At 42.1% G+C, this 58,076-nt stretch overlaps 1 long non-coding RNA gene across 1 annotated transcript; it reads right to left on the bottom strand.

Annotated features, from left to right (window-relative positions):
- Positions 1 to 28,234: 28,234 nt before the first annotated feature.
- On the bottom strand, positions 28,235 to 45,395 carry LOC116750601. Its single transcript, XR_004349047.1, has 3 exons — positions 45,262 to 45,395; positions 32,746 to 32,750; positions 28,235 to 28,246 (listed from the first exon to the last, which is right to left on the bottom strand). It is a non-coding gene; the product is annotated as an uncharacterized LOC116750601 (long non-coding RNA).
- Positions 45,396 to 58,076: the final 12,681 nt, after the last annotated feature.

Below are 58,076 nucleotides of genomic sequence, written 5' to 3'. Positions count from 1 at the left end.
GCTCGAACCTGTGTCCCCTGCATTGGCAGGCAGATTCTTAACCACTATGCCACCAGTGAAGTCCCTGACCATTTTAAAATATACAATTTGGTGGTATTCAGTACGTTTACAATGTTGCACAGCCACCAACTCTATCAAGTTCCAAATTTACAGCACATATTGTCTCATATTTGGTAGATGTTTATCTAACACAGTGGACAGTTCCTTTCTCGTGGCCCAGGACTGTGTCTATTTCTTCTATGTATTCTGAGAGTATCTTGTATTCCATGTCCTGCAAATCCTAGTTAAATGGAATTCCAGATAACCTCTTCCCTATTTCTTTTTCAGAACAGCACTTTAAAGGCTGGATTTGGCATCGCAATCTAGACCTTCTTTCTGCCATGTACGTGCATTATGTCATTGAGGCAAAACAACAAGCTTCATGGTGAAAAAGATTCTCTGCCCTATCTTCTTTGAAGACATCCTTTTTCATCTGCCTGTGCATTACCCATGTGGGTATTAATTTGCATCGAGCTATGGTTAAAATTTAAATGTGCCTCCAAATTCATATTCTAAGCAAACAACCACAAATCTGAATATTGGAACTCATTAAATAATTAATTTTTCTAGGATGTCTTCCACTTTTGAGAGCAGCAAATTTTATAAGTACATAAATATGAACTGAGATCTTGGAAATTGAGGCAGATGATATGTGTACATCTTCAGTGCAGAATTAGGGGAAAAAATAGTGTGTTTTGTTTTTTAAATTGCAATTTATTAGTCAAGAGTCAAGTCAAACTGCAATTTATCACATGACTTCGAAAAAAGAAGACCCTAACCTATTTTGTGTTTTCTATAAATTATCAAATGGAAAGTAAACCTTCCAGTTATTGTTACAGAATATTTTGGTCTACAGACATAGCGATAAATTAGAACCATTCACCATCAGAAAGCTCTGAGTTTTCTGCATTATAATTCTATACAATTTACATGCTATGCAAATCATGCTCCACTGAATACCATCTAATACATTTATACTTCTTCAAAATTAGCTAAACACTGCCTTCCTTTCCATTACATCAATCCCCCTGCAAAGGTCGATGTAAGAGCACTTGTCTGACACGTGCTATTTCTTCTCTGCTCCTCTTTGCCAAAAAATATACAGCTGGACAATGGCAAAAAATCTGTGGGGCCTCATTTTGCAAAAACCTAATGTAACATCTGGATGATGCTCAAGGTATGTTGGAGGAAAGGTTAAAGAATAGAGGCCAAGTTTCCTGGAGCTGGAGACGGGGACTTGGGAATAGAGCACAGAAATACAGGGGTTAAATTTACGTATATTGCTGTGACATTTTTTTTTAATGTGTATAGGAGAAATTGACTTCATTCCAGAATAGCATTTCTCACCCCTCATCTCATTGTAATCATCATCTGTACCTATTGGTATTATTGGAATAATTCCATTATTAAGATGTGCTGGAGGGCAGTCACTCTAAATCTCTGAGCTTCAATTACGCTGTTGGATGGGAAGGCACTGGCATAAACAGAGGATTATTTATACCCTTAAGCCCAGATATGCTGGGCTCAGCAGCTACTTCCCCAAGAAACATAAGGGATAACGCCTTAGAGCTGGGTCAAGTGAGAAATAGCTTTGACTATTCTCAAGCAAAATTCAGTTGCAGCAGTCTGAAAGTGCTCTCTGGCAGGAGTAATTTAACTGGGAAAGGGTTCCAGAGCTCAAGTAGGAAGGAATCAACCCCATCATCAACAAATCTTATGCTGTGAGAACTACGGAAGCCACCTCCCTCTCACAGGCCCTCCCAGATTCCCTGTGGATGGCTTTGAAGTCCAGGACAAGGAAACTGTTCCAAACAGGGGCAGCAGGCAACAACAGGATTTTATATTTGCATCGATGGGCCTGGCAGAGATGTTATTTCATGGGCCCCAACCATTTGTCCCATGTGATGGAATAAGCAGCATCCCTTCGCAATATAATAACTGGGGCTCTATAGACAGACAGGGTTCAAGTCCCTTCTATTTCAGTTGTGTGAGCTTGGGTAAGTGAAGCTTTCTAAACCTCAGTTTCCTCTTTTGTAATGTGGAGATAAGATTACTACCCAACTCACAAAGTTATTCAAGGCTTAAAGAAAAGAAACCATGCACAGTGGCTGAGAATAAGTCCACAGGAAATGCTAGTTACGGTCGACTGTCAGAGCCACCTTATTCTTTCCCTACTGACCTTTCTTTGGTCAGGACTGGGATGACCAACCTGATTTATTTAACCCAATAAATGCCTCACCTTCCCCTATACCAGGAGAAGTCCTTTGGAAGGACCCTAAATGCCGTTGAATATTAAACATCTAGGCAGGTCCCATGTACAGGCCTAGGCTCGTTTTTGAAGTATGCTTGGTTTTACAGTTGGGGTAATGCTTCAGTGCGCTAGCCATGCTCCTCCAGTGCTAATCGATCTATAAGGGGTTTGTATCTCTGCTCTGTGTCTATAAACCTGACAAATTTTCTTTCTGGTAATGGGTTTGCCCTGACACCTTCCCAGGTAAATCTCATCTTTCCGTTAAAGAAATGATGTAGACGTTTAACTTATGTGATAGATCTTCACAGTAATGGCCCTTAATGCCTCTCACCTCCTCACACGCACACCTTTGAGTAGTGCCTGCCCACATTGACTGTGGGCTTGGGTACGTGACTTGCTTTGGCTAATGGGACATTAGCAAATTTGACTCAAGCAGATGATTGAAGCAGCCTTGCACATGAGGCCTCACCCTCTCTTGTTGCTGGGTCTCTTTTGGCACCATGTGAAGAAACTCAAGCTAGCCTGCTGGAGACAGGGATTTAGCTAAAGGCCGGCACCAACCCCCCATACGTACGAATGAGGTCATCTTAGATTACCATCAGGTCCCACCTGAGTTGGCAGATGACTGTAGTCACATGCATGGCCCCAGGCGAAACAAAGCCCAGAAGAGACCAGCTGAGTCCAGCCCTCACTGTGAACCTACTGAATAACGAGAAAATAAAATGGTGGTTGTTTTAAGCCACTAGGTGCTGGGGTGGTTTGTCAAAGCAATAGATGACTGATATAACTGAAATTAAAATTCATAAATACAGTAGCAGACATTTTCAGCCTCTTTTCTGTGTTTCTAGCAAAGCAAAGTAGAATAAATAAAGCATTTTACTGCTTGATAAAAGAATGTGATTCCTTGTGGCAAATCCAGAAAGCCCATTTATTCATTTTAGTTGACGTTGGATAAATAAGAATAGAAGTGGGGTCTGTGTGATTTTCAAAAATTGTGGCGACGAAAACTTCACCCGAGCAGAGTGAGAATTTCTGAGTGGCAGGAGAGAGATTTGCTGGCAGCAAGGACATGCCAGTCTCCTGGGAATAACTCGCTGACATCATACTGTGTGTGCAGCACGGATTCCTTCTGACGGCTCATATGCGTGATCGCACAGACATTTCCAGCAGTTTCTGTAGAACATAGATTTTTATCTGGCAAATGGATGTAGCCGACTGGTTGAGTAGAATCTGGGGGGCACAGTTGAGGAATATGGCTGCATAATCTATACGTATGACAAGGAAGTGAAGGGGGAATTTACTTTAAAAGAGTCTGAAGGACTCAAAATAATGATGAGAAGCAAAAGAAATGGATGTTTTCAGAGCAGAGAGGTCATAAGAAAGCTTCTGCCTTCTATGTGGTTCTGGCCCAACAGGTCAATAATAAACAACTGTCAATACTCAGCAACTTTCCCAAACAAAATACGCAAGCCAAGTTGAAAGGGAGCTGTATTCTTAGTTTAAGGAAACACCAAAATTGTCAGGACTGTGGGTGGAGGAGGTGGGGATGTAAGTAAAAATTTGTAGGATTCAGTGGGGAAGCCAAGAGGCCATAACATCCTCACAGGGACCAGAACAGAATATTTGTTCAATACTTTGTTCTGAAGAAGACCCCATGGGGATCTGAGTTGATGCTGGTGGTAACAGAGGAGTATGGAAGGGTAGAGAAGAGACACAAATGGGAAAAACACTTCGGCTTCACTTAGCTTTCTTCAATCACTATCTGTAATTATTTTTTTTTTCTATTGGGACACCTCCTTGAAGTGAGGGGAGATTTAACTGGGGCGGGGGTGGTGGTGGTGGGATTCAGAGGTTGTTTTTAAAATTTAATTTTAATACTACAAAATGTAGCAAGGCCGTTTGTCGTGCCCCTGCCCCAACACCGACTCCCTATCCCTTTTTATGGCATTGTACCTCAGCTCTGCACTGAGGCGGCTACCCCTCCCCTCTACACAGCCCATGTCCTTGAGTAAAATGCTGATCCCACACGGGCTCCCAGGTTGGACAGGTGACCTAGGTTAAGCCACAGGCACATTCTAGTCACTGAGGATGGGCACACGACCCCACCAGAGCCAATGAAATGCCCTAAGACTTCTGGGCTTGAGGCATGCACTCTGCTTTGCTGGAACCCGAGGGTTGCAGCTGTCGTTTCCTATCTTGTGCAATGGAGGAAGACAGCCATATGAGGTTGCTTGCGATCTGAATCCAGCCACCTCCAAACCTAGGCTTACCCCCTGGACATTTCATTTATAGAAGCCGATAAATCCCATTTTTGCTTAAGTCTATCTGGATTCGATTTTCTGTCACTTGCAACCAAGAGAGTACTAATTACGCATCCCTAATCAGATTTTTCATCCACAGAATGGGGGAAGTCTGCTAGAAGATAATATCTTTCTGCAGCCTATAATTCTGATTTTAAGAGAATAATGGGGGAATAGAAGCCTTATAATATTCTGAAGCAAAACAGGTGCTTTCAGATTCAATAAAATGTATCGAGTACCCACTATACTTTAAGTACACGCTATCTCTTCCTTTCTGCATCACCGTGGACGGTAAATGTATATAATCACATTGAATGCCATTTACATCATGGGTCAAAATGTGCCCTTGAGCATGATATTGGTACAGTGATTTGAATCTAGTAGGAGAAAAAGCAATTAAAGTGAGAAAAGTGCATGACCAACTTTTAAATAGCATTTGTTGGACCTGTGTGAATGTAGCCTACACCTTTATAAACATTGCCCAGTACCGTGTGTTTTAACTAGAGCTCCGCAGCCATAAAATGTTCTTGTCTTGCAAATTTTCTACTAACATTAATATACTGGGAATGCTTAGCAGCAATAAAGTACTGAAAATGCCAAGGAAATGAATGGCTTTGTGCTGTACTACTGAAACATGTCCACTGATATTTAAAATCCCACGTCCCAGGACATCACTCATATCTGCTGACTTAAGCTGAAAGGCCTGATTCTGTGAGGTGGATCAAGCCATTTCTCAAGTCTCTCCCTGTTGGGCATTTGGGTTTTTTTCTCTCTCTTTCCCTCTGTTCTCCCTCCCTCCATCCTTTTCCCCTACCTCACTCTCAGTTTCCTGGTATTAATGGAGAATGTTACTCATAAGAGATCAAAAAAGGTTTATACATATGGAACAGGTTATAATTTGTCAGGATATATTTCATATTTCTCAGGGAAAAAAACCCAAATGTACTAAGTATCCATGTCTCATTTTAAATATTCATGTGAAATCTACGTTTATTGCCCTTGAAATCCACAGTTTTCAGTGTCTTTGAGGCAGGCCTCCTAGGCAGTGTATGACATTCATGCGGTCATACACCAATGTCACATCTGAGAGTGGCTGTCTGAGGCCTCCCGGTTCATGCTGTCCCTCAGGTGATGTCTGTCAGGGAAGGCAGGGTGTCGGTGTCAACCAGGCCATGCACTGACCTAGTTGAGGACCCTTGGCATGTCTTTTGTGCCACCTCACATCACCAGAAGCACCGGTACATATTGTATTCCTTGTTGCTGAGAATAAGGGCATGGTCTTACACGGAGATTTAATCCATTCACAGTGGCTTCATGCGTGTATTGTAAGGTCTCCACTTCATTTCTCCACAAACATGTATTACGCACTCCCTGGGCGCCAGGCACTGAGGCACTAGAATTATTTACCTGCTGCTCAACCTCGTCTTTAACTTAAAACACCTGCCACTAATCTCATTCCAACTCCACCTGAACAACGGGAGTGACGGCACAGGAACAGCCAGGACGATTTACCTTCTCACCTCGGCATTCTCCACCTGACCCTAGTCCCTGGAGGTAAACACCTTGGTCATGAGTCTCCCTTCCGACTTTCTCACCCCATCCAATCATCCATCAAGTCCGACCATTTATCCTCCTCCTTCATACACCTCAAGTCAACAAACCGCTCCATCCCCGTGACCCTGGCCTAGGCTCAGAGTTTTTCTTGGCGACTCTCCTCAGGAGTCTCAACTGCGGTTTAGCCATGTGCTGCTGCCAGAGCTAACTTCTGCAAATCCAAATCTGACCAAGTCTCTCCCTTGCTTACAAACCTCCTGCGGCCCCCTCCCTGCCTGTAGGATCAACGCCCATCTTCCCTCCATGACCAGGTCCTTCTAATCTGGGTGGTGTCTCCTTCTTCCCCAGCCTCCTGCCTGGTCCTTTCCCACATGCTTTGCTGTCTCACCACACCAGGCCTCACACATACAGTACCTACCTTGGGTGCTGTGAACGTGACGTTCCCTGTTCCTCAGAAGCCCTTCTCTACCTTCTCTGCTTAGAGGGCTCCTATTTTCTCCTCATCCTTTAAGGGTCAGTTCGGGGTCACCCTGTGAGGCCTCCCCTGGTTTCTCCCGGGACTTGTTAGTGCCCTCCTCTGTTCTCCCCAGATCCTTGAGGCACATCTTTCCTCCAGCTCGTTTCATACCAGCCGTGATGGTCTGTTGACATGTTGAGCTGGACTATCAGGCTGTGAGCTCCTCATGTGTCTTTTCCTCTGTTTTCCCAGTAAGCAGCACAGCACCGGGTGTGCGGTAGGCACCCACTCGGTACTGTGTGGGAGGCACAGAAATACAGAGCATGTTTCCTCCCCACTCCCCTCCTATCAAAAAGCTGTGATAAGACACGTACATTATTTGTGAAAGATTAACTAGAGATGTGTGGTAACAGTCAGAGGCCAGTGAGTGGGACCGTTTCACAGATCTGGGAGAAGAAGAGAGGTATTATTGGGGGATGGGAAGTCAAGGAAGGATTTGATTCAGATCTTGGAGAGTTGTCCTTCAGTAGGTAGAGAGGAGGAAGAATAAGGACATAAAGGAAAAGAGAAAGATGGTGAGCTAAAGCGCAAAGGCAAGAAAACACTGGGCACACTCAGGACTGGAAGGGATGGGGGTTGGTGGGGTCAGGCCGTGAACGTGAAAGGCCATGTTCAGACTCAGGAACATGGACTTTCTCCCGTAGGCAGCTGACAGTTTTATCCAAGGGAGTAACTGTTGAAAATGACATTTTAGGCTTAATTAGCAGATGAGCTAAGATTAGAAAAGCAAGTTAGGAAGCTATTACACAATCCAGGTTTGAGGGCATGAGGCCTCATCCATGGGAGTGACAAAAGGAATTAGAAAGAAAGGGTAGGGACCTACCTTGAGGAGGGAACTGAACAGCCAGGGTGACTCCTCAGGTAGAAATGAAGAGACATAGGTGACCCAGAGATTTTAAGTCAGGGAGAAAAAAATGGTGACTTTGACAAATGAAAAACTTAATGGAAATACTGTAGTTTGAGGGGAGATAGTGAACTTTGTTTGAGACTGGTTACATTTGAGAAAACTGCGGGATATCTGAAAAGAAACATCCAGCAGGCAAAGGAGATTAAAGACACTATTGTGTGGTGGTCAAGTGCAGAGGTCTAGCCAGACTGGGTTTGCATCACGGTTGCACGAGTTACTGGATAGGTGGTTTTAGTCTCAGTTTCCTACTGGAAAAGAGACATAACTGTAGTACTTATCTCATAGGGCTGCTGGGAGGATAAATGAGATAATGTACATAAAAGCCTCCCTTATATGCAGTGTCAGGCACATGGTAGGAGCTCAGTAAATATTGGCCATTATCACTGATAACTAAAATTGATAAAAATTCTTTAGAGTGAAGAAAATATTTTTATTCTATTTTCCCAACAATTATGTAAGGCAAGTATTATTATTATCCCATTTTTGAGTGAGGAAACCATAGCTCAGCAAGGTTAACTTAACTAGTAGGTAGTAGAGCCCAAACTCAAATCCAGGTTTTCTATACCCAGTCCTATGCTATTCTACTGAACCTGCTGCCTCTGATTTCCATGTGGGGGTGGGAGAGGGGCGGGGCAGGGTGGGGGAGAGAAGGAAGGGGGCCAGTCACACAACCTCCAAGCACAACCAAATTTCAGGATTGGGTGTTTTTGGGTTTTGGTGTGGGTTTTTTTTGCGGTATGCGGGCCTCCCACTGCTGTGGCCTCTCCTATTGCGGAGCACAGGCTCCAGACGCGCAGGCCCAGCTGCTCCGCGGCACGCGGGATCCTCCCGGACCGGGGCACGAACCCACGTCCCCTGCATTGGCAGGCGGACTCTCAACCACTGCGCCACCAGGGAAGCCCCAGGATTGGGTTTTGACGTAAGGGTCTTATTGCCACAGTGATAATCCTACTTGAAATATACCAAAGCTATCAAGTCCAGCGAATAATAAATTCTTAGAGAAGTGGGTCCTTAAAGGTTATTTAGTCTCTGCCAAGTGTTTGTTTGGCTCAGGTACTCCAGTGCCCACCTCACCCACACCAACTTTCCAAGGCTCTGGTATATATTCCGAGACAGGTCTTCTCCTTTAATTTAGAGCACAGAATGCTAATAACAGTCTGATACCTGTCAGCAAGAATCTCATCCGGCTGGAACAGCTGCCCATAAATCTCACATTTTAAGTGACTCTTCCAACATTAAGAAGATTGGGCAATTGTGTTGAAGATGAAATTGACAATGAGTTTCTGCCTGGTAGCTGTGAAAATGGTTATGACTGACCCCTTTCTGTCTCTGAACTACTGCTTAGCTTTCTGCCTGGACATATGGAAAGTAGAATTCTTTGGGGATGTTGCCAGATAAAAGCTGGCTTACCTTGGATTCCTGAACGGACGGTATGTCTAAGAATAAACTCCAAGGGGAGATGCAAGAGAGCTGAGCAGAACCATAAGAACTGGGCATTTTGTTCACTTTTTCCAGTGACTCTTTTGATTTAAGAAGTGCATAAAGTCGTGGCATAATGCCATACAGAATGAATAGTGAAGAGCCCTGGAGAAATGATAGGCACTTTTGAGAAAGCGCTATTATTAAAAGACTGTAAGGAATGTGCTGCCCAAATCATATTCTTCCACCAAAGAATCAAGGTAGGAGACTGGTCTGTTGGTTTTATGAAAGGTGGAGACAGGAAATTTCAAATTCAAATCCTACCTTGGAGTGCTGATTCCATCATGGCCAAGGGCATTTTTAAATTTATCTCCTTGCCTCTTTTCCCACATCTATAAAAAGGAGTTAATCAAGGGTGTGGTTGAGGTTTAATTAGTTAATACTGGAAAGTACTTTGAAGATGAAACGAAGATTATAACTACCCGCAGTTAAGCTATATATGTATAGGTGATTCACTTTGTTATAAAGCAGAAACTAACACACCATTGTAAAGCAATTATACTCCAATAAAGATGTTTAAAAAAAAAGATTTAACAAATCATATTGTCCCAAAATAGTTTGGGACAAATGAAGGTGGTTTAGCGTTGACAGGTAACTTTCCCTGACATTATTCAGATATAGCAGCTGGGTGGGGAGGGGGGAAATGATAGGACACTCTTCTTGGGCTTTTTAGAATTTTGTTGAGAAGAGCAAGAGGAAGTAGTTTGTCTCCATCAGTGAAAAAAAAATAGGGAAATCTAAAGAGAAATAAAAATGGATGTAAGTATTTGTAGTGAGTCTCCACTCTCCCCGATCCCACACCCTGCAGGCTAATCTGACCATGAACTCAAAGTGAGCCCAAGTTTACCTCAACTCTTCCTAGCTGTGTGATGCTGAGCAAGTTACTTTACTTCTTGAAACCTTGGTTTCTTCCTCTGTGAAATGGGATCATTCCTTCCTCCTAGGATGCCACGAGGAGGAACTGAAATCATTGGTGTCAAGTACCCGGCATATAGCTCCTCTCTGATTTTTACAATGACTTTCATCCTATTTCTCTTCTTCCTTCAGCCCAGACTGTCTTTCTCAGAAGCTTCTGAGATACCAACATGGTGGATTATTGTGTTCAATTCAGAGCTGCAGGCGTTGTTCTCTTTACTCTCCGTATTGTCATGGGAGAATCCTAAGTGCTCATTTCCACTATGAGACAGCATTCCAGGGGAGGAGAGTCTGTTTTCCGCCAAGGTTGTTTCAGGAGGAAACTCAAGCCAAAAACATTTTTTAAAGACCCTTGATTATTTTTTAAATCCCAGATCTCAGGGCAGCTGTCTTTCTATTCCACTGTCTGGCAACTGACATCCTGATATTAAATTCCTGAGAATGAAAGCTCTCTGAAAACATAACTCACTATAAAGAAGAAAGGCCTGGGACTGCCAGGTATGTGCTTTTGAGACTATCTACTGTCAAATGACAGAGGCCCTCTTGTTTGAAGTGAAGGAGCCCCAGTAGGCATTCCTGCAGGGCTCTTGTGGCTAGCATTGTGCTCCAACAAATTCCAACGCAAAGTCCTCACTGAGATTCAGAGATATCTAGAATGGTTAGAGCTGGGGATGGGGAAAAGTTTAGAGATGGTGAAATTGTCCCTCTATACCCTATTTCACTGATGGGGATACTAAGTTCCAGGCTCCCAAAAGATGTACATACAAAATATGTCAGAGTCATTCACCAGGCAGGTACATATCACTTGGTTCTGCTCATTCATGAGCCTGTCTATCCTGTGTGACCACTGCTGTAGGAAAAAGTCATCAGGATTTAATTTATAGCTCTCTGGATGTCTAAAAAGTATAGAAAGAACACCTTAAAAGATCAAAAGATGAAACTTCAAAAAAAATTAAACTTCCAATCAGGGACAGTGAATTGGCTGAGTCCTAGAAGTTGTAAAAAGATGGGTGGGACAAGTGGGTCGGGGACAGATAGTGGATTGTAACACCTGGATTGTTGAGAGTTACTCCAATGGAATTAGCGTGAAATTACTGGTCTCCTCTCTCCTCCCTGGCTCTCTTCATTAATATCATGAACGCTGTCAGCATTGACATCTTTGAGTACAGAGGACAAAGATATGAAATGCTGAGCAAAGAAAGATACTGAGGGGCTTCCCTGGTGGCACAGTGGTTGAGAGTCTGCCTGCCAATGCAGGGGACACGGGTTCGAGCCCCGGTCTGGGAGGATCCCACGTGCCGCGGAGCGGCTGGGCCCGTGGGCCATGTCCGCTGAGCCTGCGTGTCCAGAGCCTGTGCTCCGCAACGGGAGAGGCCGCAACAGTGAGAGGCCCGCGTGCCACAAAAAAAAAAAAAAAAAAAAGAAAGATACTGAGTACATTTTATACGTTTGAATATACCCTCGCTGTATGGCCAGACACCAATTTTGCCAACTGTGAACCTGCTACAGCTTGATTTATAAAGGCATTAGTTGCTCAGGGAAGAGGGAGTGCTGGCATCCTTGGTACCAGACTACCTGTTTGAGTTACAAGGTATCCGCAGGAAGCAGAGAACAAGCAAGCAAGGAAGGTTGCACAAGGCCACACACCTGAGATGTCCTACCTGTCTCCAAAATGCTTCACCATGGAAAGATTGAGACGGCTCAGCTCCTGAAGTCCTTGACTGTCACCAGGGAAAGAGCACGCCCACCATTCACTGTATCCAGGAAGATCAGCAACCTCTTGGGTTCTTCAGTCTGAGTTAAATGAGGTACATGGTCAAGAGCAGGCACAGGAGTGGAGAAGAAACCCACAGCCAGATTCCATTTCACCTTCCCATTAACCATCTTCCAGTCTGTCTCAAACCCCTAACCATGCAAGAGAAACAGAAAGCCATGCAGCAGAGCCTGTTGCTGTGATTTTAACATGATCTCTTGGGGGTTCCTCAGCCTTGGTCCTCCTTGGCCAAAGTGGGGTGTGGGGTGAGGGTAAGAGTGAGGTTGGTCTCAGGTAATGAGTCTTATGCCACAGAGGAAGGTGTTATACCACAGAGTAAAAACAGACTCTGACTATACCCTTGATGTAGAGTCAGTTAACAGTGTTGCCTCAATTACTTTAGTTTATGTATTTCCAGAAACAAGATGAATATTCATCTCCCTTCCCTTCTGTGCTCCAGTGACACAGTCCCAGCATGCCATCTGCAAACACCATGCACCTCCATGACTGTGCATCTTTATATACACACTCGTTTTGCCCAGGATCTCCTCTCCCACCCCTGCACGATATTCCTACTCATCCTTTCAGGTCCAACTCAAAAATCACTTCCTCTAAGAAGCCAGAGTGCCATGTATTTTTCTCAGCTATAACCTTATCAAATTGGCATAGTGCAAACATTTATTTACATGGGTATGTTTCTCACAAACTCCAAATTCCTTAAGGACATAGAATCTGATATTCAATTTTTTAAAAACATTCCATGACAAGTACACTCTTTGCCATATAAAATATATCTAGGGACTTCCCTGGCAGTCCAGTGGTTAAGACCCTGCACTTACACTGCAGGGGGCACGGGTTCAATCCCTGCTGCAGAGCCACAAAAAATATATAGATCTATATCTATATAGATATAATATAATAAATGTTTACAGAATGAAGAAATGAATGGAAAAAAAATCCCACAGCCAAAAATAAAAGGTAACTGACTAAAAGGGGAAAATATTTTAAACAAATATAAGAAATGATTACTCCCTATAATCTATAAAGATATTTTTCAAATAATAAGAAAAATATGAAATAACAATGGAAAAGCAGGAAAAGGACAAACATTGACAATTAATTAAAGAAGAAATATAAATAGCAAATAAAACTTACGAACACATTTCAACTTAAAACAATCAGAACATATTTTTCCTCTATCAACTTGACAAAGATAAAAACATAATGTTCAGTGTTGGTAAGGGTCTAGTAAGATTGGCACCCTAGTGAGTATGAAATATGGTATTTCTGGAAAGCATTTTGGATATGTATATGCAGGTATAAAAAGTCTTAAAAGTATTTTATATACTTTATCCTAGTAATCTCGGTTATAGGCATCTATCATAAAGAAATAACTAGAAAAACCCATATATAAAGATGACATTCAAGGAAGTATTTATAATATCAAAAATGTGAAAGTAAGTGTTCAAAACTAAAAGAATGGTTTAAAAATTAACTCCATATGATGGAATATCATACAGCCATTAAAAAATATTTTCAAAAAATATTTCATAGGATACATAGGAAAATATTTCTCATATAACATTATGAAAAAGAGTGACATGCAAAATTGTATCTGTTATGTTTCCAGTTTTATAAAATATAGATAGCTGGATAGATAGATATTTATGAAGAAAACCCTCAGAATGATATATACCAATGTAATCTGTATACGTCTGGGTGGAGAGATTATGGGTGGTTTTTATTTTCCTTTTTATAATTTTATAATTGTTTTGTTTTCTGTTTTTCATACTGCTTTTACACTAGGACAAAAATGAGCTAATATTTATGCTAATATTAAAATTTTTTTAAAGAACTACGAGGTATCACTACCCAACTATCAAAACAGCTTAAAAGGGCTTCCCTGGGGGGACAGTGGTTGAGAGTCCGCCTGCCGATGCAGGGGACACGGGTTCGTGCCCCGGTCCGGGAGGATCCCCCATGCCGCAGAGCGGCTGGGCCCGTGAGTCATGGCCGCTGAGCCTGCGCGTCCGGAGCCTGTGCTCCGCAACGGGAGAGGCCACAGCGGTGAAAGGCCCACATACCGCAAAAAAAAAAAAAAAAAAAAAAAGCTTAAAAAATAGAGATAACATCAAATGTTGCTGAGGATGCAGAGAAACTGGATCACTCATGTATTACATGGTGGGAATGTAAAATGGTACACCCATCTGGAAAACTGTATGACAGTTTCTTACAAAATATGTGCTTACCAAATAAACCAGCAACTGCACTTTTAGGCATTTATCCTAGAGAAAAAAGAACTTCACACAAAAACCTATACACAGGTGCTCATAGGAACTTTATTTGTAATTGACAAAAACTGGGAATAACCCAGATGTCGTTCAGTGAGTGAACAGTAAAACAAATTCTGGTACCTTCATTCCATGGAACACTACTCGGCCATAAAAAGGAAAAACTAAACTATGGATACACACGACAAGCTGGATGTATCTAACAGAATTACACGGAGTGGAAAAAAAAGCCGATCTCAAAAGTTTACCTACTGTATGATTTCATTTATATGGCATTCTTGAAATGGCAACTATAAAGATGGGGAGCAGACGAATGGTTGCCATAGGTAAGGGAGAGGAGGGAGGGAGGTGGTTATGCCTATGAAAGGGTAGCCCAAGGGAGATTTGTAATGGAACTCTTCTGTACCTTGACTGGTGGTGGTCACACAAATCTACACATGTGATTAAAATGCATAGAACCAAACACACACACACACGTGCTTGTAAAAGTGGTGAAATCTGAGTAAGGTTGGTAGATTGTATCAATGCCAATTTCCCCGTCGTGGTATTGCACTTTTGTTGTGCAAGGTATTAACATTGAGAGAAGCTTCCCTGGTGGCACAGTGGTTAAGAATCTGCCTGCCAATGCAGGGCACACAGGTTCGAGCCCTGGTCCGGGAAGATCCCACATGCCACGGAGCAACTAAGCCTGTGCACCACCGCTACTGAGCCTGCGCTCTAGAGCCCGCGAGCCACAGCTACTGAAGCCCATGCACCTAGAGCCCGTGCTCCGCAACAAAGAGAAGCCACCTCAATAAAAAGCCTGAGCACGGCAACAAAGAGTAGCCCCCATTCGCCTCAAATAGAGAAAGCCCATGAGCAACAATGAAGATCCAGTGCAGCCGAATATAAACAATTTATTTTACAAATTCAAAAACTAAAAGTGGTTCAAATTAAAAAATGAAAAACGAAGCTTAATAAATAGTACTTTCCAATCCAAGTTTCCTGAATAATATTATTTTTTTAAAAAGATATTAACATTGAGAAAATTCTGTGTACGGTATAGGAATGTCTCTGTGTTGCTTTTTACAACTGCATGTGAATCTACAATTATCTCAAAATTAAGAGTTAAAAAATAAAAGAAATGGAAGGAACCTATAAATTAAGGTTTAAGAGTCATATCAACCAATTGCAATGTGTGCTTTTTATTTGGATCCTGATTCGATCAAACTATAAAAACATGTGACTTTTGTAAGATACTACAAATGTGAACATAGGCTGCATAGTTGATACCATTAAGGAATTATAGGGCTTTTTTTTAAGATGCAATAAAGGTATTGTGATTATGTTTTTTAAAATGAGTCCTTATTTTTTAGAGATTCAAACCAAAATATTTAGAGCCATGTGATCTCTATATGTGCTTCAAAAAATGTGAGGGGAAAAGAGAAAAGCCACAGGTAGGCGTGAAATTGATGTACATTATAACAGACTATTTTTGAGTATTTGCAAAATTCTCCATAATAAAACTTTTTTAAAAATAAAGAAAAAAATTTAAAAGGCCAACTCTCCAAGGAAACCCTTCCAAGGTACGTATCTGCTTATCAGTAAAGCATGCAGCTTCCATCTGAGCACCTTGAGTACCAGGCACTGTGCTAGGCTTTAAAGATATGGCCTTAAAGAGGTTTCTCCTTCCCAGGGCTCAAAGGCTATTAGGAGCAGAGAGATTGTAAAAACAAATAAGTACATTTCTAGATGGTATGTGCTAATAAGTAGTATACATAGTGAAGGAACTGCCTGTTCTTTGCACCAGTGAAATGGTCTCTGGGCAGAATCTTGAAGGACATACTGCAGCCCGAGTCTGTTACAGTGGGGAGGAGAATTCTTTAAATCTGGACTCAGTTCCTAAGGAGGACCAAACATCACCTGTTTTTCACGTCAATGCTTTTCATTTCAGAGCCCCTTCCAACCCCAATTTTATTACATCCTTATTGTCAACTGACTCTGCTGTCACCTTCAGGGAGTAGCCAAAACAAGACTAATGATGTTTGCTGAAGTCTTTCAGTTCTCATAACAGGATGATTTGAGCTCAGATTCAATCTCATCACCAACCACCACCTCCAAGGTCCTTGAACCTTTCAGCTGTGGCTCCATTATCTGGATATTGAATCAGAGGAAAACTGTTAGATGAGCCATTTCAAGGGAAGGAAACTTGTTTAAATATGTCTTAGGGGAGAAAAAGAAAAACAGGGTATATTGCACTTGATCAGGAGGGTGATTCATTTCACCTTGATAAAATGGAAAGGCAAATGAGAATAAGTTGCTTCTTTCATTCATTCATTCATTCTCTCTCTCTCTCTCCAATCACATTATGGCTGCTCCTAATCAGTTGTAATAACGTAAAGGATGCCACGCGGTTAACAGCATTAAGGCCATAAATTACATTTCATAGAGTTGTTTCTCCCCAAAGCCACTTGGCAAGGCACACTGTGATTAATGTCACACTAGGGAAGAGGTGATGAAGGTGAAAACAGAAGAGGAGGGGTGGCAGCAAGTGAGACACAGGGACAGTGGTTGCGGTAGCCTCTTCAGCACTTGGCCTGAGGGGCCAGTACCCTCAGACTACACGACTGGTGGACGACACCTGCTTAGCTTATAAAAAAAAAACTATGCAACACTTCAGAAAAGCACTAACCTCGGTCCTGGATATTGTTGTTGACATCTATTATTTATCAGTGCCGTGTTCCATTATTACTAAATAGAGAATTGATAGACTAAAGCATAAAAGACCTGCAGAAATCACAATCACCAAATAAAGGTAAATCTTCTACTGGGACTTACCACGAGGCCTGGCCACTGGAACAAAGCATTTGTTTCTGGCTTTGCCATTTGTCACCATTGATTCTGCCAATGAAGGAGGACAAGCGCCCTTGGCCATGACAAAGAATGATTTATCTTCCCTCACAATACAATTTGCAACCTTCAGTCTCACTTGAATCCTTACCTCAATAGTCTTTATTCTGATAGGAGACACCATAAAGGAATTAGGCCTTTGTCTTGGAAGTCTGCCTATAATTACTTTTAGTATCAAATGATTCCAAAAGCTGGAACAGAATGATTTTGAGGGATACAAAGCTTGGCCTCAGATAACAGGTTTGAATGCAGTACACAACAGGCTGTGCCTGGAAGAAGAGAAAGGCAAGTCTGTGATGGTACAAATAAGAGAAGGAAAGTGCTCTCACCTGGGTCAACCCTAGAGATTTGCATCTTTCCAAGGAGTTGCTCATTTATTACACCTAAGTGGTTTAACAGCCTGGTCTTCCAGTTAGGAAAAACCATTCTTTGGGTGGGAAAAAAAAAAAAAAAAGGCTTAATTACCCCAGCTGTCTTTTATTTTGAAAAGAAGGAAAAACACCCATTCTAAGTAAGTCATAATTGGTTAGATGAAAAATATTTTTCCAAGGACTTCCCTGGTGGTCCTGTGGTTGAGTCTGCCTTCCAGTGCAGGGGATACGGGTTGGATCCCTGGTTGGGGAACTAAGAAACCACATGCTGTGGACCAACCAAGCCCACATGCCCCAACTACTGAGCCCATGTGCTCTGGAGCCCGTGTGCCACAACTAAGAGATGCCTGCCTGCCGCAACTAGAAAAGCCTGCTCACCGCAACGAAGGATCCCGCATGCTGCAGCAAAGATCCTGCATGCTGCAACTGAGACCCGACAAGCCAAATATAATTAATTAACAAATATATATCAATAAAAAATTATTTTTCCAATATAATTCAATAAATGTTTGTAGAGCTTCTATCAAATACCATCACTAGGCACTAGGGGATCCATGTTCATTCATGAAATACTTATGGAGTGCCTGCTGTTTGTGAGACAGTAGGCTAGGTACTGGCAACATGGTGATGAGGAAGATGATTCCTTCTTAGTCCATCCAGACTGCCATAACAAAAATACCATATACTGGGGGGCTTATAAACAACAGAAATTTATTTCTCATAGCTCTGGAGGGTAGAAGTCCAAGATCAAGGCACCAGAACATTCAGTGCCTGCTAAAAGCCAGCTTCCTGGTTCGAAGATGTCTGCTTTCTCCTGTTCTCACACATTAGAAGGGATGAGGGAGCTCTTCAGAGTCTGTTTTATAAGGGCACTAATCCCACTCATGAGGGCCCCAACCTCATGACCCAAACTCCCAAAGACCCTGCCTCTTTCACCAGCCACATTGAGGGTTAGGATTCTAACAAATGTAGTTTAAGGGGACACAGATATTTGGTCTATAGCTCTCTCATAGAGCTTATAGCCTGGCAAGGGAGACAGTCATTGAACAAATAATCACACAATTAAGTAACTCACTGAAATCGTGGAAACTGATAGAGATGCACAGGTGCTGTGGGAAAGTATGATGAGGGTCTGGCTGGTCTGAGCACTTGAGGCAGGCTTCCCTCAGCAAGTGATGTTTAAGCTGAGAACCAAAGGAGTTAACAAAGTGTGGAAGGGGGCACATTGGGAGGTGGGAGGTAGTATGGTCTCTTTCTCCAAAAACTCTCAATAGACCTGGAAGCCAGGAACATGAATGAGTAGTTCCAACCCTATATTGACTGTGCAGTGCTCTATGGGAGATGTTCAGTGGGACTGTGGATGGATTCCTGCAGGGTGAGCCTTCCTGAGTCTGATCCTGAACCCTGGGCTACAGCATAGGAAAGAGCAAAAGTTAACATGGTGACACCATGGAACAAGAACAAGAGAGAGAATTATTCTTGGCTTGCCTGCTGATGTACTGTCAGTGCTTGATAAACAGAAAATATGTAACTGTCCTTGTTATTATTTCCTCTCTCATATAAGACTTCAGTTTTTAATCTCTCTTTTGAAAGATGAAAGGGAGGACTTGGCAAAGATGCAACATATTCTAGATCTGAAAAATTAAAAATGTTCCTCCTTTTGCTCCCGTGCAGCAAAATATGCCATGTTGAGTGTTATTTAAAAAAAAAAGAAAAAGAAAAAAGAAAAGAACATGGTGGTTTTATGAGGTGATGCAACATGTGACTGAAAGTAGGCCAAACATGTGAATTGATTCTGTGAACTTTTCGCTCATTCATTCATTCACCAGGTATTTAATGAGCACCTACTACATGCCTGGCAGACAAGGTCCTTGTTCTCATGGAGCTTGCATTCTAATAGGAGAGAGAGATCATAAACAGATATAGCTTTAGGCAATTATAAGCGCTATGAGAAAATAAAGCAGACTTGGGTAATGGAGAAAGATGGGAATGAGGATAAAGAAAACCTACTAGGATACACGAGTCAAGAAAGTCCCTCTGCAGGGCCAGCTTCGTGAGTATGTTTATCAATGCCATTGCACAAACTACCACAGTCAGCTTCTGTGCCTGGGGTTTAATCCTCTGCAGTTGACCTCTTAAATTTTTTAATAACATTATTTTTGAGTTTGTGATTTGTCAGTGAAGTCTGATGGGACAATGGAGCATGTGCCTGGGGTTTGGAGCTTCAGTTCCCGTGGGGTCCTTCTTCCTGCCACTTCCCTTGGGTTCTTGGCTGCCCATTCCCCCAGGCTCCAAGCAACTACAGCCACCCTCTGCCCCACTGGGAGCCCAAGTGCTGGCACAGCAACAGTCAGGGGGGCACAAGGTGGGGGCATCTATGAAGGCCTGCACTTACCCCAGGAGTATCCTTGTGCCCAAAGGAGCATGACATTAACTGGCAAATAAAACACACCATGACAGTTCAAGGAAGACTATGGAAGAGAGGAAAAAGCTTTTCATCCTGCTTTTTGAACAAGGGGCCCTGCCCCACATATTTATGGTGAACTGGGCCCTGGAAATTACGTAGCCCTGCCTTCAGGAGGAGGGACATTTGAGCAGAGGCTGAAAGAAGGAAAGTTGTGGGTGTTAACACACCAAGCAGGAAGCTTTCAGTGCTCAGGCCCTCAGGCTGGAATGAGCTTGACAGCTTGATGAGCTGGAGGAAAAGCAGGAAGGCTGGTGTGGCTGGAGTGTCACCAGCAAGTGGGAGGGTGGGGGGATGAGCAGAGACATAGCCAGGGGCCAAGGGTGTGGGGCTTTGTAAGTCATGATCCAGTCTAGAAGCTGGGGGAGCATTTTAGGCAGGAAAATTATACACTCTGATGTACATTTTTAAAGGCTGTTTTTTGGAGATGGTGAGACTGACCTTATTTTTAGTTTATTAATGTATTAACTGATTCCTGTCCCATCTTGTCATGGAACGGGTAGGGTGACTGAAGACAATGATAGAGGCACAGATGCTGGTGCTGTGAAAGGGAAGAGACAGGGTGATGTGAGCCCTCATCCCTGAGACGCTGGGGGGAGCTGGGTGTGTATGGAAGCAGGAAGGAGTGAGTCGAGGGGAAGAGTCTGAGGCCTTCACTCTCCTCTGTGAAGTGAGCAGCAAAGTCACGTGCTAGGAGGGCGGGTGACATCCAAGGTGAGAAGAGAATGTCTGGAACATCTTTCGAGAGGAGCAGGAGAAAGCTGCTTTGGGACAAGAGGAGAGGACTCTGGCAGCACAGATGGCCCAGCTCTGGTGAGAAACCCTTCTCCCTTCTGAAAGTAACTTCCTCACCTCCGTTCTGGACCCCACTCTTTACCGTTCCTGAAGGATCTCCCACACTGAATCCCACTCTCCCTAAAAATGCACAGATTTCCAATTTTTTTTTGGCCAAGCCACGCAGCTTGTGTGATCTTAGTTCCCTGACCAGGGATTGAACCTGGGCCCCTGCAGTGAAAGTGAGTCCTAACCACTAGGCAACCAAGGAACTCCCAACAGATTTCTAATTTTTAAGCCATAAAATTCCTTGTGACAGCCCTGTTCCAGTCATTTTCCTATGTCTTATCTCCCATCTGTATCTTTAAACACCTGGCACTTTCTCCCCACTCATTCCTTTATCTCGTGCCATATGATTTTACTCCATCATGTTATGGAAATTTCCCTTAAAGATCACCTACGATTTTTACCCTATTCTTGTCTTAGATTGTATGTGTGTGCACATGTTGTGTGTGCATTTAACCTGTAGAAGGTTTTTCTCGTTTTTTGTTTTTTGCCTCCACCTCTCATTTAAAACTCTTGTTCTTGACATGGCAGATCAGTCATGCTGATCTGCCACGACTGTCTTCCTACCTCTTTGATCACAGTGATCTTTACCTTCCTTGTAGCTACTGGTCTCTCGTCATGGGCACCAATGAACACTCAGCTCTGGCTCACTGCTTGACCTAGTCACCTCCCTAGGAGGCTTAACTATTTTTCTGTCCTCAATTATCCCAATGAACATGGCCTCCCAGCTTAATGACCAACACTTTGTATATGATTCACAAACACACCCTTAGTCCAAACTTCTCTCTCCCAGATTCTGTTGTCATATTTCCAAAACCATCATACCTAAACATTTGCTCAAAAATTTTCCTGCAAAAATACCGTTTCATGTTCCTTAAAAAATTAAAAATAGAGTTACATATGATCCAGCAATCCCACTTCTGGGTATATTTCTAAAATAATTGAAAGCAGAGACTCGAAGAAATATTTGTACATCCCTGTTCATAGCAGCATTATTCGCAACAGCCAAAAGGGAGAAGCAGTCCAAGTTGCTTCCCACTGATAGATGAATGGATAAGTAAAATGTGGTATATACACACAATGGAATATTATTCCACCTCAAAAAGGAAGGCAATTATGGCATATGCTACAACATGGATGAAACTTGAGGACATTATACTAAGTGAAGTAAGCAAGTCATGAAAGAACAAATATTGTAGGATTCCACTTACATTAGGTACCTAGAGTAGTCAAATTCATAGAGACAAGGTAGAATGGTGGTTGCCAGTGAGTTAGGGGAAGAAAGAATGGAGAGTTAATGTTTAATGGGTACAGTTTCAGTTTTGCAAGGTGAAAGAGTTCTGTGGAAGGATGGTGGCACCACAATGTGAAGGTACTTAATCCACTGAGCTGTACACTTTACAATAGTCAAAACGGTAAAAATTTAATGGCATGAGTATTTTCCTATAATTTTAAAAAATCCCTTTTCAGTTTCCAAACTTTGATTTTACTATTCTTGAGTCCACCATGTTACTAGTTGTGGAGCTAATGTTCACTGTGCCCTACACTTATCTTCCACACACGAGGTATCTCATCAATTTTGTCTTTCAAGCACGTCACAGATACATCCCTTCTTCTTCATTCCTATCGATTCATCCTCCCAAGACACAGACTTTGAAGTAATGTCAGAGGTCTATCTTCCCCTTCCTCCTATGGCTGGAATCCTCTCTAATGCCAAGATGATTCAATCATCCACTCATTCAACAAATATTTATTGAGAATCTACTATGTATACAGGAAATAGAGCTCTAGACAAAGATGACAATTTCCTGCTCTCATGAGGTGTATGTTATAGTCAGGCAGATAGACTACAAATGAGTGAATAAATGAAATCATTTCAGACACTGATAACTGGTAGAGGAAAAAATGAAACAGACTGTAACGTAGTAGAAAGTGATGGTGGATGAGGTAGGATGGAATTCTTTAAACTGAGTGCTCAGGAAGTCCTTTTTGAGAAAATGACATTTCAGTTCAGACCCGGATGATAAGAAGGAGACAATCATGCTAAGCTCCAGGGTCAACCAGGCTGGGGACAGCTGGTGTGAAGGCCCTTGGGCATGAACCTGGCTTGTTTGGGAAACCAAAAAACAAAAAAAGGCTGGTGCGGCTCAAGTGCAGTGAGCTAAGAGAACCATAGGAGATGAGTTTGCAGAGGCAGCCGAGGCCAGACCATATGGGGCTTTTTAGGTTAGACTGAGGAGTTGGAGCTTTATTCTAAGTTCAAGGTGAAGCCATAGCCATAGGAGGGTTAAGGCAGTGATGTTATTTGTTTTGCTTTTTTTTTATAAGATCACCCTGGCTACTGATGAGAGGGAGAACAATTAGGAGGCATTTGCAGGAGTCCAGCTGACAGACAATGGTGGCCTGGACTGGTGAGAGCAGTGTAGGTGGAGGTAAGTGGACAAATATATGTTCAAAGTATTTTGGAGATAGAAATTATAGGATATGTTGATGCATTGGATGTGGGGATAAAGGAAAGGGAAGAACTAAGGATGATCCCTAGGTTTTGGCTCAAGCAGTGGATGAACAGTGATGTTATTTCATGGGGTGGGGAAGTCCGGGGTGGGACTGATTAGTGGGTGGAGAGGATCAAAGATCTGCTTGCACATTCCTAATAATGGGACAATCACTGCAGGGACAGGCTCTCATGCCACTGATATTAGAAAAGTCTTATATTGAGTCCAAATGTTTCCCTGCAAATTTACTCATTCGTCCTAATTCTTCTCCTTCAATAAAATGAATTAAGTCTTTCCACTTTCCTATGTGAGTACTTTTCTTTACCTATGTTGAGGAGAATTATTATAACCCTCTAGGTTTTCTCTTACCTGACCTAAATATCCCTAATTTACTCAAATTTTTTTCTTATTACTGGATCACTGCAGATTCAGACTAGTCTTCCTCCTACCTCATACCAGTTTACTATGAAAAATTCAGCTAGGTCTATCTTCCTACGGTACCAGCTATTAACCACGTAGGGCTAGGCACTGTCCTGGGAAAAATATATGTAATAGGTGCTAAAATTAGATTTTTCTATCTCAGTTTTGCTAAGGCAAGAAGACAAGAGGTGCTATATCTTAACAACACTATCATGCAAAACTTTCATAGTTAGCAGCTGAGAAAATCCTTAAACCCTTTGCCCATGTCTTTAATGTGTAAGAGCTGAGGATGGAGATGGAGAGATTTGTGCAAAGGACAATGTGTGAGCTGGCCGTGAATCCTGTTCCTCCCAGGGGTGTGGGGGAGGGCTGCTTCCCTTTCACCTCAGGTCAAGAGAAAAGTGCTTCAGGGGATCATTTGGCAAGTTTGATGTGTGAACATCAAGGTTAGGGGGGGAATCATAGGAGTCGGGTGACTGACTCCTGCCTGGAAAATCTAAAAAGTAAAGATGGGCTGGCTAGTTGTTCCGCTGGCCAAGGTAGAGGAACAGTGGCTCTACTGGCAGCCTGTCCAAGCAGTGGGTGTGGGGCAAAGAATGTGAGGCTATTTCTCCGGTAACTCACGTGGATCATGTGGGGATGAGGGCTAGCTTAGAGCCATTATGAATTCTGCCCAAGAGAAACACCTGGAGGTCTGTGCAGCGAGGACTGCTGAGAAACTGGGTGAGGAGGGTGTCATTCAGAGGAAACTGCATCACCTTTGTCACAGGAAATGCTGCTGAACCTTCCCAGTGAAGCCTCCCAAGAACCTCTAAAAAGGTCAAGAAGAGAGTCAGCTTTCAAATAGGTCCCCAAACAGTGGCACCATATTGGGGTAGTACTAGTCAAGTAGGAACTTCCCTGCTTCCTTTAGCTGTTATCTCCTGTCCCCCTTCAACCACAGAGAGGCCAGAAATTACACTTAGCTATAAGGGTGAGGAGAGGTGAAAGCAGAAGGCGAGCAAAAGAGACACCACACCCCTCCTTCTCCTTCCCGCAGAAGGACCTAGCTGGGAAATAGGAGGAGGTTCAACTTTGAAATTCTGATTATTACACGACCTACACACTACTAATTACTGAGCTAAAACTGTGATTATGGTTTAAAGAGACTCTAAGGGTGCGCAGAACTTGCCCCATTTTTTAAGACACAGTGGAAGATCAAAACAAAGTCTCTTTCTGATTACATTTCAAGAGTCCTCCCTGTTCAACATTCTGGTTACATACAGATGAAAGAAGCTTTCACTTTGTCATTCTCTTGCTTTAAGAACTTCATTCAATGTCTTTGCCTTTTCGATTAAATCCAAACTCCTAAGCAAAGAGTTTGATGTCCTCTGTTACCTGATCTCACATATATTTCTCAACGAAACCTCCCACAATTCCAAATAGAACGCTTGACTTCAGTCTGGTGTTCTTCTGTGCTTTGTAATAACAACTAATATTTATTGGGCATTTGTTATGCTAAGCATTGTATCATTTAAGCCTCACAACAGTCTTTTGAAATAGGCATTATTATTATTTTAGTATTATTATTATCCCCATTTTACAGATAAAGGATTTGAAAGGAGTAATAAATGGTGAGGCTATTAATTGGAATCCAGGCAGTCTGACTGCAGAGCCCACAATCCTGACAGCTAAACATACTGCTTCCTCTCTACGTACATATATTCTTTGCTCTCAATCTACTTTTGGCATATCGCCCTGCCCTCCTCTCCTCTGCTTATGCCAGATATCTTTCAAATCCCAGCTCAAACTCTTCCTCCTCTGTGAAGCCTTCCCTAATTATTTCACAGTTATCTCTATTCTCCAAACTCCCAAAACATTTAATCCATGTCAAGGACTTTAAAATTTGAACTCATGCTGTTTGTTTGCCTATTATCATTTTGGGCATATCATTTGGGTTCCTTCGAGGATAAAGCCTGTTGGACATCCCTGGTGGTCCAGTAGTTAAGATGCCACGCTTCCACTGCAGGGGTAGCAGGTTCAATCCTTGGTTGGGGAACTAAGATCCCACATGCCTGTGGGGCGTGGCCAAAAAAAAAAAAACCACACAAAATGATAAGGCCTGTTGCATGCTATTCTTGATTCACCAGAGCAGTGCTTCTCCAACTTTATTTAGTACAGAAATATAGCAAAGAACAGCTCACAGAGTAAGAAATGTAAATGACGCTTAAATGTACAAAAAGATGCTGGCCTCATAATAAGAAACATGCAAAGTCTCACCAAGTTACTATTTATTACCTGTCAGATAGACAGAATTCCAAAATTGTGACAACATATTCTGATGACAAAGCTATAGGGAAATAGGACCTCTCATACACTGCTAATGGGAGTGCAAAATGATACAAGTCTCACAGAAGGGAATTTGGCAGTCTAGCAATATTACATGTGCAGTCCTTTTGACCCAGTAATCCCACTTTTGTGAATTTATCCTAAAGATACACTGGCAAAAATCTGAAATGCTGTATGTCCAAAGCTATTCTTTGTAGTACTATCTGTAAAAGACTGGAGAAAAACGAATGTCAATCAATAGAGGCCTGGTTGAATAACTGTGGTGCATTCGTATAAAAGAGTACTGTGCAGGAATGAGGAAGAATTGCTACAGAGTGCTTTGGATGAGCTCCAGGATCTACTGTTAAGTGAACAAAGTAAAGTGAAGAAAAATGTGTACAGTACTCCACTGTTTGTGTAAGAAAGGTAGGAGTATGACTATTTATATATTTGCTTATTTTTTCAAAAGGAAACAATGTAAGAATAAACTAAAAACTAAGAAAAAGTTATCTCTGATGGGGAGAAATAAGTAGAGAGGAAACTGGAATGAAGGTCGATCTCCCTAAATGTACCTTGTTTATAGTTTTAACCTTGGAACCAAGTATTTTACATAATTCCAAAACAAGAGTAAACCAAAAGAAAATATTAGAAACAAACTGAAACATATATATATATATATATATATATATATATATATGAATTGAACAACTGGTTTCTCACTGTTTGAATGAGAGATTGCAGATAAGCAAAAGGAATAAGCCAGAATTATCCATGTGGCAATAAATTAGAGTTGGAGACATTAGTGTAAACTCGTGCTTAGCTTAATATAGATACAAATAGTTATAAGTGAAAATATTTATAGATCTGTGTATATACACAGGTTAGTATAACATGCATGTATTTCCTTGGCCTGTCAACTGCTTAGAAGCAATGACACCCCAATAGCAACAAGTACACCTAACACCCAGATCTTGGTTCCTAATAACCTTTCTCTAACAGAAGGAATCAGGGCTCTTTGGGGAAATGGCCAATTCTAGGACTGAAGTAGGAAATATAGAAGATAATCCTGGAGCACCTTGTAGTGCCAGAAAGAAAGGAAGCGCTCACAAAAATTATGGAGGGTGTCAAAAGCACACAAAAGCCAACTGAAGAGCTCCCAATGGCCAAAATGGAACCAATGTGAGCAATAAAAAAAATGAAGTTGAATTGGATTACAGCCTAGAGTATAAAATAAATATCCATAATATGAAATGAATTAATTATAAAAAAAAAACAGGGGAGACAGATCTCCCATGCAAAAGAATTCCAAATAATTTATGTAATAGATATCCAACCCCAAGGAGATGGAACATAACTCCCCACTTCTTAAGTATGAGCTTCGAGTAGTGACTTCCTTCCGAGAAGTACAGTATGGAAAGGGGGGAAAAGAGTAACTTTATAGTAGAGAAACCTGACAAACACCGTCTCAGCCAGGTGATCAAGGTTAACATCAATAGTGAGGTCATGTTGATAGGATGTACCCCTTGACATGATGCAATGAAAATGACACTTTACCTCTGTGGGCTTTCTCCCCAAAACATATAACTTTATCTCATTATGAGAAAAATATCAAATTCCAATTGAGGGAGATTCTACAAAAACCTGACCAGTACTCCTCAAAACTGTCAAGGTCATCAAAAACAAGGAAAGTCCAAGAGACTGTCACAACCAAGAAAAACCTAAGGAGACATGGTGACTAAATGTAATGGGAAATTCTGGATGGGATCCTGGAAGAGAATAAGGACGTTAGGTAAAAACTAAAGAAGTTTGAATAAAGCATGAACTTGAGTAAGGTATCAATATGGGTTCATTAATTGTGACAAATGTACAACATTAATATAAGGTGTTAATAAAAGGGAAACTGGATGTGGGATATATGAGAATTCTTTGCCCAGGATTGATGAGCAACTAGCACCTCTGGACCCCAGACTGTAATCTCTAAATACCCTTTCCCAATAAAAGGAATCAGGACTCCTTAGAGAAATGGCTAATTACAGTTCTGAGGCAGATGAGCCTGGAGCATCTTGTTATACCTGAAAGAAAGGAAATTATGGAGACTATGGGGTCATGAGAAAAAAAAAACCAGCAATATAGGACCCAACTTGAAGTGGTTCCCATTGGCCAAAGATGGGAGAGTTTGAACATGAAAAAGAGTAGCAACTACAATGGATTAAAACACATTAAATATTATATTGTACAACACAGGGAATACAGCCAATATTTCATAATAACTGTAAATGGAGTATAACCTTTAAAAATTGTGAATAACTATATTGTACACCTGTAACATATAACATTGTACAGCAACTATACTTCAACTTAAAGGTAAATGAAAATAAATAAACACATCAAATATATAAACATCTATGAGCCCATAATGTCTCTTCCCCTCCATCCTACAACCAAGAAAGAAGACTTCGTTGGTCACCTTTTGGGAATACTAGGGTATTAGTCATTCTGATCAATATAAAAATGATACATAAAGGGAAAGAATAAAGTTTTTTTTTCATACATCTTTATTGGAGTATAATTGCTTCACAATACTGTGTTAGTTTCTGTTGTACACCAAAGTGAATCAGCCATATGCATACATATACCTGCATATCCCCTTCCTCTTGAGCCTCCCTCCCACCCTCCCTATCCCACCCCTCTAGGTCCTTGCAAAGCACCGAGCTGATCTCCCTGTGCTATGAGACTGCAAGAAAAAAGTTTTTATCTTTCCTTTCTTGTATAGACTATATTTCTTGATAACCAAATAGTTTGTGAAGGAAATTTCTTCTACATAGAAGATTCATAGTTAATAAATGCAGGAGGAAAGATAGCACTAAAAAACAAACAAACAAACAAAAAAAACCCCCACCATTTTGTAACCTCTAATGAAATAGTAGAAGATAATGACCAAATAATAGATAATGACCAAATTGGTTGCTAAAACCATTAAATAAAATGTTGATGCTGAACTTTAAAATAGATGGATTGGACTGACAACACTTAAACCCACTGACCAATCTTAACTAAAAGTGAAATAGCTGGCTATAATGTTTTTTACCTGTGGAATATCCTTACCAAAAAATACTGAATCTTACCAACCATCAAGAGCTTCAACCCTGCTAACAATTAAGTATGCACTTTCAAACCTTACTTTGACTGCTCGAGAAACTTACTGGGTTTCTTTAATGCCTCTGTTACTATTTCCTTTGTGTCATTTTGTTTTTCTTTAAAGACATAGCTGTGTGACCTTGGGGAAGTTATATTATTTCCTTGAGACCTGGTTGCCTTCTCTGTGAATATCTGGGTATAATTTTAGTATTGCTCAATAGAATTTTCAGTGATAATGAAAATATTCTATATCTGTACCATGCAATGCAGTATTCAATAGCTACATGGAGCTAATAAACATCTTTGAAATATGGCAAAAAAAAATTACTGAAGCTAATCAAGCTTCTGACTATCAGCTTATAGAAAATAAAAGAGATGGGGGGACATGTCAAAAACAGCACCATGAGGATACACTCAGTCAAACCCAGAATATGGGAAATTCTACAGAACAAATGATACAGTTTCCTCAACAAATAAATAGCATTAACATAATGGGGAAGGACTGCTACAAATTAAAAGAGACATACCAACCAAAAATAATGTGTGGATCTTTTGGATCCTGATCTGAATGAACCAAATACAAAAAAAAAAGAGACATTTTTGGGACTACTATGCAAAACTGAACATGGACTGGGAATTTTAAAATATTAAGAAATTACAGTTAATGATGTTGAATGGGATGATAGCATTGCGGTTATGTTTTTTTAAAAATTGGAAGTCCTTATCTGTTGGAGGAACATACTGGTGCATGAGTGTCTGGGATTTATTTTAAAATATTACAGCCCCACCTCCTCCAAAAATGTAGATAGAATTGAAACAAGAAAAACAGAATGTTGATAGTTATTGAAGCTGAGTGGTAGGTGGGTACATGGGGTCCATTATACTGTCCTCTGTAATGCTATGTATGTTTAACATGTTCATGACAAACATTTAAAAAATCTTTTTAATTAAAATAAAAATAGTGCAGGTTTGGGGGCACCAAGGAGATTTTGATTCTAGATTAGGGACCTTTTAAACAAGCAGCCCACATGATTCTGACCCAGATAGTCTAGGCCCAGATTGAGGGACTCTGCTCTAGTGTCACACTGCTCTAAGTAGTAAACAAACTCTCAATAGGTATTTATTGATGTATTGATTTCGATCAGGAATTGAAGTTGGAAAATTCTTTCCATATGGAAAAAATATGGGAAAGATCAAATGTGAAAAGAACTTGCAAAGAGAAGTATTTCATGTGCCTGACTAGATGCCCACCTCCTAAGGTTTCATACTGTCATCATTTCTGTCAGAGCCCATTTTATAACAGGGTATTCTGGATTCTCCAAACTCATTAACTGAAGGACCAGTTGGATTCCAAAGACTTCCTTAGTGGGTGCTAATTCTGCAATGCTCTTTCCTCCAGCCGTGCATGGGTAGAGTTTCTTCAGTCTGGTTAGTTGCAGGGTCCGGTAGTCTCCCTTTCTCTCCTTACCAGATGCTAAGAAAAGCATGTTTTCTGAGGCTTGTGACCCTTTCATCCTTTCACTTTGCTTAGATGCATATTTTAGCTCACCGACAGCAATAAAGAAGGCAATCATCAGAGCCTGTGCTTCTGTACAGCGGTCCGTCAAGATCTAAGCAAGCAGACCTGTTTAGGTAAACCAGCCGCGAGAATCCTCCCAAGGCACCTGAGCTACTGAGTAATTGGGCCGCAGCTGCTTTTCCTCCTCCTGCACTCATTCCTGGTTCAGCTTGCAGACTACAGGGATTTACCAGTTAATTGGCTGTTTCTATGATTACCATTCACTTAGGCACTCTTCCCTATTCTTTGTCACTACAAAATGCTTCTTTTAAAATTATTTGCTTTCCTATGGATCCTGAAGAAAAATGAGCAACCCTAACATCTTTAGGGTTTGTTAAAGAGAGGCACATCTGTCTGGGGAGACGGTGTGTGCTGTGGGATTTGAGGTGTTGCTGTGAACAGGGAGTGGAGCGGAGCTGGGACTGGCTCCACTGGATTATATATTACATAAAGGAGCAGGACAAGTTGCAGGTCTCAGAACCAGTTGGGCAGGTTGAGTTTCTTTTTCTTTCTCACCACTCAGTTGAACAGAGGAAACTTTCAACTGCATCAGGTGAATGGTTTCCCTGGCATTGTTGGGAAAGTTTAGTGGCTGGGGCCTGGCTTCCACGGCTCTTCATCCTTTTGTCTAGGTGCTGGACCCCCCCAGAGAGACAAGGCAACAGAATTGAGCGAGAGGTCCGGGGGGGCCCACCAGGTATCAGTTCAACTTTAGACCTGGGCCGCCAATGGTTTTTCAGCTGGCTTCTGACATAAAAAATTTAATGGGGAACCGTTGCCAAAGTCAATCCATCGTGTTTGTTTGTGCCTCTGCCTGCCACAAGTTACATCATGGCATTGGATTTTGGTGGTCACCCCATCTCCTCTCATCACTTAGTGCCAAGCTGCTTCCCAACATTCTTCCACAATGGCCCAGAGGCTCCCTCCCTTACTTCTACAGTGGAAAGTTCCAGAGTAATTCTGAGTGTGCCTCTTCCGAGTGCTTTGTGATTTTTTTTTTTTAAACGGGAGTCTTGCCATTCAAGAATCCTAATTGGTTCCTAGGAGGTGAGATGATTCTTTTGGCTCTCACAACCTCTAGATTTCTGCGGACCGTTCTCTGTTTACCAAATGAATGCTCCAGCCCAGGAGCCAAGGAGAAATCTGTTCCAGGCTCTCTCTACTTAAAGAAAAGACTGCTGTATGCTGTAAATTGAAAAGGAAGTCTGGGGGTTGAATTTCAATAAGAGCCTCGTTTAACTCTGGACTTCATCCCAGTGACAGGGGAGGTCAAGTGATCAGAGCAAATACCTTGCAAATAGGCAGTATGTGCCCTGCAACTCAGTAGGCTTTTCCCCTCTCTTCACTACCCAGAGTAGGGAAAAGGAGTATTTAAAAATCCCAGTGCTCAGACAGCTCTCCAGACCAATTAAATCTGTATCTCTGGGGAAGGTTTTGTTTTTTTGTTTTTGTTTTTGTTTTTGCTTTACCTCCCCAGGTGATTCTAAAGGGCTGCCGGGATCAGAACCACCACTCTAGAGGAAAGACCAATGGGCTGAGAATAAAATGATCAACTTTTCAAATCCTGCCTCTGCCATTAATGAGTTTGTTGGCCTATAAAATTATATAATTGACTCTATCGTAAGATTATTTGAGCTCTAAAGTTCTATAGCTCTCTTTCAACTGGTCTCTCTGCTGGAAACAAAGAGCATCCCAGGGCCAGCTGTTTTTCCATAACACCTGGAATGTCTCTAAAGCTATCTACAGTGCCAAAAGACCTGTCTAAGTGGGTCAGTGTATCAGTGAGTCCAGATTGCCTTACCAGGCTGAAGTAAACAAGTAGTGTGGTTTACAAAGGAAAAATACAAGCTACATGGTGTTTCTGATACTTTGGGGCCTACCAACTAGTTTCAAATGAGTAGTGGAATTTTTCTTAATGCATATTTAAGTCCTCTAGCTGTGCTAGTTTCCAATTCCTCTGATATTCGGTTAATTGGAAATACACCCTTCTCAAGAATGCCTTAAAATAAAAATGTTTCCCCTCTCCCTCACTGGTGGAAATTTAAATACTTAAAAAGCTAAGGTTACTACATTATCCACAATATGCATTTTTGTCTGGTCTGCACTTTAATTAGATATTACTGTAGTTGCCTAAATGAATAGAGAAAAGTTTAACTCTTGAACTAAGGCACAGTTGTTGGGCATAAAAGAACTCCAAAGGGATACTAATTGCTTTTAAAAAGATAAATTGATTTGAACCAGAGAAGCAGAAAATTACCTTTGCTGGGCATCGTCTTGGTTGTTTAAGAGAGAGAGGGCGTGCTGCAATTGGAACAACAAAATAAGTGTGGCTGAGAGGAGGCCCTTACCACTACCTGAGCCAAACACGAATCCTAAAGGCAGAAACTTGAAGCTCCAATGCCACTCAGTCAAGGCATTAACATCCTGTCTTTCTGGACTCCGTAACCTGTGTGCCTTCAGGGAAACTGTGCCAGCGATAGTTTGGGCATCTTCTAGCAAGGATTCCCAACGTTATTTGTAAATGTTGTCTCGAACGGTGTGTAGTGAAACTGTCTCTGTGAAGGTAATTTAAATTCAGTTGAATTTTTTAAATGAACCTTTAGGGCAGAGGTGAGGTGGTGCTTCCATCTGTGAACTCCACCGCCCTGTAGGGTGCTTTACCGAGAGAATGAGTTCAGTGTGTGTAGAAACTTGCATTCACAGCTCTGTGAACCAAGCAAAATCAAATTCAATGTACTGTGTCACAGCTACAGAAGCACTGGGAGCAACTGACCTGGAGGTGAACCCAGAGATGCTCTTTTCAGGAGGAGGTACTTAGAAAAACCACACTCCTGCCCCCAGAAAATCTCACTGAGGCTGAGGATGTGTGTGGCTTATTCAGTCGCGTGTGCAAACAGTCCTTGGTTTTTCCTTCACATAACTGAGAGCACAAAATAACAACATTTGTAAATATTGATTTAATAAAAGCCATTGGCGACTGCTGGACAACTGTCTGCCCCCATGTCTGCCACCTCTCAACAGCACTTGCATAGCTGGCCAGTCCTGTCTTAGCTATTGTCCTCTCTGGGCTTCTCCTCCCACCTCACAGTCTTCTTCCTTTTCAAGCTCCTTTGTTGACCCTCGGCTCATTGCCTGACTAGTGCTGGAAAGCCCTGAGCTTGGTCCTGGGGCCTCATCTTCTCTCTGTCACTCCCCCACTTGGTGATGACATCCATGGCCATGGCTTCTTTTTTTTTCGCTGTGCTGCACAGCATGTGGGATTTTAGTTCCCCAACCAGGGATTGAACCCAGGCCCCCTGCATTGGAAGCACAGAGTCTTAACCACTGGACCACCAGGGAAGTCTCTGTGGCCATGGCTTTAAGCACCACCTCTATGCTGAGCCCTCCTTCATCTCCATCTTCAGCTCAGACTTGCCTCTGAGCTACACACATCCATCCAACTGGGGTGTATATTAGGAATCCAAACCCTTGATTCCTCCCTTCCCTATATTCTCCACTAAGTAAAGTGGGACCACCTAGTGACTCACAACAAAACCTAGCAGTCATCCTCAATCCTCACCTTCTCCTCCTTCCCTCTAATCTGCCAACCAGTTCTGCAAGGTTTATCTCTAAAGTATATTTCTAATCCTCCCCCTTATCTCCATTTCCACTTGCACCATCCTCTCTGGCCCAGGTTACTCTAACAGCCTCCTGGGTGATCTTCCTGCTTTCACTCTCGCTCCCTACGACGCCTGCTCTACACAGCAGCCAGAGTGAACTTTGTATAATGTAAATCAGATCATGTTAATCACCTGATTAAAACCCTGCAGTGTTATCCCAGGAATGCAAGGTTATCTAGTTCTGTAAAACACCATATTAACAGATTAAAGGGAGAAAAAAACTACATGATCATTTCAGCTGACGTAGAGAAAGCAATCAATAAAATTCACATTAAAACCCTTGGCAAACTAGAAATAGAAGAGAACTTCCTTAATCTGATAAAAGGTGCATCTATTGAAATACTGAAGTAAACATAATCATACTCAACAGTCAAACTAAAACCATTTCCACTGGACTCAGAAAGAAAATAAAGGTAACCGGTATCACTGCGTCAAGTTACCATTGTTCTGAAAGTCGGAGTCAAGGTGAAAATTCCATTCAACAAGTATTTATCAAGTGCCTAGTAACTATGTGTCTGGAGCATTTCTAGGCTCTTAAGTTTCACCAATGAATATTCTGAAGAACCTAGGGGCAAGACAGGAATAAAGACGCAGACATAGAGAATGGACTAGGGGACACCGGGAAGGGGAAGGGTAAGCTGGGACGAAGTGATAGAGTAGCACTGACATATAAACACTACCAAATGTAAAATAGATAGCTAGTGTTCCGGAAGCAGCTGCATAGCACAGGGAGATCAGCTCGGTGTTTTGTGTCCACCTAGAGGGGTGGGATAGGGAGGGCGGGAGGGAGACACAAGAAAGAGGGGATATGGGGATATGTGTATACGTATAGCTGATTCACTTTGTTATACAGCAGAAACTAACACACCATTGTAAAGCAATTATACTCCGATAAAGATGTTAAAAAAAAGAAAAATGATTCACCAATGAATAAAACAGACAAAACAACATTGGGCATACGCTATAGTGAAGGAAGGCAGAAAATAAACAATAATGGGCTGAACTATGTTCCCCAAAATTCACATGTTGAGTCCTTAACCAGTACTTTAGAATGTGACTATATTTGGCAATAAGATTTTTAAAGAGGTGATTGCGACAGCCTCTTCAATAAGTGGTGCTGGGAAAACTGGACAGGTACATGTAAAAGTATGAAATTAGAACACTCCCTAACACCATACACAAAAATAAACTCAAAATGGATTAAAGACCTAAATGTAAGGCCAGACACTATCAAACTCTTAGAGGAAAACATAGACAGAACACTCTATGACATAAATCACAGCAAGATCCTTTTTGACCCACCTCCTAGAGAAATGGAAATAAAATCAAAAATAAACAAATGGGACCTAATGAAACTTCAAAGCTTTTGCACAGCAAAGGAAACCATAAACAAGACCAAAAGACAACCCTCAGAATGGGAGAAAATATTTGCAAATGAAGCAACTGACAAAGAACTAATCTCCAAAATTTACAAGCAGCTCATGCAGCTCAATAACAAAAAAACAAACAACCCAATCCAAAAATGGGCAGAAGACCTAAACAGATATTTCTCCAAAGAAGATATACAGATTGCCAACAAACACATGAAAGAATGCTCAACATCATTAACCATTAGAGAAATGCAAATCAAAACTACAATGAGATATCATCTCACACCAGTCAGAATGGCCATCATCAAAAAATCTAGAAACAATAAATGCTGGAGAGGGTGTGGAGAAAAGGGAACCCTCTTGCACTGCTGGTGGGGATGTAAATTGGTACACCCACTATGGAGAACAGTATGGAGGTTCCTTAAAAAACTACAAATAGAGCTACCATACGACCCAGCAATCCCACTACTGGGCATATACCCTGAGAAAACCATAATTCAAAAAAAGTCATGTACCAAAATGTTCATTGGAGCTCTATTTACAATAGCCAGGACATGGAAGCAACCTAAGTGTCCATCAACAGACAAATGGATAAAGAAGATGTGGCACATATATACAATGGAATATTACTCAGCCATAAAAAGAAACGAAATGGGGTTATTTGTAGTGAGGTGGATTGACCTAGAGTCTGTCATACCGAGTGAAGTAAGTCAGAAAGAGAAAAACAAATATCGTATGCTAACACATATATATGGAATCTAAGAAAAAGAAAAAAAAAGGTCATGAAGAACCTAGGGGTAAGACGGAAATAAAGACACAGACCAACTAGAGAATGGACTTGAGGATACGGGGAGGGGGAAGGGTAAGCTGTGACAAAGTGAGAGAGTGGCATGGACATATATACACTACCAAACATAAAATAGACAGTTAGTGGGAAGCAGCCGCATAGCACAGGGAGATCAGCTTGGTGCTTTGTGACCACCTAGAGGGGTGGGATAGGGAGGGTGGGAGGGAGGGAGATGCAAGAGGGAAGAGATATGGGAACATATGTATATGTATAACTGATTCACTTTGTTATAAAGCAGAAACTAACACACCATTGTAAAGCAATTATACTCCAATAAAGATGTTAAAAAATAAATAAATAAAGAGGTGATTGCATTAAAATGAGGGTTAGAGTGGGCCCTAATCCAATCTGACTGGTATCCTTATCAGAAAAGGAAATTTGGACATACAAAGACACCAGGGGTGGATGGGCACAGAGGAAAAACCAAGTGAGGACACAGAGAGGCACTACGTGTAAGCCAAGGAGAGAGGCCTCAGGAGAAATCAAACCTGCTGACACCTTGATCTTGGACCGTCTCAGCCTCCAGAGCTGTGAAAAAACAAACTTTGGTTGTTTAAGATTCCTGGCCTGTAGTAGTTGATTGTGGCAGTCCCTGCAAACTAATACAGATACAATAAATAAACTGTACAGTATTTTAGATAGTGACAAAATACTATTAAAAAAAGAGCAGAATTAAAAGAGGTCACGAGTACTGGGAAGGAGGAGTATGGATCACAGTATTACGTCAGGTGGTCAGAGCAGGCCAGGCTGAGAAGGAAACAGATAAGAGATATGAGAACAGGAAAGGAAGAGGTTGGAGGGTGGGGAGTGAGACAGACATGGGTACACAGAGAGCTTTATTTTATCAGTACGGATTTGTGTCTTTTGCTAGGAAGTGGGTTTATTATTAAGCAATCAGTGGGTTTGCCTGATATATTTCATCATAATTGCTTTTAATTTTTTTATGTTTAACCTTCCATCTTTCCTGGCGTGAATTTCTTTTTTTTTTAATTTTATTGAAGAATAGTTGATTTACAATGTTTCACATGTACAGCAAAGTGATTCAGTTATACATATACATATATTCTTTTTCAGATTATTTTCCATTATAGGTTATCACACGATATTGGATATAGTTCCCTGTGCTATACAGTAGGTTCTTGTTGTTTATCTATTTTATGTATAGTAGTGTGTATCTGTTAATCCCAAATTCCCAATTTTTCCCTCCTGCCCTTTTTACTGCCTTATGATTACTTATGGTAATCATAATTTTGTTTTCTCTGTCTGTGACTCTACATCATAATTTTTTTAAAGATTGGATTAGAATAGTTGGCAACTGTACACCAGCTGGTTATTATTACAAAAGTGCAGTGGGAGAGGCTAGGAGGGCAGAGGAGAGGATGGAGAGGGCAGGTGGGTACCAGTGATACAGGGCATGGGATCCTCAGGATGCTATGACTGATTGAGTGTGGGAGGTGAGGAAGGGAAATGATTTGCTGGCCACCGCACAGGTGACTGGAGAAAGATGGTGCCATTACCAGGACCCAGGACGAGGAACAGCTATGGGGGTGAGGGGCTGCAATGGGACCGTGAGCTCAGTCTTGGTGGGTTCCTCAAGTTGTTTTTGAGGTCCTAGTTGATGTTCAATGGGAGAAAAAAAAAAAGAGGAGAGATGAAAATGTGTGTCACACGTATGATCCTGTAACGCTCACTCAATTCTTGAGGGTAGCCTCCTTTCTGGTTAGACACCAAGGGCAGGACCCCATGATCAAGTTGAAATCATATCCCACTGCAGTTCCTCAGGGCTCAGGCGCTGCGCATACCCCTGGATTCCATGCTCAGAACCTCTGGAAACCTGCCTCTCATGCAGCCCCGCCACCCCAGACCCTCCTCCCCTGCCAGGCCAATTCCACAAACTGCTCAGAGGATGTTACCATAGGGAAGGATCTTAGAAAGCAGCTAGTCAGCAGCTTTTAAATAAATGCCAAATTCTAGAATAGATTTAGATTGACAGAAATGTTTTAGAGATAGTACAGAGTTCCCTGATCCCCACACTCAGGTCCCTCTATTATTAACATCTTACTTTAGTATTTGTCACAATTAATGAACAAATATTGATACATTATTATTAACTAATACCTACACTTTATCCAGATTTCCTTAGCTTTTACCTACTGTCCTTTTCCTGTTCCAGGATCCTGTCCAGGATATCCCATTACATTGAGCCATCGTATCCCCTTAGTGTCCTCTTGACTGTGACAATTTCTCAGACTTTCCTTGTTTTGGATGACCTTGAAGATTTTGAGGAGTGCTGGTCAGGTATTTTGTAGAATGTCCCTCATTGGGATTGGCCTAATGTTTTCACTCCTCCCCCCCACTTTTTTTTAAAGTAGTAAAAGCTTTCTCCCTTCCACCCAAACAAAAGGAGAGAACAGCTGCGGGTTAAAGGCTAAGGTGATGGCTGGAGAGCCTCAGGGTGTCTGCGGAACTCTGCAGGGCTCTGAGAAGCCCGATCCAGAGCAATTCCTCACTTATAGACCAGGAAGCAGCTCTACCCAGCTCCCACCCCTCCTCAGGGCAGGATCTTCCCCATTCACCCACTCACTCACTGCAGTTGCGCACATCTCCTTCCCATGTGAATTTCCTGTCCAAAAGGGATCTACACAGAGACAATCTCTCTTATTGTTCTGACCTTCCCCCCATACACACACTTGAATCTGTTACTGCTGAGCAAATATATTTACATTCAGATCCTTCAGCTCAGCAAGACGGGTCAGTGGGTCAAGGACCACTTTGCGAAGTTAGAAAAACACACATTTAAGGTCTTGTTCCACGATTTCAAGGGCCGACAAACCCTCTGAGAGTGAAACATGAGGAATCCCTGAGATAGGGCAACATGTGGGTTAAATGTTTTGTCTCCCCAAAACTCATATGTAGAAACTCATATGTAGAACTCCTAACACCACCCCCAGCATGTGATGGCATTTTGGAGGTGGGGCTTTGGGAGGTGATCAGTTCATGAGGGTGGAGCCCTCATGAATGGGATTAGTGGCCCTGTATAAGAGACCCCAGAGAGCTCTCTTGCCGTCTTTCTGCCATGTGAAGAGATAATAATCGGCAGTCTGCAACCCAGAAGAAAGCCCAAGGGCCCTCTCCAGAACTCATGGCAGTGCCCTGATCTCAGACTTCCAGCCTCCAAAACTGTTAGAAACAAATTTGTTTTTGACAAACCACCTAGTCTATGGTGCTTTATTACAGCAGCCCAAACAAAAAAACACAACATTCTAAGTGAAATTAGAGGGACTTCCCCGGAGGTCCAGTGGTTAAGACTGGGCCTTCCAATGCCAGGGTTGCGGGTTCGATCCCTGGTTGGGGAGCTAAGATCCCACATGCCTCACAGCCAAAAAACCAAAACATAAAACAGAAGCAATATTGTAACAAACTCAATAAAAACTTAAAAAAAAATGGCCCACATCAAAAAAACCCTTTATAAATAAATAAATGAAATTAGAGTAGGTGCACCTATAACACTCAGGTTTGTCAAAGCCCGGGCTCCAGTGTCCAGCCGACCTAGGCTAATTCTCTTACTAGTGCTGTCACCTTGCTGAGTTCTCTGTGCTCCCTTTCACACTCTGTAAGGCAACGATAATATCCAACTCAGAGGTTGTGGTGAGAACCGAGTGAGGCAAAGTCCAGTGCAGTCAGTGTCTGGTCAACCACAGCAGCTGTTGGTGTTATTATTATTGCTGTCGCCGCTGCTGTTGTTGTTGCTAGCAGGCATGAACACAGCCTGCTCCTTTTTCCCTGTGCCGCCCTCAGCAGACCGTGGGTGGAACGACACCCAGACCTAACACTTTTCTAGGACCTGTAGCATTTGAGGTGATGACCAAAGGGGAACATTTCTCAGCTGGCAGAGGCCCAGGAAGCAGTTTAAACCTCAAAATAACCCTTGGAGACAGGGGGCATTTGGGGCTTCATCTGGATTGCCTCGGCTGAAGAGAGGGTCTCTTGGGGAAGGTCTCAGCATGTCCTTCTTCTAAGCAATGCTTTTCAAACCGCAGGTTGCAGCCTGTTAGTGGATATTGAAATCAGTTGAGTGGGTCATGACTGGCCCCTCTTCCCCCCAAAAAAGAAATAAATAGACTGGACTAGAATAGATCAGAGGGCATCATTTGTAGAAAGTGTAATATTGTTTGGGGAAATTTATTTTGCTTGTGTGTGTATGTGTGTGTGTGTGTGTCTACTGGGTCATGCTGTAACATGTCTTTCTAGGGTCAGAAGTCAAAAACTTTGTGAGCCACTTCTCTGCAGTGTGTGAGAGAATGAGGTCTGGGGGGTTTCTTAAGCCCACCCCAAGGAACAAAAGAGAAGGGAGAGTTTTTAGGACCAAGAGAGTGGGGACTAGGGGTAGGGCCTGGGAGTGGAAGGTGCTAGAACCTGTCACTCCACTACGGGCCCCACCCACACCACAGGTTATCGTTTTTTAGCCTTTTCTGGCTCCTTTTAGGGATTAGCAGTTTTAAAAAAGACACCAAGCTCTTAAACACCGAGGATTTGTGTGTTTGCCTGCAGGGCAGCGAGGAAATGGGAGGACCGGATCCTGGAGAGAGCCTGGCCTGAGAGAAGCCTTCTTATCCAGCCTCCACCTTCCCTTCTGTGGCTCCTTCTGCCCTCAGGGTAGAGTTGGAACATAGCCCTTCATCCTGGCCCTCAGTTTCTCTCTAGCCTCCCATAGCTCCCTCCTGGCACTCCGGAGTCCAGACATCCTGCATCACTTCCCAGACCATCACGCCGCCCTCTCTTTCTTCTGGCCTCAGATGTTTCCCACCGACTTTCTTCTCTTTGGAACATCCTCCGGGCCTTGTCCTTCAGGCCTCACGTTAGAAATCACCTTCTACCTGCCAGTACCAGGTGGTTGAGTCTCTGGCGTGGCTCCCCGGGTGTAGGTGCCTGCCACCCCTCCAAGACTGAGCTCCGAGGCAGGACCTGGGTCTGGCTCACAGCTGTGTCCCTGCCTCACGAAGCACAGGGACCCCCAGCCATGCCTGACTCATTTTTTGTTAAATTAATAGGTCGAGGAGAAAAAGCTGAGCACTCTCCTGGGGTCAAATCCTGTTTGCTCTGGAATTTCCGGGAATCTGAGCCCCGAGGGGTCGGGGAGAGCAGGAAATGCTAGTTCAAGGACAGAGCTGAGTCAGAGAGGCCAAGAGACCACGACAGAGGCTGGCGCTGCCCAGCCAGGTGGGTAGGGCGGGACGGTGCTGCAGAACAGGCTGTGGCTACTTCTCTGTCTTTGATGGCCCTGGCTGTGCGGGGGACCGTGGAGGAGCACCTTCTGTCCCCCGGGAGCCTTAAAGGAACTTCCGGACCTCTGACTCCAGGTTCAAAGGTGGGAAAGTACAAGGTGTGTTTGGGGCGTGGGAAAGAGAGCAGAGTGCCCGGAGCAGTGAGCAGACAGAGAAGGAAGGGGTAGGGGGGCCGGGGGGTGGGGATGGCCTGGAAAGCCAGCTCAGGGGACAGGTCTTGGCCAAGGCCATGGGAGACCACCATAGGGGTAAGTGGGCGACAGCCACCACCCTCTATAATTGCAAGTTTTTGCAAAATTGCATACAAATTTCGGGAAGTTTTTCTAGAAAGGAGACCACGGCTTTCCTCAGATCCAGAAATGCTGTGACCACAGACAGTAAGCAAACCCTGCACTTGAGGCTTTTGAACAGGTTTCGGGACTATCGCTCTGGCAACAGTGTACACGGGAGAATGGAGTTTCCCTAGGTTCCCTGGTGGAAAAAACATGTTTCATGGCAAGACGTGTGTAAATATTTGAGATCTGACATTTGGTTGCTTAATAAGATTGCCTGCTTCTCCACATGAGAGTTAGAAATTTTATTTTCTAATAGAGGTAGACCCCAACGTGATCTGCAATGCCTGTTACGTTTGCAGAGGCCTCGCTGCCTCCAGCAGGGAGATTCTATCCTTTACTCCTCACGCCACAGCTGACCTTGACCTGCCTGGGGCTCCCAGCCTTCGGCTCTGCTGCTTATCTCATTCTAGCCTGGTCCAATGCTGGGTCATTCATTTGTTCATTCAATAAATCTTTTGCGAGTGCTGACCATGTGCTAAGCGTTGCACTAGGTGGTGAGTAACTACTGCTCCTTGACTTCAAGTAAACCACAAGGCAGTGGAGGAGACACATGGGAATCAGATCATTGCAGCATGCGATGAAGGGAATAGATGTGGGGTTACACTCCAGCACAGGGGAGAAGGGCGAGCTGGCCTGGGACATCTGCAGCAGGTGTAATGACTGCAAGGTGGAGGGGAAGGCCACGAACATGAGGCCTCATCTTTCTATGCCAAAATGCCTAGGAGTCCATTGAGTCTGGCTTTCCTCAGATATGCAGATGAATCCCACTTCAGCCCTCTGTGCAATCTAAGACCAACTGCAATTGGTTTTTGCATGTTTTTTTTTCCCCCCTTTCCTTTAGAGGTTCTGGGAGGCACAAGGATAAAGGAGCTGGCCTAAGGAGAAACTCAAAATGTGTTGTTAATGTAGTCAAGTTCGTCGCTTTTAAGAATGAGGACATTTGTCTCCCTTTGTCCCAGGGATGTCCAGCTGGTAGATGCCTCTTCTTCCCTTCACATCTCTGCTGACATCTGTGCGTGGATCTCCTGGGCAGAGGTCCCTTGATAGAACACCTGTCCGTCCCCAGGCAGTCCCAGGGGGTGGTGATGAGGCAGGCTGCCCTTCCCTGTTCTATCCTGTCCCCTGATGCTCCATCCTGCTCCCCACAACACGACTGCACCAAAGGTCCTTGATGTGTCAGACTTAGCTGAATGGTTGGAGATAAACAGGGAGAATTATAACATCAGAGGGGAGAATCTGTCCATTTCATGTGGTTCTCCTCCTGATCCAAGAGGAAGGCATCAGAGAAGTCCAACCCTGTGTAAGAAAGCCCCACCGGGACTCTTGAACTTCTCATCTTGCTCTCCTACCCTCAGCTTCCCTCTCTTCCAGACCACAGTGCAAATACCCACTCTCCTCTTTAGGGAATCCCCTTTCCTACCGACACAGTTGGTGTCACCCTAGAACACTTCCTCCTCTTCTCCCTAGATGGACATGGTAATTCCTGGTGGTACTTTAGCCAAAGTCTGATACATTTGGTCCCTCCACACTCATCCCAAAATGGGGGTGGGGGCGGGGCTGTAGGGGAGGAGTAACGGGTGACCCATCAGCTGGGTCTGAAAGCTCTTGTTCAGTGGCTGGTACAGAACGAGGGTTCTTCCTGTCCATCAGTAGGGTAACCATCATTCAGATACAAATACATCTCCTAAAGAAAAACTTTGATTCTCGAAAATGGTATCATCTAGATCCACATCAAGGGAGGCAATCATTGCTCTAAGTACAACATAATCACAGATCCCTGCCTGCGACGGAGCCAGCAGTTACCAGGCAGACTAGTATTCCTCCCCTGTGCTCCTCCCTCGCCCCCAGCCTGGCTTCTAGGCAGTGCTTCTGGGTCTACAGAAATCAAAATACACTTTGCTGTACTATGTGATAATATTGAATTCTGCTATAGAAGATAAGATAAACAAATGGGATGGATGTAACTCATAAGAAGTCTTAAGTAGAGATAGAAAGCAAAGAGTTTATGAACCATGAGCAAAATGCATAAGATGTGTTAAAAACAGGAAGTTAGGAATCTATAAACATAGAATGGAGAAGAGTGTTCCTTGTAGATAGAAAGGAATGGAGAGACCAGGTCATAAGGTGCAAAGCATGTCTGGCTGATACCAATTTGAAAATTCCCATGTTGGTCCTACTTCAGCCTCATATGTGCTCTGCTCTAGAAATGAAGATAAAAGCTCTTGGCCATAGAGTAGGCTGATCAGTGAGCTGTATCTACTGGCTGGGTGTCCTCAACCCTGTGACTGATAGAATATGTATGTGTTGGCTCCAGCTTGAGGCCCTGTGTTCAACCTTGTATTAATCAGGGTTCTCCAGAGAAACAGAATCAATAAAATGTGTGTGTGCGCACATATGTGTGTGTGTGTGTATATATATATATATATATATATATACACAGAGAGAGAGAGAGAGGTATTAGATATATAGATGTATATATATATATATATATATATATATATATGTGTGTGTGTGTGTGTGTGTGTGTGTGTGTGTAGAGACAAACTTAAAGAATTGGTTCATGTGATTATGGAGGCTGGTAAGTCCAAAATTGGCAAAGTAGGTTAGCAGGCTGGAGACCCAGGAGCAGTTTGAGTCTGAAGGCACTTTTCTGGCAGAAATTCCTTCTCTCGCTGGGGAGATCAGTCTTTTTCTTAAAGCCTTCAACTGATAGGATAAGGCCCACCTACATTATGGAGTGCAATCTGCTTTATTCAAAGTCTACTGATTTAAATATTAATCTCCAAAATATTCCTTCAGGGACTTCCCTGGTGGTCCAGCAGGTAAGATTCTGAGCTCCCAACGCAGGGGGCCCAGGTTTGATCCCTGGTCAGGGAACTAGATCCCTCCTGCATGCTGCAAATAAAAGTCCACGTGCTGCAACTAAGAAGCCCGCATGCCACAACTAAAAAAAAAAAAAAAAGCCCACAATGCCACAACTAAAGATCCTGAATGCTGCAACAAAGATCCCAAGTGCTGCAATGAAGATCCAGCGCAGCCAAAATAAATAAATAAATAAACAAATAAATAAATATTTTTTAAAAAATATTCCTTCACAGAAACATCTACATTAGCGTTTGACCAAACATCTGGGTACCATCGCCTAGCCAAGTTGACATATACAATTAAAAATATCACAAACTTCAACTCTGGTTCTGTTACCGAGTCTAAGCTTGTACTGCTTGCTCCACAACAGGCCAATAATCGCGAGACGAGTTGTTGGGCAAGCAGTAATGACTTTGGAAAGCCAGCAAACCGAGAAGATGGTGGGCTCATGCCCCAAAGAACCATCTTGCCTGAGTTATAATTCAGGCTTCTTTTACACTAAAAGGGGAGGGAGTAAAGTCAAACATTTCCTGGTTCCCATCAGCCTCCGGAAGGATGTGTTAATTTCTTCCTCCCTGCAGTCATTCACAGGTAGGCCTGGTCAGGATGTTTCCTGTGAGCTAAACAAAGGTATTTCAGCTTCATGCTCATTACCTGGGAGGCAGGATCCCAAGAGGTGAGCCATTATGTATAATTTAAGCTTATAGGCAAGATCCCTTTAGTTATTAACTTGTAATAGGATACAAAACATTCTTCCCTATTACAGTCCTCATAACCTCCCCATCACTGGGCAAGGCTGATGTAGCTGAGAAAAAGTCAGAAGTGTGAGCATTGCATAACCAGGAGTCAGATAGAGCAGACCTTCTACCCCACTTGCACCCTACCCTAAGCATGCTAACCTACCTGCTTTCTTTCCCCTTGCCTCTCATAAGTTTTTAAATGGATTTAATAAACGGTGTTATTGGAGCATCTTAATTGGATTTGTGAGCCTTTTCTTCCATGACCTCTGGGACAGCTTACCTGACTTGGAATGTACCATTGCCTAAGGCAGTTTCTCACACTGCAATGCCCAAACACCTAGCATCAGCTTTGCAATGACATTTTTCTGCACTTAGGCCACATCCATTCTTATTCTCTGCAGGCAGTGGGCATGGGAATGGGGGTAACGAGGATCAAAACGCTTCACCCCAGCACTGGGTTAATGGGTTTTATTCTTCTACTTACAAAACTTTCCAAAAATACTTGACTGTGTTTTTCAGGGACTGGAAGACTGGGGAGAAACTGTCAAATTACCTTCTGACCTGCAGTAGTTGGTTATTAGGAAGGACAGTAACACTAGTCAGGGAGTCGGATCAAAATACAAGCAGAGGGTGGGAGGGAGGGAGACGCAAGAGGGAAGAGATATGGGAACATATGTATATGTATAACTGATTCACTTTGTTATAAAGCAGAAACTAACACACCATTGTAAAGCAATTATACCCCAATAAAGATGTTAAAATAAATAAAATTAAATAAAAATTTAAAAATAAATAAATAAAAATAACAGAAATAAATTCACTAAAAAAAAATACAAGCAGAAGTTCCCAGATCCATTCCCCGCCTCACTTCCTCCTACAAGAGCCCCAACTCCAACCACCACGGAGGTCACCTCCAGGTTGGAAAGGGAGTCTCGGCTCTCCCTACTTACAAGGTGTGTACAGAAACCAGGAGTGCCATGGGCTGGGAATTAAACTCCTTAAAAGCAGGGACTTGTTTTTCTTTGAACCCACACCACATACATCCTGCCTGGCACATAGGAGGTGCTCCGTGAAACTGAAGGGGAGTTGGAGGGAGAGCCTGTTGACTGGCCTGCAGGGAGGAAAGATTTGTTTCTGACAGCCCATGTTGAAAATCTGAACGCAACTTTCCCTAGAAGCGCTGTTATACATGGTGATTTTGTGCTTAGTACCAGCATGTCCCTGAAGGAGTGAAGTAGGCGTTGTCAACTGATCTGGGGGCATAACTAGCATATATAACACTATTTTCCTATGGGATATACATTACCAATTTTAACCAATTCATTTAAGAATCTATTCATAAATTGAGAACTGCCTCTACACATCACTATTGTCAGCCAACCCCTAAATTCCAGCATGTCCATATACTGGTGAGTACATGGGAAAGGGTTCAGGTTCACCCATTCCGTCACCTCCCTCCACCCGAGATGCATGCAGTGATTTTGCACTTCATCCTGAGCCTCGTAGCTTAGGTGCCGTAACACCCCAGGGCAGAAACCACTCCTTATTTTCACACCTTCTCCTCAGTGTACACCGTCAGGCCCCTAGGAAACTGTAAATGCTAGAAATAGAGTAATCACATCGCTTCTCTGGAGAGATTTGTTTCCCACTCACACCTTCTCCCTGGAAAGTGGGAGGGGTTGTGAAGGTTGGGTGATGGCTAAGAGTGTGTACAGCTGTGCTCACAGCCCCCCACCCATGGCGCGCCCACTAATTCTCCAGTAGGGGGAGCCAGTACATGAAGATCCTATTCCCTCCCTTCACTGAAATTATCCCACCTGACTCAACCCTCTAGGCTTAGGCATAGACGAGGGGTTTCAGAATGAATACTACTAACGGGGAAAAAGCTCCTTTATTAAACATTTATTTAATGTTCTGAAAGAATGAAACATGCTAAATGATTGTGAACTGTGGCGCTTCCTACAGCCTAAGCCCATGCAAACCTTTGAAGAGTAGCCTGGGAAAAGGACTCGGCAGAATATTTTTGCAACTCTGTATATTCAAGTTAGATCAGTGGTTCTCAACTGGGGAAAATTTCGCCCCCCCAGGAGACATTTGGCAATTTTTGGAGACATTTTAGGTTTTGATAACTGGGTGGGAGGGGACAGAGGTCAGAGATGCTGCTAAACATCCTGCAGTGCACAGGACAGCTGCCCCCTGCCCCCCAAACAAAGAATGATCCAACCCAAAATGTCAGCGGTGCTGAGATTGAGAAGCCCTAAATTAGATGGACATCTGTGGTCTGTCATGATATTATCTAGGGAAACATCCAAAAGACCATTAACAAACCTAGTAATTGTAAAGATTACAATATATATAAAGGCAAATGACTTTCTTCTGAATTTTATTTCCTTATCATTGGTTTACTGTACAGGTTTTTATATCATGATTTAAGAATTTCTAAGTTTTCCCTAATGTTGATCTCTCACTGTCAACCATTTTTCACAAATAAATCAAGTTGTTATTACTCAAAGCTAGTAATTATTGAGAGAAGAGAAGAAAAACTACAGAGTATATTGAGATAAAGTGGCTAGCTTATTCACCAACTAGGTGACTGCAGCAGATTTTAGTTTCTGTAAATGACTGCATCAGTATCCCCCATCCTACATGCTCTTCGTATAATGTGACTTCGGTATTCCTCCCATTGAGAGGCGGGGCCTATGCTCCCTCTAGGTGAATCTGGGAGAGTTTATGACTATGGCACAAATTAAACTATGTGACTTCTGAAGTTAGGTCATAAAATGTATACAGCTTCCTCTTGGTTCTCTTGAAACCTATCCACCATGCTGTGAGGAAGCACAAGCAGCCACATACGTAAATGTTCAGGCCAACAGCCCCAGTTGAGGAATTGAGATCCCAGGTGAAAGCCAACATTAATCACCAGACATGTGAGTGAACAAGCTTTTAGGTGGTTTCTGTCTTCAGCCAATGAGTCACCCTCAGCCTTCTTGTCTTTTCAAATAAGGACCCAGACTTTGTAAAACAGAGACAAGGTGTTCTTGTTGTACCCTTTCCAAATTCCTGACCCACAGAATCCATAAGTATCATAAAATTGTTATTTTAAGTCACAAAGTTTTGGAATAATTGCTATGTAGTAAGATATAAGTGGAACAGTAATTCTTCCTCAAATATATATAAAATTTATCCTGCAATAAAACTTGCAAATTACTATACATCATAGATTCTTTTTATTTATTTATTTATTTTTGGCTGCATTGGGTCTTCATTGCTGTGCGCGGGCTTTTCTCTAGTTGCAGCGAGTGGGGACTACTCTTCGTTGTGGTGTGCAGGCTTCCCACTGCGATGGCTTCTCTTGCTGTGAAGCATGGGCTCTAGGCATGTGGGCTTCAGTAGTTGTGGCTCGTGGGCTCTAGAGTGTAGGCCCAGTAGTTGTGGCACATGGGCTTAGTTGCTGCATGGTATGTGGGATCTTCCAGGACCAGGGCTCGAACCCGTGTCCCCTGCATTGGCAGGCGGATTCTTAACCACCGCACCACCAGGGAAGCCCACATCATAGATTCTTCAGGAAAGTTGGTAAGTGGCCAAAATGACAAATTCTAAATTTTCAATGTCAAAGATCTTCTACCAAAGTGGTAAGTAAGTGGCAAACATGCTATCACCTTCCTACCCTGTACCTAAAGCAGACATCACTAATTAATCATAGAACTCTTTCTTGATGAGCAGGGATCCGGACTTAAAACCCTTCTCAACAAAGCACTCAGCAAAGCACATCAGCAATTATGTGATTGAGACTGGCACACAATTTGAAACCTCTTCACCATCCTCAGTCTTTTTTATGAGTTGAGGCTGGTTTCCACTGGCTTATCCCCAGACAGAAGGATTTATCTAGTGTTTAATCAGGTGCACACAGAAGAATGTATGGCTTTGCAGCACCTGTTTGCAAAAATTCTGTTATATTAGCTCTCTAGATGAATATGGGTGGGATCTTTTAATGATTTTTGAGAATTTGGCTATAAAACAACAATAGCAATCTACTGGTGACAAGAGCCACTTTTATTAAAGAAGAAATAAACCCAAGTCCCTAGTAACATCAGAAAAATGTTTAACTTCTAAAAACTTCTAGACTCATATGTCTAGTCTGTGACTGAAGATTGTCAATGTTATGGGATAGTTCAGAGGTGGAATTTGCACACAGTTAAAGGGGACGTTGGTACATGTATTATTTTGAATTTTGTTCAATGCATATTGTTACACCAGGTCTAGGGAACAGCATGAGGTGAATTTGCCCTCTCTTTTTCAATTTTCTATTCATCATGAAATTGATGCCTTTACCTTGCAACTGACAGTTAAATTTCTCTCTCTCAGATCAGGGATTCTGAGAAGCCTAAGTTGTTTATTTTTAAAAGGAATATAATAACAGTTATTTGAAGAAAATGACCAAGGAGATTGAATTCCCGAGCAAGCAGGTAAACTACGTGTCAGAGGTACTCTCTAACCCAAGATTTCAAGGATTCTGGAGACATCACAGTCAACTTATTCTTTCATGGTGGCTTTTTGAACAATGAATCAAGTCACCTATTAAGGGGGTAGCAGTCAGGACAGAAAGGAAAAGTCATGTTGATTAAAATTCTCTAATTGTTCTTTTGAGAACACTTAAAAAATCATAATTTAACCAAGGCAATAACCTTAGGACTATTTCTGAGATCTTTAAAAATTGTCTTCTGCATCTCCTGCCTGCTTCCAGTGTCCCTTCTCACCTTCAAACCACCCCCTGCTTTCCTTCCATCCCTTTTCCAAACAAACAAACAAACCCTGTGTCTTCATGTTGCCACTTGGAGACTGAAGCCATCCTTTTCTTCCCCTGCCTCTTTTAGGGCTTCCCATTTCTGTCCCACCCCCCTAGAAAAGCTATGTGTCTAATCTTATTAACAGATTCGAGCTAAGGTGTTATTGTAGTCTTTTTCTATTAAGAGCCACTGTCCTATAGGGAAAAAAATTGAGAAGCAGATAAATTAGAAGCAAATGAATTTCATTGTTTTATCTATTTAGAAGACTGTATAAAAATTTAAAATTCCAAAGAAGGTAAAAATGTCTGTAGGGACTTACCTGGTGGTGCAGTGGTTAAGAATCCACCTGCCAATGCAGGGGACACGGGTTTGAGCCCTGGTCTGGGAAGATCCCACATGCCGCAAAGCAACTAAGCCCGTGCACCACAACTACTGAGCCTGCACTTTAGAGCCTGCGAGCCACAACTACTGAGCCCGCATGCCACAGCTACTGAAGCCCGCGTCCCTAGAGCCCGTGCTCCGCTCAAGAAACCACCGCAGTGAGAAGATGGCACACTGCAACGAGGAGTAGCCCGCTCGCCGCAACTAGAGAAAGCCCACGCACATCAATGAAGACCCAACACAGCTAAAAACAAATAAATTTATAAAAATAAAAAATAAAAATGTCTGTGGACATTAAACATTAAACTCTCACGATTCTTTGAGAGATATATTACTGTGTCCATTTTCCTGATGTGGAAATGGAGGCTTAGGCCTGTCAAGAGATTATTTCAAGTTCTCAGGATTCAAACCCAGACTGACTGAACTGCAAAGCACATGTTTTTAACTGTCATACCTCAGTGCCTCCTGGTATATATCTTGGTTTTGAGAGATTTAATAGGATAGTCTTTTCTGGGCAGCTTGAAGGAACAAGGGCATTTTAACATCCTTATTCTTGAGAGCCAATATTAAAAAGCACGTGTTTATGACTGTGGCTGTACTAGAACACTTAGCAAATAGCTTGCTTTGGATAGCTGAGGGCTTACTAATTTAAACACCAATTTTTGAATGTGCATGGAAATTTTTCTTAAGGGCATTATGTAATTTCTTGCCTTCTTAAGCTGGATATGCTAAACATAATTTAGCCTTTAGCCTTTCCTTATATACTCCAGGTTCACCAATGTGAACACTAGCTGCAGTTAGCGAGGCTCTACAACAGCAATGTCCTCGGGACTGTTAAAGTACATACAACTGTTTTTAACCTACATTTTAAGTGGTCCCAGACTACCATGCTATTTGAGTTCTTGGGTCTGCTTTTCATAGAGTTTCTGCCATGCTGTCAGCCTCTTGGTTACTGACTCTCAATGCTATTAGTATCTGTCTGCATTAGTCCTTCTTTGCCCTCTTAGATTTGCTGCTTATAATCTGTGGTGGATGTGAAACCAAGATGTTTAGGCCTGTTTTGTCTGGGGTAAAAAAGTAAATACTCATGGAATGGCTGAGGGGATTTCTAGTGAGTAGGGAATACGAATTTTCATGAGTAGAATTTATAACATCTATTTTAATTTCCTGATTCTCTGGGTAAATAATTGATGAGATTGTTAGTTAACAAAGGTACTAGCCATATACATTGATATCCCCCCTGCCCACAACCTCCTTTAAGGGAAATTGTCTACCGACCACAGCCTGTGACTTCTTTGGGGGCCATGCTTTGCCCTGTTTAATCATGATCTCCCCCAGTCACACACACTGCATGAGATTGATGAGCAGAGCACCTGACCCAAGGGCAACCAAACCACAGACTGGCCAATGACTGTGAGAAAGATAAGCTGAGCTTAGCCCATCCAACTCTGGTGAATTTGAGCTGAAAAACACATTGAGGCAAGTAGGTGAGAGGTGGTAACTGAAACAGAAAGCTCATGAGGACGAGCTATGGCACATGAGGCCATGACGTATCATGAGCCATCTGAAATGATGAAGCAGCAGAATCTCTAGGAAAGCTGATTAGAAGAAGGAGGAAAAGAAAGCAAATGCACAGAGAGAGGCAGAGATGCTCTGCAGGGGGAGAGACAGAGAGAGAATGTCATATTCTATGTGTATATTTACTCCCAACACCAGTTTTCTCAAGGCAACTTGAGCAAGTCTCTGTGTCTCCCACCCAAAAGAAGCTAACTATGAAAATCAATTTTGGGAACTGCCCCAGAACCCGAGGGGAGGGCGGCCTCACTGAGGCTGCCGGCTCTGGAGGGGCCCTGGCAGCCGAAGCCGCGACAGTCCTGGGGACCGCAGGCCGGATCACTCATCCTGGGGTAAGCCAGGTGCCATGTCATGAGGACACTCAAGCAGCCCTAAGGAGAGATCCATGTGGCAAGAAACTGAGGCAGCCAACTGCAGCCATGTTAACTGAGCCGTGTGGATGAAAGGTTCTTGGTGCTCCAGCCAGGAGTCAGTGCTGTGCCTCTGAGGTGGGAGAGCCAACTTCAGGACACTGGTCCACAAGAGACCTCCCAACTCCACATAATATCAAACGACGAAAATCTCCCAGAGACCTCCACCTCAATACCAGCACCCAGCTTCACTCAACGACCAGCAAGCTACAGTGCTGGACACCCTATGCCAAACAACTAGCAAGACAGGAACACAACCCCACCCATTAGCAGAGAGGCTGCCTAAAATCATAATAAGGCCACAGACACCCCAAAACACACCACCAGACGTGGACCTGCCCACCAGAAAAACAAGATCCAGCCTCATCCACCAGAACACAGGCACTAGTCCCCTCCACCAAGAAGCCTACACAACCCACTGAACCAACCTTAGCCCCTGGGGACAGACACCACAAACAACGGGAACTACAAACCTGAAGCCTGCAAAAAGGTGACCCCAAACACAATAAGATAAGCAAAATGAGAAGACAGAAAACACACAGCAGATGAAGGAGCAAGATAAAAACTCACCAGACCTAACAAATGAAGAGGAAATAGGCAGTCTACCTGAAAAAGAATTCAGAATAATGAGAGTAAAGATGATCCAAAATCTTGGAAATAGAATAGACAAAATGCAAGAAGCATTTAACAAGGACCTAGAAGAACTAAAGATGAAACAAACAACGATGAACAACACAATAAATGAAATTAAAAATACTCTAGATGGGATCAAGAGCAGAATAACTGAGGCAGAAGAACGGATAAGTGACCTGGAAGATAAAATAGTGGAAATAACTACTGCAGAGCAGAATAAAGAAAAAAGAATGAAAAGAACTGAGGACAGTCTGAGAGACCTCTAGGACAACATTAACTGCACCAGCATTCGAATTATAGGGGTTCCAGAAGAAGAAGAGAAAAAGAAAGGAACTGAGAAAATATTTGAAGAGATTATAGTTGAAAACTTCCTTAATATGGGAAAGGAAATAGTTAATCAAGTCCAGGAAGCACAGAGAGTCCCATACAGGATAAATTCAAGGAGAAATACACCAAGACACATATTAATCAAACTGTCACAAATTAAATACAAGAAAACCTATTAAAAGCAGCAAGGGAAAAACAACAAATAACACACAAGGGAATCCCCATAAGGTTAACAGCTGATCTTTCAGCAGAAACTCTGCAAGCCAGAAGGGACTGGCAGGACATATATAAAGTGATGAAGGAGAAAAAACCTGCAACCAAGATTACTCTACCCAGCAAGGATCTCATTCAGATTTGATGGAGAAATTAAAACCTTTACAGAAAAGCAAAAGCTAAGAGAGTTCAGCATCACCAAACCAGCTTTAAAACGAATGCTAAAGGAACTTCTCTAGGCAAGAAACATAAGAGAAGGAAAACACCTACAATAACGAACCCAAAACAATTAAGAAAATGGGAATAGGAACCTACATATCGATAATTATCTTAAATGTAAATGGACTAAATGCTCCCACCAAAAGACACAGATTGACTGAATGGATACAAAAACAAGACCCATATACATGCTGTCTACAAGAGACCCACTTCAGACCTAGAGACACATACACACTGAAAGCAAGGGAATGGAAAAAGATACCAAAAGAAAGCTGGAGTAGCAATTCTCATATCAGACAAAATAGACTTTAAAATAAAGATATTAGAAGAGACAAGAAGGACACTACATAATGATCAAGGGATCGATCCAAGAAGAAGATATAACAATTGTAAATATTTATGCACCCAACATAGGAGCACCTCAATACATAAGGCAAATACTAACAGCCACAAAAGGGGAAATAGACAGTAACATATTCATAGTAGGGGACTTCAACACCCCACTTTCACCAATGGACAGATCATCCAAAATGAAAATAAATAAGGAAACACAAGCTTTAAATGATACATTAAACAAGATGGACTTAATTGATATTTATAGGACATTCTATCCAGAAACAACAGAATACACATTTTTCTCAAGTGCTCATGGAACATTCTCCAGGATAGATCATATCTTGGGTCACAAATCAAGCCTTGGTTAATTTAACAAAATTGAAATTGTATCAAGTTTCTTTTCCGACCACAACGCTATGAGGCTAGATATCAATTACAGGAAAAGATCTGTAAAAAATACAAACACATGGAGGCTAAATAATACACTACTTAATAATGAAGTGATCACTGAAGAAATCAAAGAGGAAATCAAAAAATACCTAGAAACAAATGACAATGGAGACACGACGACCCAAAACCTATGGGATGCAGCAAAAGCAGTTCTAACAAGGAAGTTTATAGGAATACAATCCTACCTTAAGAAAGAGGAAACATCTCGAATAAACAACCTAACCTTGCACCTAAAGCAATTAGAGAAAGAAGAACAAAAACCCCCCAAAGTTAGCAGAAGGAAAGAAATCATAAAAATCAGATCAGAAATAAATGAAAAATAAATGAAGGAAACGATAGCAAAGATCAATAAAACTAAAAGTTGGTTCATTGAGAAGATAAACAAAATTGATAAACCATTAGCCAGACTCATCAAGAAAAAAAGGGAGAAGACTGAAATCAATAGAATTAGAAATGAAAAAGGAGAAGTAACAACTGACACTGCAGAAATACAAAAGATCATGAGAGATTACTACAAGCAGCTCTATGCCAATAAAATGGACAACCTGGAAGAAATGGACAAATTCTTAAAAATGCACAACCTGCCAAGACTGAATCAGGAAGAAATAGAAAATATCAACAGAAAATTACAAGCACTGAAATTGAAACTGTGATTAAAAATCTTCCAACAAACAAAAGTCCAGGACCAGATGGCTTCACAGGCGAATTCTATCAAACACTTAGAGAAGAGCTAACACCTATCCTTCTCAAACTCCTCCAAAATATAGCAGAGGGAGGAACACTCCCAAACTCATTCTATGAGGCCACCATCACCTTGATACCAAAACCAGACAACGATGTCACAAAGAAAGAAAACTACAGGCCAATATCACTGATGAACATAGATGCAAAAATCCTCAACAAAATATTAGCAAACAGAATCCAACAGCAAATTAAAAGGATCATACACCATGATCAAGTGGGGTTTATTCCAGGAATGCAAGGATTCTTCAATATATGCAAATCAATCAATGTGATAAACCATATTAACAAATTGAAGGAGAAAAACCATATGATCATCTCAATAGATGCAGAGAAACCTTTCGACAAAATTCAACACCCATTTATGATAAAAACCCTGCAGAAAGTAGGCATAGAGGGAAGTTTCCTCAACATAATAAAGGTCATATATGACAAACCCACAGCTAACATCGTCCTCAATGGTGAAAAACTGAAAGCATGTCCACTAAGATCAGGAACAAGGCAAGGTTGCCCACTCTAACCACTCTTATTCAACATAGTTTTGGAAGTTTTAGCCAGAGAATCAGAGAAGAAAAGGAAGTAAAAGGAATCCAAATCGGAAAAGAAGAAGTAAAACTGTCACTGTTTGCAGATGACATGACACTATACATAGAGAATCCTAAAGATGCCACCAGAACACTACTAGAGCTAATCAGTGAATTTGGTAAAGTAGCAGGATACAAAATTAATGCACAGAAATCTCTGGCATTCCTATACACTAATGTTGAAAAATCTGAAAGCGAAATCAAGAAAACACTCCCATTTACCATTGCAACAAAAAGAATAAAATACCTAGGAATAAACCTACCTCAGGAGACAAAAGACCTTTATGCAGAAAATTATAAGACACTGATGAAAGAAATTAAAGATGATACAAATAGATGGAGAGCTATACCATGTTCTTGGATTGGAATAATCAACATTGTGAAAATGACTCTACTACCCAAAGTAATCTACAGATTCAATGCAATCCCTATCAAACTACCACTGGCATTTTTCACAGACCTAGAACAAAAAATTTCACAATTTGTATGGAAACACAAAAGACCCCGAATAGCCAAAGCAATCTTGAGAACGAAAAATGGAGCTGGAGGAATCAGGCTCCCTGACTTCAGACTATACTACAAAGCTACAGTAATCAAGACAGTATGGTAGTGGCACAGAAACAGAAATATAGATCAATGGAACAGGATAGAAAGCCCAGAGATAAACCCACACACATATGGTCACCTTATCTTTGATAAAGGAGGCAGGAATGTACAGTGGAAAAAGGACAGCCTCTTCAATAAGTGGTGCTGGGAAAACTAGACAGGTATATGTAAAAGTATGAGATTAGATCACTCCCTAACACCATACACAAAAATAACCTCAATATGGATTAAAGACCTAAATGTAAGGCCAGAAACGAGCAAACTCTTAGAGGAAAACACAGGCAGAACACTCTATGACATAAATCACAGCAAGATCCTTTTTGACCCACCTACTAGAGAAATGGAAATAAAAACAAAAATAAACAAATGGGACCTAATGAAACTTCAAAGCTTTTGCACAGCAAAGGAAACCATAAACAAGACCAAAAGACAACCCTCAGAATGGGAGAAAATATTTGCAAATGAAGCAACTGACAAAGGATTAATCTCCAAAATTTATAAGCAGCTCATGCAGCTCAATAACGAAAAAACAAACAACCCAATCCAAAAATGGGCAGAAGACCTAAATAGACATTTCTCCAAAGAAGATATACAGACTGCCAACAAACACATGAAAGAATGCTTAACATCATTAACCATTAGAGAAATGCAAATCAAAACTACAATGAGATATCATCTCACACCAGTCAGAAGGGCCATCATCAAAAAATCTAGAAACAATAAATGCTGGAGAGGGTGTGGAGAAAAGGGAACCCTCTTGCACTGCTGGTGGGAATGTGAATTGGTACAGCCACTATGGAGAACAGTATGGATGTTCCTTAAAAAACTACAAATAGAACTACCATACGACCCAGCAATCCCACTACTGGGCATATACCCTGAGAAAACCATAATTCAAAAAGAGTCATGTACCAAAATGTTCATTGCAGCTCTATTTACAATAGCCCAGAGATGGAAATAACCTAAGTGTCCACCATCGGATAAATGGATAAAGAAGATGTGGCACATACATACAATGGAATATTACTCAGCCATAAAAAGAAACGAAATTGAGCTATTTGTAATGAGGTGGATAGACCGACAGTCTTTCATACAGAGTGAAGTAAGTCAGAAAGAGAAAGACAAATACCGTATGCTAACACATATATATGGAATTTAAGAAAAAAGTGTCATGAAGAACCTAGGGGTAAGACAGGAATAAAGACACAGACCTACTAGAGAATGG

Source organism: Phocoena sinus, chromosome 1 (genome assembly GCF_008692025.1).
Source record: "Phocoena sinus isolate mPhoSin1 chromosome 1, mPhoSin1.pri, whole genome shotgun sequence".
NCBI classification, from domain to species: domain Eukaryota; kingdom Metazoa; phylum Chordata; class Mammalia; order Artiodactyla; family Phocoenidae; genus Phocoena; species Phocoena sinus.
Note: the sequence above shows the minus strand (reverse complement) of the source record. Positions and strands in the feature narration are given on the sequence as shown.